At 38.7% G+C, this 68770-nt stretch overlaps 2 protein-coding genes, 1 non-coding gene and 2 pseudogenes across 4 annotated transcripts; all 5 read left to right on the top strand.

Moving 5' to 3' along the window:
- Positions 1 to 383: 383 nt before the first annotated feature.
- LOC147923648 (uncharacterized) lies at positions 384 to 1858 on the top strand. Its single transcript, XM_087496058.1, has 3 exons — positions 384 to 682; positions 1376 to 1490; positions 1661 to 1858. Exons 1-3 carry the CDS (start codon positions 455 to 457, stop codon positions 1732 to 1734), a joined length of 417 nt encoding a protein of 138 aa, XP_087352184.1. The 5' UTR covers positions 384 to 454; the 3' UTR covers positions 1735 to 1858.
- A 634-nt stretch (positions 1859 to 2492) lies between these two features.
- On the top strand, positions 2493 to 4997 carry LOC147923647 (GDSL esterase/lipase At1g33811-like). Its single transcript, XM_087496057.1, has 6 exons — positions 2493 to 3233; positions 3312 to 3415; positions 3643 to 3767; positions 3873 to 4121; positions 4200 to 4467; positions 4565 to 4997. The coding sequence occupies exons 1-6, from the start codon at positions 3088 to 3090 to the stop codon at positions 4780 to 4782; spliced, it is 1110 nt and encodes a 369-aa protein (XP_087352183.1). The 5' UTR covers positions 2493 to 3087; the 3' UTR covers positions 4783 to 4997.
- A 3829-nt stretch (positions 4998 to 8826) lies between these two features.
- Positions 8827 to 43616, top strand: LOC147923645 (leucine-rich repeat receptor protein kinase HPCA1-like; annotated as a pseudogene).
- LOC147923646 (small nucleolar RNA R71) lies at positions 27009 to 27115 on the top strand. Its single transcript, XR_015587891.1, has one exon. It is a non-coding gene; the product is annotated as a small nucleolar RNA R71 (small nucleolar RNA).
- A 15097-nt stretch (positions 43617 to 58713) lies between the features above and the next one.
- Positions 58714 to 60222, top strand: LOC147923644 (immune-associated nucleotide-binding protein 6-like; annotated as a pseudogene). Its single transcript, XR_015587469.1, has 5 exons — positions 58714 to 58917; positions 59261 to 59535; positions 59627 to 59790; positions 59858 to 59992; positions 60109 to 60222. The product of XR_015587469.1 is annotated as an immune-associated nucleotide-binding protein 6-like (transcript).
- The last annotated feature ends 8548 nt before the right edge of the window (positions 60223 to 68770 follow it).

Here is a 68770-nt window from a genome sequence, read left to right as displayed (position 1 = left end):
AGATCTTCCTAAATATCAATCGCGGATGTTGAGAAAATATATAGTTTCCTTTGAATATGAATATGCACAAATTATATTCTATATACTAAATGTCCAAATTTAAATGGAACAATTTGTTATGAAAATTTTATTAAATGATAACAATCAATTTTTATGTTTTTAGATTGGAAAACAGTACATATTACCTCTTGAAATTCGTATTGATTTATAAAAATACGTATTGCGTTGAAATTCGTATTACGGTATTACCTAGCTTTAATCAGTTTAATGGAGAGAAATTCATATCCCGTTTGGTAACACATCCTACAATATGACCAAACAAGACATTTTGATAACTCATATCTTGTTTAGTAACAAGTTTAACTTTACAACCAAACAATATCTTTAGGGCCTTATCCCACTCATAAACAAAACACACACGAAGAACTCAAAAGGATTGGGGGTAAAGACAACAATGGCGAAGAAGAAGGAACTGTTATCTAAAGCCCCGTGGAGAGGCGACGACGATGATGACTCTGACAAATTTAGCGGCGCAAAGCTTAAGGTCACAAAGGATTCTGATGGTATGTCGAAGATGCACGTCCCTAGCCGCGGTGCCAAAAAGGGTAGTCTCGCCGATGATGATGATGATTTACTTGAGATTGATCCTCAGCTTCGTTACAGCTTCAATCGCAACTATCAGGTCTCTTAAACCCTCTCTCTCTCTTTATTGTAACTCTAGGTTTCGTATAGTGAATTTGCTCCTCTCTGTATCTGCCTTTAGGAAATTGGGGGAAATTAGTAGTGAATAGTGTTATCTTTGCCTCTGTTACATCTTCTCACTTCTTTTGATAAATGGGTATTGGAGAATTGCGAAAAAGATTCATCCTTTACGTTTATGCAATCTCTTATACAGTTTTGTGTCTAAGATTATATAACAATCAATCAATCTAGGCCGTATGTGAAGCTTTAGTGGAAAAAAACTGTGTAATTTTGATGTAAGCCTTCGTCTCCTTGGCTATATACTGTTACGAAATCTATTTTTGGTAGTGCTGGAGGGTTTAATAGTTGCTTGGTCAGGTTTGTGAACTTCTCTATTGTTAGGGAGATACTTTAACGCTACTTCTTTTCAAATGGTTTTTTTCATTCCTTTCTGCTTATTTATATATGAATTTGAGTATGTTTCTAATATAATCTGAATCATGACACACTGCATGCATCTCGAACCATCTTTACATTCAGAAAACATAATTGTATGCATTTACAGGGTGTTCATAGAGAAGCAGTTTGCTGGATAGCTTTGATTTCCGTTTTTTTAGATTGTAACCTCAGACTAGAAAATTTTGTATCTTCAAAAACCATTTCGTAAGCTGTACAGTCTGCCTCTCTATTACAGTTCCTGCAAAGAGTATTCACTATAGACACTTTGGTGAAGCCTCTTCCCCCTGCCATGGGATTCAACGTCTCTCGCAACTTGAGCTTCTTCACCCGCATTTTCACTCAGTTCTTTGGTGAGCATGATTTTCGAAATACCATCTATTAAGTCAAATGTTTTCTTTTCGTGTACTCGTGTGATAAAAGTTGTGATGAAAATCTCAGTGTTTTTCTACCTTCACCCCGTCAATGACCCTTGCTATATTGTGCTGGTATGTAGTTTTAACGGTTGATGTGGTTGATGCAGATCCTGAAGGCATTGCAAATGCACAGAGGTCTCTGGGGTTGGGGCAGGAAGATAAAGCTCGCCGTGTTCGTTGAGATTTGACCATCTTCCAAGCTTGTGAATGAACCCAGCTCTGTTAGAATGATTAAAATATGTCCTCAAAGAGATGTTTTGTCTTGAATTCTCCAAAGTACAATGAAATTTCCAAGTTCCATTTTAGCATTAGGCTTCCGATTTCCATCTATACCACTTTGGTATAACCCTAGCTTGGTTCCATAGCCCCAACAGTTTAAAGTTTAAAACTATCTGATACATCTGTTTACTCCTGGTGACGTTGCTAAGGTACCAGATGGGGTGATTGAATTGTCGGTAGATAACTAAACAGTCCCAGCCTAAGCCATCTGAAATGGCATTTTCCCCAAGATTATTAGAATTCCACATCGATAGCTCCACTGGCAGTAGTCTGTTACAGAGAGTGAGAGGGTAGACGATAAAGGGTAGGGTAGAGGTAATGCTGAAGGATACTTACTCATGGCCTAGGTTTGCGACTTCCATTGCACACTAAGGAAGGTACTACTTAGCCTAAGGTCTCCCCATTGGAGGAGGGCCTACATCATCGTTTGTGGTAGTGGGGGCCTGCGCTTGCGAGGCTCCTTCCCTATCCATCTAGTTCTAATTTGGTACCAATGTTTGAACCTGTTATGCAGTTTTAGTTAACCTGCAGCTACATTGTCAATACAGAGATAATTTAATGTCATCACAGGCTCTATGAAGATAAACTCATATAGTAATCATGTTGGTATCCCATAGAGCGAGGTCTTAAACTCACCAAATAAGTTTGATCTCATACGTATTTTTTTTTTTTTTTTTTTTTTTTGAACAACAATCTCATACGTATCTCAAGATTTACTTTTCTTGATAAATAATCTAGATTAATTACCTACACGAAATTAGTAAAACAAATTGATTCACAATTGCAGGTATGGTTTTGCTCTTATTTTTCCAAAGTTGAAAAGTTTTGGAATTCTAAAAAATTGAAAGTTTACAAAGTACTAACAATTATATATATCTGACGTAGTTTTTTTACCTAAAATAGTTTTCTCCGTCTTTGATGAGTAATGTTCCAACTGTTACATGAATTGACTTGTGAGTTGTGACACAAACAACTGGAAAGCAACACATTAGACTCTTGAGACCCATCACGAGATTGCATGCATGAGACGCCTGTGAATATAGCCGCAGCTAAAAAGAAGTATGTTAATAAGAGAGAGAGAGAAGAATTAAAAATAGAAACCAACTGTCACAAATCTATCAGCACATGAAACCAATTATAGAAACCAACCAACCAATCACACTTGTTCAGTATATAACTGTCAACTCCACTCAAACCCTATTCAAACTCATTCTTCTTAAGATCCATTGACAGTATTTCAATATTTTTCAGTTTAATGGGTATTCTCCGTTTTATGTTGCTGGTTAGTTTTGGTTTGGCTTTGTTCGGTTTGAAAACGACCGTGTCACAGCCACAACAGGCACAAGTCCCTTGCTTTTTCATTTTCGGTGACTCCTTAGTCGATAATGGAAACAACAACAGGTTGGTTCAATTATGCATTTTCATTATATAATATGATTTTTTTACACAAATTCATAGTAATAATTTGAATAAATGCAGGTTGATTTCGCTTGCGAGGGCTAACTACCGACCTTATGGAATTGACTTTCCCCAAGGTTCAACTGGACGGTTCACCAACGGTCGCACCTACGTTGATGCTCTAGGTATTTGTCTGCACATTTCTTATGTACCAAGCGTTTTGCATATCGTACCAATATGTATATCAAGGCCGGCTCAACACTAGTAAAAATATTTTACACACGCCCAATATTTTGAATTATAAGTTAATAATTATAAGAAACTACTTTTTGGAACTTAAAACCATATTAAAAGTTCATATTTTGTTAGTTTGTTTATTAAATGAGTTAACATTTTTTCTTTGTTTTTGTAGCTCAAATTTTTGGATTTCGGACTTACATTCCACCATATTCTAGGATTCGTGGCCAGGCTTTGCTAAGAGGTGCAAATTTCGCATCTGGTGCAGCTGGCATTAGAGATGAGACCGGTGACAACTTGGTACTTTAAGTTTTTTTCTTTCTTTAATCTATCATCAAAAATTTTAAAGCAACATCAATTCTATTAAACACTAACATATAATTAAACTGCAAAATGTTTTTATAGGGTGCGCATACTTCCATGAACCAGCAGGTAGAGCTGTACACGAGCGCGGTTGAGCAGATGCTTAGATACTTCAGAGGAAACACAAATGAGCTGCAAAGATACTTAAGCCGTTGTATCTTTTATACCGGAATGGGAAGTAACGATTATCTCAATAATTACTTCATGCCTGACTTCTACTCAACCAGTACCACTTTCAACGACAAAACCTTTGCAGATTCCCTCATTAAAGACTACACACAACAGCTCACCGTAAGGGTTGATCAGTAATGCATAATATGTCTCAATGCATTATATTTATCTTGATTCTATTTTTTTTTAATTATATAGCGATTGTACCAATTTGGAGCTCGGAAAGTGGTTGTGACTGGAGTGGGACAGATCGGTTGCATACCTTACCAGCTGGCCCGCTACAATAACCGTAACAACAGTTCCGGAAGATGCAATGAAAGGATCAACAATGCAATTGTGTTGTTCAACTCTCAAGTCAAGAACCTAGTGGACCGTTTCAACAAAGGTCAGTTGAAAGGAGCCAAGTTCGTTTACCTTGATTCTTACAAGAGTACGTATGATCTCGCTGCCAATGGAGCCGCTTACGGTGAGTTACACATTTAAACACATGGTATATATATATACTATATATTAGTCTTATGTTTTCATAAAATGTTTTATTATTGTTTACATTGATCCTACAGGATTTGAGGTTGTGGACAAAGGTTGTTGTGGGGTGGGAAGGAACAATGGTCAAATAACTTGTCTACCGCTGCAGACCCCGTGCCCTGACCGAGCCAAGTATCTCTTTTGGGATGCGTTTCATCCAACAGAGACTGCTAACATATTGCTTGCAAAATCTAATTTCAACTCCCGAGCTTACTCTTACCCCATGAGCATTCAAGAACTAGCCAATCTTTGAAGAGAAGGAGACACTGTTCTCCCATACGAATGCATATATGTCATGTAACATGGCTATTTATAATGTATTTCTTTCTCCTTTATGTTAATTTATTTATGTTTCTTTGAAATAACTATCGTTTCTTTGTTTCTGTATTGTTCCTCTCACTTACTCTCAACTATGAGAGAAAATAGAGAAAGTGCTCGCATTAATTGAAAAAATTGCGTTTACGGTTCTGTTTTTGGATTTGGTTTCCTAGCTCCTTTATGAGCTGGTCTTTTCTTTTCCCAGTTTGAGCCTTATTTGAATAGCGTTCTTTACTAATAAAGTTATGATGAAGAGTCAAAGAGACAATAGCTTTTCTTTTCTTCTTTTCTCTTCACAACACCAGACTCACAACTCGCAGCGATGCAAATTGCAAACTACATACTAAAAAGGTGAAAAACAACAAAATAGTTCTAATGAGTAAATGACCAAGATCCGAGAAAATGAAAACCAAGTTTCAAATGACCACCAAAACAGTCATGAATCAGACATAAAGAGTAAAAAAGACACACACATTAGGCTGCGATAAGAGAAAAGAAAAACCAAGTCGTATCTGGACCAAAGCTTTGCCATTCCCATTAAGTCGAGATTGCCGAGTCATGTTGTATCCTCCAAAGCAACCAAAAGCTTCAATATGTGAAAACTCCAATCTCTATATAATTTGAATAACAAAACTTAACATTCATATTTCAATATAACAAATAAAACATTAAAGAGAAAAATAATTTTTACTTTTTTCAAGAGTATTATGTAGTTCAACTTTAGCAAGTTGTGTTGAATGGTGACTGCTCAATTTTCTGTGAAGATCATCCTTCAGCCATTATTTTGTGCACACCAAAACCTCCATCATATAGTGAGTCAAACAACCCCTATATGGATACGGTCTCCGCCACTAGTGTTAAAAAGCACTCTCGGATGAAACCAATGAGACTTGCTTAGCCAAGAAATCCTTAGCTATCTCTGATAAGATTGAGAAATTTCCACAGTTAACCTTCCACTTTGAAAACACATCGTATTTTGTCCCCATTAGAACATTTGGATATGCGATCGTCCTTCAAATATAACTCAAACTCATTGCTTGCATGATTGATTTCCTTCTCTTTGACCAATTCCTCGTACATCACTCTCATCTTTTTATACTTAAGAATATGATTATTAGCTGTAAATTTCATTTCATCTCACAAATCACCATGATTTTTTTGACCACTATGAGAAGATGCATGGCACAAACTAATTAGACCTATATTCATAAATAGCATGATTAAAAATATCTGCTGGAAATTCTCTGGTGTCTTCTTTAAATGTATCGTTCAGTGTTTAAATTACCCTATTGACATTTCCATTTACACGAAACCTTCCTTAAATTAGTCCCATTATCAGCTGTTGCAAACTGACCAAGTATATGTCTTTTGCATTTCAAGTCGAAAATCTATCTTTCGGTATAAACGCTTATTATATAGTCCACTACCTATTTTTATTTTTATTTTATACTAGAAATAGGCTCGTGCGATGCGAGAGATATATTTAATTTTATTTTTGTTAATTATGATATATTTTAAATTTAGAAATGTATTTTTTTTTAAATGAATTTTTTATAATTTTTTTTAATATTTGTTCCTTTTTATATATGGTTCGTAATGTTTGGATGCAAAATAAAATAAACAAAACATATCAGACATTTTTTTTAGTGGAAGTAATTAAATTTCTCAAAGTTTTGTTGTTTTGGATTTTACTGTTTTGTGATAAATTGTTAGTTTCTTAGAGCATCTCCAACCCCACTCTATTTTAAAGTCAAAACTCTGTTATAGAGTAACATTTGCTCTAACCCTACTCTATATCTTACTCTAAAATAGAGTAAATGGTAGAATTACTCTATATGTAACTTTAATTTTTTACACTAACTCCATTTTTTAGTATAAAATAGATTGACATATTAAAAAAATTATGCTCTATTTTAGAGTAAAAAATAGAATATATATTGGAGATAGTCTTAGCACACATGAAATTTGTGTAGAGACCATATATCAGACATTCCAAACAAAAATTGAGTATTAAAAATTGTTTACAAATATTACCAAATAAATCTCATCTTTCCCTACATCTTTTCCAAAGCTGTAATATATGGATGTGATCAAGACTTATATGATCATAAAGAAAAATAATTGATAAATATTTATCTTTTTGCGAGTGGTTTTACAACTTTATATATTCTTTAACTCAATTTTGATATTTGATTTTCTTTTTGACTCCACCATATATTGCTACGGTTTGATTTTCTTCAGTTAGCCTCCTAACAAATATCTTGTGAATTATAAACTCTATATGAATGCTTAGAATGTGTTATACTTCTATGATGATGTTATTTCTCGGTCTTTGTCTCTATTCTTATTCATTATGTTCTTTTAATTGTCAAAAAAATGAACTCTCCAACATGTCAATTGATGTAGATGGAAGGGAAGACAAAATTAGAAAAATTGATATCAACAATAGATACATTCCAATTATTTTTCTGACATAACTGCATTTCTAATTTATTTAACTTATGTCTAAATGCTTTTCTTAATTAATTATATAAAAACTTATAATATCTATATGTTGACTTTTCCATCAAATTTTGATGATTTTAAATAAGATATGTGAGGAAAAAAAATCAGACCCACTCAAATTCATCCAATCAATAAACTAAACTTCTAAAACCTGAATTTTGTACTATACTAATGAGATTATGAATCTAGACAATATGTTTTACAAGGTAACAGAAGAATCACCAATGATTATTTTGAATATTTAATAAGTGTACTCATGATTTATCATATGCTACAGTGTTTACTTTCTAATCTTGTAATTACCTTTAATATAAAAAATTGGAATAATGCATATTAAAATATGGCTCATGTCATAAAATTTATGAAATATCTTATACTATATCTCACATTAAATTTTGAATAAAATTTATGGAAAGAAAAATGTGTCAAATTTAATGTTTTTTAGATTCGATATATTATATCTATTTTCTAATCATTTTAAAATAAATACTATAATTACCATTAAATTATTTTGTGAAATTATTGTTTCCTATTATTTCATGGGGGTGATTAAGCAATTATGTTATTTTTTTTTCTTTTAGTACATACGTTTTAAAGACAGTTAAACTGTAACTTATAGAATATTAATTATAATTTAATTTTATCTGAGTTTTGTCTTTAATAAAATGTATATATATATATATATATGATTATTGGATACAATGTGATTTTTTAAATATATTAGAACATCTTTTATATTTTTAAATTAGTCTGTCATAAATTAATTTGGCTTCAATTTTATTTTAAAAGTATGAAAACTTTTTTTTTTGTTTTAATTGGTTAGATCGGTAGTTTCATTTTTATCTGAGTTTTGTCTTTAATACAATATATATGATTATTGAATACAACATAATTTTTTAAAATATATTAGTACATATTCTATATTTTAAAATTAGTCTATCATAAATGAACTTGGTTTCAATTTTTACTTTAAAAGTATGAAAACCTTTTTTGTTTTAATTGGTTTGATCAATAGTTTTATTTTTAAGTTATATGGTATCTGCTTTCATTAGAAAAATATATTATATGTTAAAACTAAAAAATTGGAAGAAATATATTTTTGTAACATTGTGATTTTTGTTTTTAAAGCAAACTATACACTATATAAGATATAAATAAAATAAAGTATGTAAAAATGTTTAATTTATGATTAGTGAGAAAGACATATATCACAAATATAGAGCGCCAAATATCGCATTGGCAGGCAAAGTTAAAAAAAAACCTTTTCATATTATATAAGATATTTTTCACTTTGTTTGTTCAAAGTCTCCTCACATTTCGCATAACATCGTTGGGTACATGATTTGTTGCGGAGGCTGTAATTTTTATTCTTTAGTTCGTTATAACTTGTGTAGACCCACATATGGTTTCTTAAATCATTCTGAGATACAAGTAAAAGCAAACAAACAAATATATCTTTTTTGTGGATCTGAATATGAGTTCAAGAATTGGAGTCTTAATGTTCATGATCTTGCTTTTCTGCAAAATTTGTTATGTGTCTGCGCTCACAAATGGAATAGACGGTTAAGTATCTCTTGCATATATATATTTTTGTTGAATTTCAATGTTGGCTAAATGTTTACTTCACTTCTAATTTTGTAAAACAGTAATTTACAATTTTTTTTCTAGCTATGTAATATAAAAGAATATAATACGTATTTATGCATTAGTTCTCCAGTATATGCATATATAGATGATGATCAGGTGTTTTAAAATTTCTGAATGGTATCAACATGGTGGTGCAACTACTGCTTTACAAACCATAAGGAATGAATGGAGCAAGTATCCAGAAAGCTGGAAAGGCTCTGATCCTTGTGGAAGCAATTGGTTTGGCATTACATGTAACAATGGTCGCGTGGTTTCAATGTAAAACTTGTTTCTGTCTTCTTCTTTTTTTATTATTAATTCTTCTTTCATTGAATTCCGTTTAAAAGGACAATGTACTGTCTTATTGCTATTGCAGATCAGTAGGCAACCTTAACTTGGAAGGAAAGCTTTCTGGGTATATTTCAGAGCTGTCTGAATTGCAGATCTTGTATGTCTTCTTCTTCTTTGTTGTTTTACTCTGTACAGAAATGGAGCTGTCTGTATTTCGGTTTCCTATCTTATGATCCATTGTTTAGGGATTTGTCATACAATCCTGGATTGTCTGGACCTCTTCCACCAAATATTGGTGATCTCAAGAAGTTGAGGAACTTGTAAGCGAACGAAATCATAATCTACTAGCAACTGCCTCTCTTGTGGCGTGGTTTTAACTATCTCTTCTTTCTCCAGGATCCTTGTTGGATGTGCTTTCAGTGATCAGATCCCCCAGTCAATAGGATCTCTACAACAACTTATATATCTGTAAGATTTTTGTTTTTGGTTGGGACAGTAAGATTTTTGTTAGAAACAATTAAAGATGTCTCACGAATACTCTGAAAGTAAACAACAATAAATAATTATGCAGTAACTTTTATGAAATATACTCTTAAAGCTTTACTACCAAAATTTGATGTACGTTCTTTCAAAAACCCTCTAAATTGCCAGTATTTACTGTTTTACTATCTCTGAAAACCGTAAATCAATCATACGATTGATCTATATTGGTAATTAGGAATATACTATATAACATATACATTTTTCCATTTGTAGTCTCTAAGCTCCTAAAACTTACTAGTTTTGTCTCTCCATACAGATCCTTGAATTTAAATCAATTTAAAGGAACAATTCCGGCGTCAGTTGGACTGTTATCGAAATTATATTGGTTTGATATAGCTGACAATCAAATTGGAGGAAACATTCCAATTTCTAATGGGACTTCACCTGGACTTGACATGCTTCTTGAAACTAAGCATTTGTATATATATACTTTAGGTTTTTTTTTTGTGTCCTAGCAGGTTCAATTAACCTTGTGTAGTTGTAGTAATTAAGGTGTTAATCCAAATGAGATGTTGCTAGCAATCAATATGCAATCAAAAAATCACAAGTCAAGCTAATTCAAAAAGAGTGTTTGTCTAACAATCCTAGAATGACCAGAATGCAAAACGGAAATGAGTTCTAGAACTAGAAACGATAATGCATGACAAGAAGCAAAAATGAATGAAAACATAAACGAGTCTAAGCATGAACTAAACAACAAGAAGTGAAACAGTCTCAAGAATGTAATAAAAATCAGAAAGATAGAAGTCCTAAGGATGGGAGTAATTGATGTCGGTGAAATATCCTAGTCTATAGAGTGTTTAACATGCCACAAGCAAACTATCCCTAAATAATGACCATCACTGGCTTAGCTAATCCAATCTCTTGACAGAAGCTACTCAGACTCAACCACTTCCAAACCTAGCTCTTGCTAGAGAAACATGATCGAGCATGGCATGACAAACAAGTTCATTCACGTCAACAAACATCCTAGACAACTAATCTCTTAGGCTAGGAACGTGAGTCTCTGGCACTAGTTGGTCAGACATTTCATCAAACACCTTCTGGGCGTAGAAATGTCTAAGACCTAGTTCCAATTGATCAGAGAGAAACTAGTATTTCTAACTCTAGTCCAGAAAGGAATCATACAAATCAAAGCTTAAACACCCTGCATCCTAAGATCCTCCACCTAATCTATCCCATCCTCAAGAACTCTAACACTACTCGGATCTAGAAATCATTGTCAACGATACAAACTCAGAAAACATTGAATCAAACATCATTAGATAGATAAAAATGGTAAGAACAACTTTGTAGAAGAAATCAAATGCAAAAACTGAATAAACTCAAAGATGTCGGATTACAAAGTCTAAGAACGTTTTTGGTGGCTAGGTAAAACCTTAAGAAAATAACAAAAACGAGATAAAAGATGTTTTCAGCCAAGACTTAACAAAATGTATTTATAGTAAAAACATGTAAATCCCTAAAACTTAAAACGACAAGGTGAAGAGTCGGTTTAGGAATCTCATGAATCGTGTAAGACGGAACGTCTTCCTGACATGTGCGAACGAATCGGTGTGCGTCTAGTGGCTTGATCCACATGGCTTGAGTGAGGTCGAGTGATGCATGGTGAGACTGGCTCGAGCGAGGTCGACTGGGTGGAGTGGAGGAGTGTTGGCTCGAACCAGAGTTGTGTTGGCTCGAGCTGGGTGTATACACATCCACTAAAACGATGATAACTCTTGAACCACACCTCCGATTGGCTTGAAATGAACGGCGTTGGAAAGATGACTCAATTTCCTACATCTTTGATGAAGACGTTGAAAGCTAAATCCCACTCGAGTGGAACGGCTCGAACGGGTGGCTCGATCGAGCGGATGAGACTGGCTCGAGAGAGGGGCTCGATCAGGGTTGTGAGATTGGCTTGAGAGAGGGTTCCAGGAGTGTTGTGAGATTGGTTCGAGAGACGGTTCCGGGAGTGCTGTGAGATTGGCTCGAGAGAGGGTTCCGGGAGTGTTGTGAGATTGGCTTGAGAGACGGTTCCGGGAGTGTTGTGAGATTGTCTTGAGAGTCGGTTCTGGGAGTGTTGTGAGATTGGCTGGAGAGACAGTTCCAGTAGTGTTGTGAGATTGGCTCGAGAGATGGTTCCAGAAGTGTTGTGCAGTGGATGGGTCGAGCGATGCGTTCCTGACGTCTCCTAGATACCTGAAATACTCCAAAATGCACAATGTATGCAAGGATGATGCAAGAACTACCTAGACATTCAAAATGTATAGAAAGGACTAGAAAATGAAGCAAAACAATGAGTTATCATAGCTAAAGGCATGATAAATATATGCTAGGGAGAGACTAAATAGAGACATATCAACTCCCCCAAACTTAGTCTTTGCTTGTCCTCAAGCAAACGATCAAGAACAAAGTATGGAAGAGAGGTGTGAAGATGGGGTCTCAGAACCTAAAACATGCTTAATAGACTAGTTAGAATCAAGGTCCTTCTTTTTAGGTCTATGATGCATGGTGAAGGAACTTTATTTAAAAACTTTGTTGAAACGATTCTGATCTTTAATCTACACATGCAATCCTATCAATTATTTCCTTTAACATTCATTAACAGAGAACCGTGAATCAAGCTAAGCAATTTCATTGAACTCATTTGGCTAGGGTAAAAGATCAGAGAAAAAGATGGTCTCCTTCTCAAGTGGTTTTATCAATACAGAACAAGGTTCTCTCACAAAAAGGAGTTGAGCTTAAGAGAAGGCTAAAGGTTGAAACCAACTGATACATACAATAGCAGCGCCCTGTCTACCCAAAGGTCCCCAAAAAAACTCAGCCCTAACATTCTATAACCCAGAAGTTGGTCCTAACTCTACCCTTCATTAGAAACATCATCTCAAATTCTTTACACTTAGTCTTAGGAGGAGTTCACTTCTTTTCATTCTAGCGGATTGGGAAATCTTTATTATCACTATGGTTGCTTTTCTTTCTTCTAAAGACTCTAGACATCTTAAACATTTTTATTTTCTTTTCTTTGTCTAATCTTTTTATTTTATGCCCAGAACCAATAACTCTTTTTACTTTGCTCAACCCAAATCCTTTACTAGACTTGTAAACTTTAAAAACACATCCCCCTCCTAAAGACTTTCTACCCTTTAATTTCTTTTTACTCTTCACTTTTCTGCACAAATCCATACCTAATACCCAAAATCGAGTTCTCACATAGTCCTACTAGCCCGGATAAAGAAAACTAGAACTACACAGGATCCTACTCTTGTCGGTTAGAACCTAACACTTTCTAACAAGCTCAACTCGGAAAAAGCCTAACACTCAAGAATACAATTGGCTTGAAATAATGGTTGGTTAAGGGTGCGGAGAACTGTTCCAAAGATGGGAATCAACTACTTGGATTGACAAGGGTGGTAAAAATGTGAAAGAAAATCCAAGTATGTATATGGTATCCATGAGTTCAACTTCAATGCATAACAAGGTAATTGCAAGTTAGGATTAGGTTCAGATAGATAATGACGTCAATTCAAAACATGCTTCAATCAAGACTAGAATGCAATTTCAAGAATTCAAAATCTGGGTCAGTCTTACATTTCATGTTCAATCAACAAGCATCAAAGAACTAAGAACAAGGGCCTTGATCCTATCCTATTGAATCCAGCATGCTAACAAGGTTACAATCATCATCAACCCCTATGCTAAATGCAACAACCCTATATGAATAAACCTAGACTCAATCCTAATATGCAAGTGCAAACTACATGAACACTCTGTTTTTGTGGAAATTTTCGATTTTTTTCAAATTTTTTGGTTTTTCTATGCAAGTAGATGGATGCAAACTCAAACATGATATGATGCAAAAATTTGAAATAAGAATCACAAAACACAATATTACATCATCTCAAACCCTCCTACAAACTTAAATTACACAGTCTCCTGTGTAAAAAAATTTGTAGAAGGATTTAAGAATCATAACACATACAATGCATGAATGAAATAGTATAGACAAAGGGAAGGTAGGAGTACCTCAGTAGTAGAAGAAGGAGTCGGTGCTCGCCCAAGAAGGAGCGTGAAACTGACTCTGTCCTTCTCCTTGTTCGGGATCCGCAGGACTAACCTCAGCTGGTTGGTCGACGTGCTGCTCAACCGCTTGCGTGTTCTGGTACATGTTAGGCTGCTCGTCACACTGCATGTCATCGACTCTAGACTCACCATGGTCTGATAACAATACAACAACCTCCGTAGGCTGATAATCACCTTGATGTTCGATCTGTTGCTCAACCCCGTGCATACCCTGATGATCACCCTGAGCTTCAACTCCCTGCTCAACCTCAACCTCATGCTCATCTCGAGCTGCAGAACGACACGCTGATCGATGACTAGAAGAGGCTCTAGAACCTCGCGAACCGCGTCTCCGTCTCTCCCTAGACTCGTGTGACGAGTGGCGTGAAGGAGCGGGTGAAGGCTAACGCTCCCGAGGCACATATGAAGATTGACGTGCTGGAGAGGGAACCAGAGAGAGTGTTCTTTGACGAGTTGGCTTGAGTATCGCGGAGGTGCGTCCCGGCATTGGTCTAGCCTCCTCGGGGATAGACCTAGGGACGGCGGTAGTGGAAGTTGAGCAGCTAAACTTACGCATGAAGTTCTTGATAGTCTTGGTGAAGCTGCTGAACGCCTTGTCTCTGGCCTTTCCCCATCGCTGTAGCTGGTTGAGGCGTTGATTAGCTGCTCTGACCCCCTTGGCCATTCTTGGTTCTGAGTACTCCTCGAAGTAGAACTGCTCTGGGCGGTACTCCTCTGTGTCTTCTTCCATTGGCTCGGCGCGTGCTTCCGCAACGTCTACATGTTGCTCCTCAACATCAGAATTGTATAGTGTATCCGCAGGAGGGATGAACTCAATATGCTTACCCCCCAAGATCGTTGTCAACTCGACGCAAGAGAGGAGTAATCTTAAGGGTCCGCGTGCAGGATGCGCGAACTTGTAGAGCAACCGTCTATGCCTCAAACCCCAGTCCAAGGTGCGTAGCTGCTGCAAGTTGCTTATGTCTATCCAGCGTGGTGGGTACGAATTGGATGGTAGAGAAACACCAGCAGCCTCAAGCAGCCAAGTCACCACGCCTCCCATGAACATCACTCCGGGAGTGTGGTTGTTGTTGAGTCTCGAACCCAATTCTTGTATGACATTATGTAGTTGATAAGGTAGAGTGTGGCGGAAGTGTTGGATATGTCACCTTGCAGCGCGATGCAATCCATGACAGTGAATGAGAGTCCCTTAAGCGCCAGATTAATCATCTCAAGCTCGCCATTCGTCATGTATCCCTTAATCTCCTTGGCGTAAAATGCACTGGCAACCGACTTCTGGAAGTAACGCAACACTGGGCTTCTCAGGTTCGTCGCTTTTGTCTACGATTAAGTGAATGTGGGCACGCTTCCGGTCGTTGACTAGAGTGCGGATATCGTATTCATATCAAACTGTGGCGTCGTCTCCGTTCTGCTGGGAAATCCAAATATCTCGTCGACAGTCCTGAAGGTAAGAGTGTAGAATTGGCCGTGAACGCGAAATGTAATGTAGCCTAGACCTCCATCAGACATCGTTTCCGTCTCATCCGCATACAAGTGTATCTCTAGAGTGGAGAGGAACTAGATTGTCTCCTCCCTGTAACCATGCTTCGGGTTGTTCATGATTCGCTCCAGATGGCAGCGTCGAAATAGATACTGAACATCCTCCAAAATCCCAAGTTGCTCCCTCGTCTCAACATGAGGACATCTTGTTCCATTGAACTACAACTGCTGGAACAGCTCGTAGTACTCCTTGGGAGTCAGTTTCGTCTCAGCGCCCTTCCGTCTGAAAGATTTCCTGGGAGCTTGTCTTGAGCGCAACTTAGGTTCCTCCTGTTTGTAATCACTGCCTTCCTCTCTTGACTTGGAAGTTCGTGCCGGTCTCTTCCCGTGTCTTTTGCTCTTAGAGAGCGGTTTGTCTGGTCTGCTTGACCCCGCTGCCTGTGCTGAACCCCCAACGACTTCGTCAACCATGTTCTTCATTTTCAGGAAACGCTTGGCAATGGACTCAGGTGATGAGCGTTCTCCACCAACACAACCATATGCTTTTCTCATCTCATGTATAAGCTCAGTATTTTTCTGTTTCTCTGAGACATGGTGAACTCAAAGCGAAACGTTAATATGTTAGTGAGCAAGTAAAGAGAGTAAATACGAAATTTAAAACTTGAAGGAGCAAAGAGAGGATAAACCGATTGAGTGGAGTAGGTGTGGGCTCAACGGGGAAGAACGTTGGTTCCGGGAGAATGGCTCGAGCAGATGACTTCGCAGGGTGGCTCGAGTGATGTCGTAGGAGCGAGGTGATGCCGTATCGGCTCGAGCGGGTGGGTGGAGTTGATGAGCTGAAAACGGCTCGAGTGGAACACGTGCAGAGATAGCGAGACATTGACTTGGACAAGAACGGTTCACCGTCAGCTAGGTTGAGTGGAGTGTGACGAACTCGAGGAAGGTGGATCGAGTGGCGTTGTTGAAACGAGCGTGATTCTGCGGTGTCTCGAGCAGTGTCATCAGAGCGAGGTGGTAGCGGCTCGAGCGTGACAGTCGAACGGATGTGAACGGTGGACGGCTCGGAAGAAGACGACGGTGCACGGTGGAATTGGCTCGATTGGGAGAAAAAATGATGGCTCGATCGTGGTGTCGTAGATGGCTTGATCGAATCATCACGGAGGCGATAGTGATGAGAATGGCTCAATCAAGTTGGAAGTGGCGACGGCTCGAGCTGATTACGAACTGCGTTAGCTCGAACATCGGTCAAGTTGCAGCAGGTCTCGGACTGAGCAAAGGACGACGGGTCAGTGAAGCAGGTGCTGTGCTGGCTCGAGCGGGTGATCTCGGCGGTCAGCAGAAATGGCTCGAGAGAGATAGTTGAGCGTGCGTGACGACGTCAGTCGAGCGGACGCGTGAGTGGCTCTATCGAGTTATGGAGGCATCGAGAGTGACGTGTAGCGACGGTGAGTGGAGAGCGTGACGTGCAGCTTCACCGGATGGCATCTCGAGCGATTTTGGCGTGAGTGGCTCTATCGAGTTACGGAGGCGTGGGTTGAGGGGCGACAACGCGATGGGTTGAACTTCACAGAGATAACTCGAACGGATTGCTGAGACGACAAGACCGGAGTAGCTGCGACAATGGCTGTGGACAATGGTTTCGAGCAAGAGAGAGATGAGAGAGTGAAGTGAGATGTTTGGTTGGTGGGTGATTAGAGAGTGAAAGGGAGGTATGTAATAAATATAGAATGAAGGTTGGAAAAAGAGAAATGGAGTGTGGTGGTGGGATGAGGTGACACAAAGTTTTTGTGTCTCAAGAGAGGGAACAAGAAAGATGGAGAGTTGATAGGTTCACGTGGGTGGAGAATCCAACAAAGAGGGAGAGAGGTTTGGACATCAGCGAGAGTGGGGAGATGAGGGAGTAGATAGGAAACGAATGGTTGGGAGGAAAAGAAGAAAAATGATTGTGATGGGTGGGATAAGCATGATGTACTTCTCTCCCTTTTTCACTTCTCGTTACTCTCTCTCTCTTTTTTTTTTTTTGCATTTTTCTCAATTTTCTCTGTATCTTTTAACTGCATTTTTTTCTGTGGCTTAGACTCCCCTCTGTAGATTCCTAAACACTAGAAAACCAAAAAAAAAAATTAAAAACACAAGGATCCTAAAAAAAAAATATTTACAGTGATACCTTTGGGACTTCCTCCCAAGTGAGCTTGTTTAAAGTCCCTAGCTTGACTTTTCAGCTTTTTATGCTTTTTGGGGTTCATAGAGGATCACAAATGACCCCTCTGGTCGGACTTGATCAGCTAAATATTTCTTGACTCTCTGACCATTTACAGTGAATTCACTACCATCCTTGTTCAGAAGAGTGATGGCTCCGAATGGCAGAGCTTCTTTGACGTCAAAAGGTCTAGACCACCTAGACTTAAGCTTTCCAGGAAATAACTTAAGTTTGGAGTTGAAAAGCAGAACCTGATCTCCAGCCTTGAGCTCCTTGACAACAATTTTCTTATCATGAAATTTTTTGGTTCTTTCTTTATAGATCTTTGAGCTCTCATAGGCATCAAGTCTGATTACTTCCAACTCATGTAGATCAAGGGTCCTCTTGGCCTGGGCTGTATCAATATCCAAGTTCAGCAACTTGATAGCCCAAAGTGTCTTGTACTCAACCTCCACAGGGAGATGACATGCTTTACCATATACCAACTGAAATGGTGTTCTGCCTATTGGCGTCTTGAACGCTGTTCTGTATGTCCAGAGAGTCTCGTCCAACTTGATAGACCAATCTTTCTTCGAAACCCCAACAATTCTTGACAAGATACCCTTGATCTGCTTGTTTGAAACTTCAACCTGTCCGCTGGTGTGAGGGTGATACGCAGTAGACACCTTGTGCTTGACTCCATACTTTCTAAGCATACTCTCAAACACCTTGTTGACGAAGTGAGTTCCACCATCACTGATCACTGCTCTGAGTATCCCATACCTTGGAAAAATTATACTTTTGAACAGCTTCAGAACGACCTTGTGATCGTTAGTAGGACTGGCAATAGCTTTAACCCACTTAGAAACGTAATCAACTGCCACCAGAATATAGACATTACCATTTGATGGAGGGTTGAAAGGTCCCATGAAGTCTATACCCCAAACATCAAATATCTCCACTTCTAGGATCGAATTCTGGGGCATCTCGTTCCTCCTTGTGATGTTGCCCATCTTCTGACAAGCATCACACTTGGTGATGAAGCTGTGAGCATCTTTGAACAAGGTTGGCTACCAGAGACCTGCTTGAAGAACCTTCTGAGCTGTCTTGAATGTGGCGAAGTGACCTCCATAGGTGGAGCCGTGACAGTGCTCAAGCACTCCCTACACTTCCCCTTCTGCTATGCATCTTCTGAACAAACCGTTTGAACCGCTTTTGTACAGATATGGCTCATCCCAGAAGTAGTGGTTGACCTCCTTGAAAAACTTTTTCTTCTTGTAGGGATCCATGTCATCAGGAACTTCTCCACAAACCTTGTAATTCACCACATCTGCATACCATGGTGCAGTCTCAGAAGTGATCGCCATGCATCTGATTTTGAGGTTGTCAAGCTCTGTGTCATGCATCTGCTCACAAACCTGGGCGACCAGAAGTTGTTCCTCAGGCATCGAATCATCTATTGGAACAACATCCTCAATCCTCATTCTTGACATGTGGTCCGCAACTCCATTTTCTATGCCTTTTTTGTCGACAATCTCCATGTCAAACTCCTGAAGAAGCAGAATCATCTCAACAGTCTTGGCTTGGTATCCTTCTTCGAGTAGATGTGTCTCAGAGCAGCATGGTTGGTATACACTATGACCTTCGAACCCACAAGATAACTCCTAAATTTTTCGAATGCAAACACAACTGCTAGGAGTTCCTTCTCTGTTGTAGCATACATTCCTTGAGTCTCGTCCAAGGTGCGACTTGCATAATAGATGACATGAAGCTTCTTGTCAATACGCTATCCCAGAACTGCTCCAACTGCGAAGTCTGAAGCATCACACATAATCTCAAACGGATGATCCCAATTCGGAGCTTGTACTATGGGTGCTGTAACTAAGGACTCCTTGATCTTGCTGAAAGCTTCTAGACAGGCTGCATCGAATTCGAACTCAACCTCCTTTGAGAAATCCTTGATGAATCTACTATAAAACCTAGCATTGGTCCAAGAAAAACTTCTGATGTCCTTCACTGTCTTAGGCGGTTGAAGCTGAACCATGACCTCAATCTTAGCTTTGTCAACCTCAATTCATTTCTCAGAAATCTTGTGGTCCCAGAACGATCCCTTCTCAACCATGAAGTGGCATTTCTCCCAGTTCAGCACCATGTTCGTCTCCTCACATCGTGTCAATACCCTGCACAGATTCAACAAACAGGAGGAGAAAGTGGAACCGTATACAGAGAAGTCGTCCATAAACACTTCACTGACTCCTCAATCAAATCCGAGAAAATTGATGTCATGCACCTTTGAAAGGGTGGCAGCAGCATTGCACAAACCAAATGTCATGCGTCTGTAGGCAAAAGTGCCATAGGGAGAAGTAAAGGTTGTCTTTTCCTGATCATTTGGGTGGATAGGGATTTGGAAGAATCCACTATACCCATCAAAGAAACAGTAATAAGGAGTACTAGCTAGTCTCACTACAAGAATATTGACTTTTGCTAGCATCGGAATAACGCTATCTAACGATACCATAGCGTTTTAACAAACGCTGTATCTGCGCCCGTCATCGTAGATCAGACACTTAAGATAACGGTTTTCTATTATGCTATCATATCTTTTTATACAATAGCGTTTATTTTTCTGTAATTAAACACTATATAATAGCAATTTTTTATCTGCTATTGTATATTTAATTATTCATAGATATAGATATCTGAATTTAAATTTTAAATTTTTGATTATAAAATTTGTAGTATAATTATAAAGCTAAAAATAATCAATAATATTAATTATAGTAATTTACAAAGACAACCATTTTTATCTAAATATTATTTACTCAATGTCGAACAAAAAAATTAAAACTTAAAATTGAAAATAGAAAACCACTAAGTCGTCATCGCCTTCTATTTTCTTCTCCATCTTCTCCATCTTTATTTTGTTTTCTTTGGATTCAACTATCTCACCCCACTCTTGTTGTTGGAATCTTCAACCCCACAACCCATCTCATACCTTGATTTTCATATCTGAAGCAGTCAAGATCTCCAAGAAAAAAAAAAACGGAGGACAAAATGAGAATAAAGAAGAAGGTCTAATAGATTAAAGCTTGAACTGAGATAAATTGGAATAAAATTTAAGATTTGAAGCAATTTTAAATCAAAGATATGCTACTAAACTATAGCAAAAGTTCAAAGAATAGTTCCATTTAAGCTAAAATGAAACAGAAATTTGAAGCTAAAACCTGAACAAACAGAAAAACATCAATGAAAGAAACAACTTAATTTCGTAGAGAATCAAGGTCAAACTAGTATAAAGATTAAACTCTAACCTCTTATATGACTTCACCTCAACTAGATTTGTCACTTTCTTCCCGATACGTAGTCTCTATCCTCACCATATCGTTTCTTCCTTCATCAGTCGTCGCCATAGATTCCTCCCTTTCCACCATCGAGAAGTCTCAGATCCAACGAAAAAGCTCTTATTCTTCGTTCCCAATTATCAATCTATGAGAACATCAATTCCTTCAAAGATCAAACCACAAAGACATATTTAGCATCATCGTGCCTCAATTAAATCAAACTACAAAAAAACCCAACACTAGAAATTCTCAAAATCATAAATTTTTTGAATGAAAAGCATGAATTGATGAACCCTAAAAAACAATCAACAGACTCAAATGCTAACATGTGGAAGCGGCGACAGATCTGGGAGACGGGATGGTGGCGACGCGACGAGGACGAAGGAGATTCCTTGAAAGCTTCATAGAGTCAACAAAATATCTCTGGTCAAATCTTATTTGAATACTCCGGCAGTAGAGATTGAGCAGCGACGAGATCTAGAACAGATCTAGGGGTTCATGATTTTTGGTGGACAAGAGGGAAGATGACTCAGTTAGGTTCGATGGAGTAGAGAGGAAAATTATTCATCTAGTTATGAATCTGGTTAAGGGGTTTGATGAGTATCATAGATGGACAGAAGTAGTAAAATTAAAAAAAGCTTGATAACTGAAACAATGGAGGGAGAATAAACCGAAAGTGAGAGGGAGAATGAAATTTTGGTAGCCGCTTCCTTTTTTCACTAAGTTATAAGCGGACAAATGAATTAGGTTTTTCGCATCAATCAAAGATAGCATCTAACTTTTGACAAACGCTATAAAAAACTGAGGCGTATGTCAACCATAGCAAAACACCATCAAACGCTATATTATAGTGCTATCAATACCTCAATTTCTTGTAGTGTCTTCCCAACATCTGATCAAAAAAAAGCAGAGGAAAATGATCCTTCCTAGATACAACATTCAACTTTCTGTGTTCAATGCACATCCTATGTCCTGTGATGGTCCTAGTTGGGATTAACTCATTTTTTTTCGTTTTTGATTACAGTTATTCCTTCCTTCTTAGGTACACAGTGCACTGGAGATACCCAAGTACTATCAGAGATATGATAGATAACTCCAGCATCAAGCAGTTTTAGGATTTCCTTCTTTACAACCTCTTTCAAATTAGGGTTCAATCTTCTTTGGGGTTCAATACTAGCATATGACTCATTTACAAGATTGATCCCATGCGTGCAAAGACTAGGTGTAACACCCCGAATCGGGACCATTTTGAAATTGCAGCCCATTAGGCCCAATTGCATCAAAAGAACAAAACACAAGGGTTTTGCGTTTTGCTTATATGCTCGTGTACATGTAACATGTAAATACACACGTATGGCGCCGTCTTTGTTTCTGGCGAGAGAGGAGAGTTGGGAACCCTAACCCCGTCGGAACTCACCATCATTATCGTTGGCTTGTTGTTGTTGGCATCGTGGTTGTTGTCGTTGTTGTATTGCTCTCATCCCAAGTTAAGCCACCGCCGTTGTAGCTTTTCTTCTCGATCAACCTCCCTTAGAAGCAAAGAGATAAGCGGCAATGAGAGAACTTCTGATCAAGGGGGAGAGAAAGGGACGAGAGGGGAAAGGATAAGAAGGAGAGGAGAAATGTACTCAGGAACAAGGCCAGTCGTTTGACGATCACCGTCGATCACCGCCATTGGTCAATCAGCCACTGTGTGTCACCGGAGATGTCACCCACTGACACCGGAGCAGCCGTAGCCATCGTCAAGGCCATTTGTAGGTAAGGAAACCTAGATTTGTTTTATAACTTGGGCAGTAAGTTACCGACTTTTGTAGACCTAATCCTTGATCTGTTGCTTGCTTGTGATGTATGTTGCTGAACCATGGGGAAGTAGCCACCGTGTGGCTAAACCGTCACGTTGAGCCGTCGAGGAGATTCACCGAGAGTAAACGCCGAGAAAAGGTAAACGGCAAGCTTCACTTGTGACGTTGTTGTGTTGTTTCGATTATTAAACCAAGGACTATACCAAAGTAAACCGAGGATTCTAAGTTGTGTAATGAAGTTCAGAACCGGGATTAATTGTCGTGATATGTGTGACTCGTTGGCTTGTGTCGTTAAAGGGTCACGTGTGGGATATGGTATTGTGCGTTTAAAGTGATTTGGGCTGTGATTATTGAACTGAAGTCGATCATGTGCATGTGCTCATGGAGTTAAATTGTGGTGTATTAAATTATTAGATTTTAGTCTAATTAATTTAAGTGAGGAAACACCAAAATAACCAGTTAAATCAAGACTTTGGTTTGGGTTACTTTTAAGTAGATTAAATATTATGGATTATATTTTGGATATAATTTCTAATCGGATTATCTAAACCGCTGCAGCTTAAGGATTATTGTTGAAGTGGATCTTCTGTTGATGCTAGATCTAAACTAAGGATTAAATCTAATGGCTAAGGTGAAGGTGGTATTTGCGGATAACAATAACCTCTTTCCATATGCACTCTTCGATAGTTGCTGAGTATAGACTCAAGAATTGTTTGTTGATTGAAAGCGTTTGTGTGATTTTGTGTGCATGGTAAGATAGGTTGCTAGTAACATGATACATGTTAATCACATTAGTAATACGATTTGATGTTATGAATTAATGTATATATCATATAACAAAAATTATTATGAACGTATAATGAAAATGAGAAAAGAAAGGATACTTGAGGATGTTGGACTGCAATGGACCAATGGGTTCATTGCAAGTCATAGGACCGCTGACGAGCAGTATGGGAAGAATCGAGCTATGGGCCGTGGTCTTATGGAGTTAAAATTGTGGTGTATTAAATTATTAGATTTTAGTCTAATTAATTTAACTGAGGAAACACCAAAATAACCAGTTAAATCAAGACTTTAGTTTGGGGTTGCTTTTAAGTAGATTAAATATTATGGATTTAACATTTTGGATATAATTTCTGATCGGGTTATCTAAACCGCTGCAGCTTCAGGATTATTGTGGAAGTGGATTTTGTTGATGCTAGATCTAAACTAAGGATTAAATCTAATGGCTAAGGTAAGGGTGGTATTTACGGATAATAATAACCTCTTTCCATATGTACTCTTCGATAGTTGCTCAATATAGACTCAAGAATTGTTTACTGATTGAAAAAGGGCTTTTTGTGTGCATGGTAAGATAGGTTTATAGTAACATGATACATGTGAATCACATTAGTAATACGATTTGATGTTATGAATTAATGTATATATTATATTACAAAAATTATTATGAACGTATAATGAAAATGAGAAAAGAAAGAATACTTGAGGATGTTGGACTGCAATGGACCGACGGGTTCATTGCAGGTCATAAACCGCTGACGAGCAGTACGGAAGAATCGAGCTATGGGCCGTAGTCTTCCAGGAATGGGGTTTGTGAGCCAGAAAAGTGATAATGGCCAAACCTTTAAAATAAAGTAAAACTTCTTAATAATGTAAAGGAAAATAAATGTTTTAATGCGGTAGTTGTAACAAAGGTGCTTAAAAATAATATGAAAGTTATTAAGAAGAAATAAGATGTTTGCTTGTTTGTTTGACTGATAGACATTTTGAACCTATGCTAAGTAATAGTTGTTGATTATATTTGGGACGTTATTAATTGTATGTCCAGTGGGCAGAGTTTGATCTCCTCACTGAGTAAACTTGTTTACTCATCTTTTTTTTTTTTCCCTTTTTCCCAGGTTAGTAAGTTTAAGAGTGGCAGTTTGAAGTTTGTTCGTTGAGTGAATTTTAAAGAAATAAACGTTTTTGGCCAGACCGGGTGGATTACACGTTGTCCCGTCTTCTATGACGGTACGGGTGTTACACTAGGTGAGATTCCCTTGATATCATCTAAAGAATAACCTATGGCTCTTCTATACTTCTTAAGCCCAATTACAAGCAACTTCAATTCATCATCACTCAACCTAGCATTTCACTATGACAGGGATAAGTAGAATTGGTTCCCAGAAAAAAGTACCTGAGTCCGGAAGGGAGAGTTTTAGTTCTACCTTTGGAGCTTTCAGTTCGGACCATTCATCAGCATGGGAGTCAGGAGCGGTCACGGTGGAGTGGAAGGTGTGCGGCTTGAGCGGTGGCTCGATCGAGTGGGACGTCGGTGTCTCGAGTCGGGTCTTGACGTCGGTCGAGAGGGAGATCTCGCGTTTTGAAAGTTTCTGCCTCAACCGCACATACCTCTTCTGCGTCACCAGCTGCTCGAACTCCTCTGGTTTGTCCGTTTCTCTGTGGGAGTCTAGCATATTCTTGTAACAAGTGGTCTCTTGATGCAGGAACCCTTCAACTCCATCCTTGGTCAAAGCAGTCTTGAGATGATCCTCCTCAGCTAAATTCCTCCAAACAACTCATCAGCAACTTATCCCATCTCTTCAATGGTAGAAGACTTGTTCTCCTTTTTGTTGGCTTCTTCAAAATATCCTTAAGTGTCAAACTTCATAATGAAGTCGTCGCCCAGATTAAGATCAATCATGCCATTTCTGACATCAATGATGGCTCCCAGCAGTCGCTAGGAATGGTCTTCCTAAGATCAAGAGAGATCTTTTGGTTCTTCATCCATCTCCAAGAACCACAAAGTTGGTTGGCACTTCCACGTTTCTAATCCTGACAGGTAAGTCCTCTAAAATACCATGTGGAAGTCTCACTGATCTATCTGCAAGGATGAGGGAGATGTCGCAACCCTTAAACCTTGTGAAACCCAACCTCTTAGCCCACAGAGAATGGCATCAGATTAACTGAAGCGCCAAGATCACATAAGCACCTATCAAAAGACATAGGTCCAAGGGAGCAAGGTTAGAGGTGAATGATCTCAGAGCTTTGAGCTTCTTGGGTACAATCTTCTTTTGGATGATTGCACTGCACTCAAAGATTTAGTACCACCATTCCTTGAACTTCTTTTGATCTCTCCATCACTAAGTCCTTGAGGAATTTCTGGTAGTGAGGAACAAGTGCGAATGCATCCAGCAATGGCATCCTCAACTCAATCTCCTTGACTTATTTTTCGAACAAGGCTTTGTACTTTCTCAGTAAGCTGCTTCTTGAACCTCATTGGAAATGGTAGAGGAGGCTTGTATGGTGGAGGGATGAATCTCATAGGTTTGAACATCAGGAACAGCAGGCTCCTTAACAGCTTCAGGTACGGACTGCTTCACTGTTCAACCGGATCCTTGACTGCTTCGGCTGGGTTTTCATCTGAGTTTTCATCCTGAACAAAATCCTCCCCATCTAATTCCCTCACTGTCCTCAGTGACGTTGGAACTCCCTGTCTGGGAGGCAATGTTTTCTCACTTTTCACGTAATTGCGTTTGCAAACACCTTGGGGGTTCTGAACAGCTTTCCCTGGGAATTGGCCAGACTTTGGTGCAGAAGTAGAAGCAAATTAGCCTTCCATATACCTTTTCATCGAATTCAGAGCTTCAAATTTGACGTTCAGATCATTGTAGGAACATTCCATCCTCTGACTAAGGTCAGCAAACTTCTTAGCAGTATCCATAGAACCGCTAGCTTGACCTTGAAGAAGTTGTTGCATCATTTGCTTCATTTCTTGATCTGGGGCTTGAGTAGGCTGAACTGGTTGAGGGCGGAATCCTGGCGGTGGTCCTGAGGGAGCTTGCTTGGTAACCCTGCTGGAACTGTTGTTTTGGAGCGAATCCTGGATTGTAAGGCACAAAAGGTTTTTGTTGACCTTGTTGTTGTTGTTGAGGCGGGTACACCTGATCTTGGGATTCGACTTGTAGGGGTTGTAACCCTTGTTGTATCCACCCTGATTCTGGACATAGCTGATCTCCTCAGTCAGCTCACCCTCCCCATCTGGAACTTGGAAGGGTCATCCTCAGATACAAAGTGGATGCTCTTTTGCTGGCCTAGCAAGATACGGTCAAGCTTCTCATTGACATTTTTGAGGTCCTTCTTGTACTTCTCCTCAGATCCAGCGTCGCCGCGAACTGTGCGGTCATAGTCCTCATTGTAGTTGCCGTCATACTGAGCGAGATTCTCCACCAGTTGCCATCCTTCCTCAACGTCTTTGTTCAAAAAATTACCGTTAGAAGCAGTGTCAAGCAGCATACGTATCTTTGGTAGTACACCACGGTAGAGAGTGCTCAGCAGTGATTTGTTGCTGAATCCGTGATGTGGACACTGGCTATGGTAACTCTTGAAACGCTCCTAGGCTTCACAGATTGATTCTGAGCTCTTCTGAGTAAAGCTAGAAATCTCATTCCTAAGACGTGCTGTTCTGGAGTTGGAGAAGAAGTTGACCAAGAATGCTTTCTTGCAACCATCCCAAGTGGTGATTGATCCCTTGGAAGGTTTTTCTCCCATTGATGAGCTTTGTCTCTGATACAAGCCTCGGAAATCCACCAAGACAAGGCTGACAGACTCAAAAACTTAGAAGCTTAGGCGGAAGCGATTTGATGGAGAGTAACCGGTTTGATGCTGATTCCACAACACCGAGGGCTAGAGAATATGATCGAAGGGCTATTCCTCACAATGATCAGAGACTCTACACGAAACCTAAGTTGTTTGATTCCACAAACTACCTAGAACTCGCAAGAACAATGACTTGATTCAGAACACAAAATGTTGAAGCAAACTGAAATTTCTTATTAATCAAAAGCGTGTCTTGAAAAGTAAAACGTGATAGAGCTTATATAGAGGCTCAATTACAACATCTATATGCTGAAATAACGAAAGAAATCTCAACAATTAATGATAATTATGGTCTTTGAGAATTGAATGAGAATATCGGCCAAATCTGGAAAGTTGTAATGCACCTTAAGTCTTGATAACTTGAGGCCAAAGTTGTGGTTTCTTGGGACGTCTAGATACATTCTAGGAAGCTTCTGGATGGTCTTGAGAGTCTCACAAAGGCACAACAATGAATAAGGAAAAAGTCGTTGTGTCATAAAGACAAACAGATCCAAATAAGGAAAGTTGCACTTTAACTTGATCCGCCTAATCAAGTGAGGTGGGGTGCATCCTAATATGTGTGGTGAAGTCTCCAAGTGATATAGGGCCTGACTGGTTCAAACGCTGCAGTTGCGGGAGATTGCGGAAGCGGGCGATTGCGGTTTCAAGCATTATTAAGTGTTTAGGACGACTGGTTTAGCGGTTTAAAATTGGTGCGTTTGCGGGAGGTTTATGACTGGTTGACCAGTGGGTGCAATTGTAACGCCTCCAAACCGTGCTATGGCCTCCCCGGCCACGGCACAGCCGAAGACGCTACTATGGGAACGTTCGACAAAGGTCCGGCCGAGTGCAAGAACAAATCAAGCCCTTCGGCCAGGCCCTCGGCGAGGTTCCCGACCACACGACACGTCCTTACGGCTTTGCAACCTTACAGACACGCCGTGTGTTGAGCCGACTCGGACTAAGTCTATATCAGTACGACATCGCTCGATTAAAAAGAAAATCCGAATGCATTAAAACTTTAAAGAGTTACTTCAACCGATTACACATAAAGGTTCACTAGGCTTAGAGCCAAAGTTTGGTTCGCAAACGACATACTTTTAATTTTACAATAGACACCAAAAAGAAATCTACTCCGGAGCCCTATCGTTCACCACACCCTCTAGTTCCCTCTAGGGTCACCTGCAGGACAACAATATTATCATAAGTAATCTAAGATTAATTAGTGAGCTCAGGGTTCCTGCAGAGAAATGAATCCCAACCCCAAATTCCCAAACAGTCAATATGAATGCAATTACAACAACTTGCGAACATGACTAAGCAACATGCAAGCATGGATAAACAACATGCAGGCATAAGCTATCCTTAAGCAAGTAAGCGATCAATAAGCAAGCAAAACGCAATCTCAACCACCAGAGATAACATGCGGAAGCCAAACAAGCTTGCGAATCCTTCGAACAACAATCGCTAAACATGCAACCACAAACAACAACATGCAATAACATGCAACCGCAAACAACAACATGCATTAACATGCAACCACAAACTTGAAATAAAACAACAGTTTTAAACAAGTTTTAATTTATTTTGGGCCCGGCATGCATCCTTCTTCCCTAACCCCTCATGATTTCTCCAACCCGCAACCACAAAGGCAAGCGGTTGGATATCATTCATAACTACACCGTCGTGTACACAGCCTCGGTCAAGGTAGCGAACCTAGTAACCTCCGAGCTCTTTGTGACCAACCCTGCACACGCACGACCATGGGTTGCATGTCGCGGCTGCATGTGGCACGGAATGGGATGGATCGCACTACCACATCTTACAACACTTAGCCGGAATTTCTCGCGGACTAAAACGTTTTAAGATCTCACCGAATATCTTACTTGAGTTTATATGGTTTTTAAACCCATATCCTTACCAACAACTCAACCAAATTTTTGCTCTCTGTTACTAGATCATTTCGATCTAGCAACTGGCACAACCTCACCATGCATGCATTTAAACAAGAAAACATAAAAGAACTTCAAGTAAATGCATCTACATGGAACATGCAAAGTCGCGCACTAGATGGAAGTTTTTAACTCTCCATCTAAGCCGATGCAAAATGTGCCTGAACTCACAGTAAACCGTCGACGAATGACCTTCTTTGATGAAGCTCTTCTCGCGGCTACTCGGATCTCTCCCTTGGTTAGAATCGATTTCCTTATCGATCTAACGTTGATGGTCTTGGTCGATAGTCTTAGTCTTGCGTCTCTCTCTTTCTCGCAACACCCACTCTCTTTCTCTTCTTCTTTCTTCTCTCTCGCTTGCTTTCTCTCTCAATTTTCTCAACTTACCCCTTCTTTGCTCTTCCGAAAATGAGAAGAAAGCCAAGCTATTTATAGAGAGTTTTGGGCGGTGGAGGCAACCAATGAGAATCACATGCACTCTCTTCATTAGAGTGACACTCACACTTGGAAGCAAAATGAGAAGCCACCATGATTCCCACTTAAGATTTCTCACATTCTTTAATCCTCCACTACTTCTCCACTAAGCTTTTAGGATTAAAATAATCATCCCATTATCTCCACTAATTCTTTAAGAATTAAATAATTCTTCCATTATCTCCCACTAAGCTCCACTAAGCTCCATGATTAAAATAATCATCCCACTAAAATCTTAGACTTAAAAGATTTTTAGTGGTGAAAGGGGTCTCAACATGCTCGGTCGACTACCCGTCGGCCTTCGGCAACTCTCTCGGGTAAACTCGACAACTCCCCTCAGTGCTCACGGCACTCTCGGCAACACTCTTCAGCGCTCTCGGCGCTATCGGCAACTTCCTTTGGCGCTCTCGGCGCTATCGGCAAACTCGGCTCTCGACAACTTTTCGGATACTCGACAGCTTGCTCGAGTACTCGACACTTCTCTCGAGTACTCGATAGTTTCCTCGAGTACTCGACATATCCCTCGGGTACTCGACACTTTCCTCGAGTACTCGACACTTTCCTCGAGTACTCGGTACTCTCGGTGTTTCTCGGCGACTGCCGGACGAAGTGTCTCGGACGGTATGGGCGGTACGTCTCGGACGACTTGGCCAATTCTTGGTCCGTATAAATTTTCTCAGACTTTCCTTCATCAATCTTTCATCTTTCTCGGCCATCTTCTTTTCTCGGTCCCTTGGACTTGGTTTTGCCGAAGAAACTTTACCCCTTGGTGTGGGTCACTACATTCTCCCCCCCCCCCTTAATAGAATTCGTCCCGAATTCCATAGGGCTCTGACGGTCCTGCCTCATCTTCTTCAACAAATAACTGAGGATACTTGGCACGGATCCGGTCTTCATCCTCCCAAGTGGTGACTTTACGGTTCTGTTTTCCCCATAACACTTGGATTTGAGGAATACTTCTATTTTTCAACTTCCGAGTCCTCCTTTGCCCTATTCCAAACGGTCCTTCGGGGTATGTGAGATTTGGCTCCAACTCCTCGATAGGCTCAGGCACAATCATCCTAGGATCTGACACATGCTTCCGTAGTTGTGAAACGTGGAAGACTTTATGCAATCGCATAACCTCAGGCATTGATAACCGATAGGCTACCTCGCCAACTCTCTTCTCAATCCGGTATGGTCCGACAAACCTTACCGCAAGCTTCCCACTTTGCCAAAACGATCCTTCCCTTTTTGTGGTGCAACCTTCAAATACACCATGTCACCAACCTCAAACTCTACTTCTCGCCTCTTGCGATCTGCATACTTCTTCTGGCGGTCCTGCGCCTTCTTCATACTCTCACGGATGAATTTGATCTTCTCCGTCGTCTCATCAATCAACTTGTGATTGAAACAGGTTCGTTCTCCGACTTCGGTCCAACACAAAGGCGTTCTGCACGGCCTTCCATACATAGCTTCAAACGGCGACATGCCGGTACTCGAGTGATAACTATTGTTATACGCGAACTCCACCAATGGCAAATTCTTCTCCCAATCGGATGACCATTCTAGCGCACATAGTCGGATCATGTCCTCTATGGTGCGAATTGTCCTCTCCGTTTGCCCGTCAGTCTCTGGGTGAAATGAGGTGCTCATATGAACATCTGTTCCCAGCGCCCTCTGCAAATCTTGCCAGAATATTGATGCGAACTTTGGATCACGATCGGAAACAATATTCGCTGGCACTCCATGGAGCTTCAAAATCTCGTCTATGTACTTCTCAGCTAACACTGGTGCTTGGTCCCGTACTCCTTACTGAACCAAATGGGCTACCTTGGTTAATCGATCAACCACTACCCATACTGCATCATTGACTCGCCCCTTCCTTAATGGTAGTCCGGTTATGAAGTCCATTGAGATAGAGTCCCATTTCCAAGTTGGTATGGGCAAGTTGCGAAGCAATCCTGCTGGCACTTGATGCTCTACCTTGATCCTCTGACATGAGTCACATTGACTTACCCCACTTCGCCACTGCTATCTTCAATCCAGGCCAATGATAGTACCTACGCACATCCTTGTACATCTTGGTGCTTCCTGGATGTATACTCAACGCTGAGCTATGGGCAGCTCCTAATATCTCCTCGCGTAATCCGTTCCGGTCAGGTACGGTTACTCTCCCATTGAGAAGTAAAGTGTCATCATCCGCCAGATGATATCCACTAGCATTTGGTCCTTCTAAACCTTTCAACTCTTCGATGATCTTCTTCAGGTTCTCGTCTTTAGGTTGTTCTTCACGAATTCGATGTAGTAGGCTCGCTTGGGTTACAGCCTGTAAACCCAACGGCTCACCAGATTCTCCTTCCAAGGCTAAAAGCCTTACTTTCTTCAATTCCTCAGCTAACGACTCCATGTCCTTCTCGACATCAATTTGTGCTTTTCTCCGGCTTAGCGCATCCGCTACTACGTTCGCTTTGCCTGGGTGATAATGGATTTTTAAGTCGTAATCGGCTACGAACTCCATCCATCTCCTCTGGCGCAAATTAAGATCCGGTTGCGTGAACAAGTACTTAAGACTTTGGTGGTCTGTAAATACCTGAACAGCTTCTCCATACAAATACGATCTCCAAATCCTCAATGCAAACACCACAGCTGCCATCTCCAGGTCATGTGTGGGGTAGTTCTCCTCATGCTTCCTTAACTGTCTAGAGGCATAGGCAATCACCCTATCCCCTTGCATCATCACACATCCAACTCCAACTCTTGATGCGTCTGTAAACACAGGATATGGTTAGTTTGGCTCGGGCAGGGCTAACACCGGCGCAGGTTGTCAGCGCTCCCTTTAACTTTCTGAAAGCCTCTTTCACTTTCTCACTCCATATGAAAGGTACTCCTTTCCCGGTAAGTCGCGTCAACGGCTTCGCAATTGACGAAAACCCCTTTACGAATTTCCGGTAATAGCCCGCAAGGCCTAAGAAACTCCTAACTTCCGATGCGGTCGTTGGCTTTGGCCAATCTTATATTGCGGCTATCTTTTCTGGGTCTGCGGACACACCTTGCTCCGACACTCGGTGTCCTAGAAATCCAATCTCCCTTTGCCAGAACTTGCACTTGCTAAACTTCACGAATAGCTTCGTTTCCCTTAACCTCTCCAAGACTTTCTTTAAGTGTTCCGCGTGCTCCTCTGCACTCTTGGAGTATATCAGGATGTCATCGATAAAGATGATCACAAATCAATCCAGATAGTCGTGGAAAACCTCATTCATTAACCGCATGAATGCCGCTGGTACATTGGTAAGTCCAAACGGCATCACTACGAACTCATACTGGCCATATCTTGTTTCAAACGCCGTCTCCATCACATCTTGTTCCGCAATTGAGATTTGATGATAGCCAGAGGCTAAATCAATCTTTGAAAACCAATTTGCTCCCCGCAACTGGTCTAACAGCTCATCAATCCTTAGCAATGGATACTTGTCCTTTATAGTTATGTTATTGATACCTCGGTAATCAATACATAACCGCATGCTTCCGTCCTTCTTCTTGGCGAACAGCACTGGGGCTCCCCATTGCGACGAACTTGGTCTTATAAAACCCTTCTCTAACAAGTCCTCTAGCTGAGTCTTGAGTTCGGCCAACTCGGCTGGTGCCATACGTTACGGTGCCTTAGCAATTGGGGTAGCTCCGGGCTCCAAATTTATGGTAAACGGATGGCTCCTAGGTGGAGGCAATCCTTCCAATGGCCTAAACACGTCTCCAAAGTCCTTGACTATGGAAATATCCTCAACTCCCATGCCTTCTCTGTCATCTCCTCCCATGGCGGTTAGAGTGACTAAATAGACTTCATCCTCCTCACTCGCTCTTCCAATCCTTGCTGCCGATGCGAAGTATACCGTTTTACTCGGGCTGATCCCGTTGAAAACTAGAGGGGTCCTCCCTCCATTTTCAAATATGATTCTACTCCTACTGCAGTCTATATGGGCTTGGTGTTCCGATAACCAATCCATTCCCAAAATAGCATCAAACCTATCCAATGGCATCACCAAAGGATTTACCGGGAGGTTCGTATCATGCAAGACTATTGACACTTCCTTGACCCATCTTGTTGTCTTTAACGGCGGCTGATTACCAGCAGTGTAGACATTAATGTTCACCTCTTCCTCCTCACACAAGTCTCCAAACTTGTCAACCACTTCAGGAGTCACAAAACTATTGGACGCTCCCGAATCGAACAGTACATGTGTGGGGTTACCACCAACAAGTAATGTTCCTAAATGCAAAGCAAATATAACAAAATGCAATGCTAAACTGATCACACAACCTCACAAGCAACACAAAACAACCATGACAATCAAAAGGGAGTTAGAACCCAATCAAACCTGTTATAGGGCCCTTCGCGGCCTGTTGAGGTTTAGATGGCTCTAATCCTAAAGCAAAAACATTTGCTGGGGTTGCTTGCTTCTTCGCTGGGGGTTCCTTCACTTGGCTCACTGCCTGGGCACGGTTCGTAGTTTGGGCGTTCGGTTTGGCCGGCCTTGATGGACATGAGTTTGCATAATGTCCTAACTCGCCACAGAAGAAACATGTGACGGTTGGGAAATTGTTACTCTTCGTTTCCTCGATAGTCGGACAGGCTCGAGCGAAATGTCCAACTTGTCCGTACACATAGCATCCCCTCGGATCCATGTTGCTCACATTGCGCCCTCCTTGGCTAACATTCATCTTAACCTTCCCACGGCCTGCGCCCCAATTCCGTCCTGCAACTTGTTTCACCTTACGGGTGTTCACAATCTTAGTCTGCTGGACTGGTTCCTTCTTTTTCTCTCAAACGGTGATCTCCTTCTCCGTCTCAATAGCTTCCTCTACACTTACCGCTCTTTCCTCCACTTCCGCGACACTACGGTATGTCACAGCAAGCAACCTTCCGCTAATCTCTGGCCTGAGTCCATTAAAGAATCTCCGGGCCATAGCTAGTTCATCATCATTTCCTTGGTACAAGTACCTTCGAAGTCTTGTAAATATCCTCCCGTACGCTCGAACAGTCGTTTCACCTTGTTCTAACTGCGAAAACTGACTCTCCAGTCGGTCACGTGACTCTGGCGGGAAGTACTTTAACTCAAACTCCCGCTTAAAGATTCCCCACGTTATGGTCTGGTATCGATAACGAGAAACTAAGATGTCCCACCATGCCTTAGCATCTTCTTCCAAGAAAGAAACTGCTACCGGTCTCTTAAACTCTTCTGGACACTTGGTCATCTCAAAATTATTCTCCAAGTCTTTTATTCATGCGTCTGCTAACACCACATTCGGGTCTCCTTTGAACTTACGAAATCCTAAGTTCCGTAACAACATCACTCGTTTGAGAAACTGATCGGATGGATCTTCTGCTACACGGTTTGCTTGGTCTTGTTGCTGTTGTTGGATCATATGGTTCAAGAGGTCTTGGACCATCTTAAGTGTCTGCTGGGACTCCGGCACCTGCTGCTCACTCGGTCCTTCTCCATGCGTCTGGTCTCCCCTTGGCATGTTGTGAGTTGGATAGGCGGCATACGGTCCAAACGGCAAAAACCGCAGCGGGTACATACTCTCCGGTGTACTAAAATGATTCGAACTTAGTGGTGTGTAACTGGGCGTCGCACCAGGTACATTCCAATCCGGCATAAACATGCTCGGCCCATACATGTCTGGGAACGACTCTTCCCCTTGCGCATCATTAAATTGCGAACCCCATTCCTCCGGAGCAAACTGTTGACTTGAACCCCTCCCCGTGCCCGGCGAATGGTACGTCGACCTAGACCTTTCGGATCCTTCAGGAGACATCTGCATCCACGATCAACAAAGGGTTTACTTAATCCCATATAACCCTAAGTGATGAACGGATTATCCTAAGTGTCTATTGTGACCATTTGACTCGATAAATCGTTTGAAAACGCGAGTCGTATACAGCATCATAACCATGCTCTGATACCACCGTTGTAACGCCCCCGAACCATGCTATGGCCTCCCTGGCCACGGCATAGCCGAAGATGCTACTATGGGAACGTTCGACAAAGGTCCGGCCGAGTGCAAGAATGAAGCCCTTCGGCCAGGCCCTCGGTGAGGTTCCCAACCACACGACACGTCCTTACGGCTTTGTAACCTTACAGACACGCCGTGTGTTGAGCCGACTCGGACTAAGTCTATATCAGTACGACATCGCTCGATTAAAAAGAAAATCCGAATGCATTAAAACGTTAAAGAGTTACTTCAACCGATTACACATAAAGGTTCACTAGGCTTAGAGCCAAAGTTTGGTTCGCAAACGACATACTTTGAATTTTACAATAGACACCAAAAAGAAATCTACTCCGGAGTCCTATCGTTCACCACGCCCTCTAGTTCCCTCTAGGGTCACCTGCAGGACAACAATATTATCATAAGTAATCTAAGATTACTTAGTGAGCTCAGGGTTCCTGCAGAGAAATGAATCCCAACCCCAAATTCCCAAACAGTCAATATGAACGCAATTACAACAACTTGCGAACATGACTAAGCAACATGCAAGCATGGATAAACAACATGCAGGCATAAGCTATCCTTAAGCAAGTAAGCGATCAATAAGCAAGCAAAACGCAATCTCAACCACCAGAGATAACATGCGGAAGCCAAACAAGCTTGCGAATCCTTCGAACAACAATCGCTAAACATGCAACCACAAACAACAACATGCAATAACATGCAACCGCAAACAACAACATGCATTAACATGCAACCATAAACTTGAAATAAAACAACAGTTTTAAACAAGTTTTAATTTATTTTGGGCCCGGCATGCATCCTTCTTCCCTAACCCCTCATGATTTCTCCAACCCGCAACCACAAAGGCAAGCGGTTGGATATCATTCATAACTACACCGTCGTGTAGACAGCCTCGGCCAAGGTAGCGAACCTAGTAACCTCCGAGCTCTTTGTGACCAACCCTGCACACGCACGACCATGGGTTGCATGTCGCGGCTGCATGTGGCACGGAATGGGATGGATCGCACTACCACATCTTACAACACTTAGCCGGAATTTCTCGCGGACTAAAACGTTTTAAGATCTCACCGAATATCTTACTTGAGTTTATATGGTTTTTAAACCCATATCCTTACCAACAACTCAACCAAATTTTTGCTCTCTGTTACTAGATCATTTCGATCTAGCAACTGGCACAACCTCACCATGCATGCATTTAAACAAGAAAACATAAAAGAACTTCAAGTAAATGCATCTACATGGAACATGCAAAGTCGCGCACTAGATGGAAGTTTTTAACTCTCCATCTAAGCCGGTGCAAAATGTGCCTGAACTCACAGTAAACCGTCGACGAATGACCTTCTTTGATGAAGCTCTTCTCGCGGCTACTCGGATCTCTCCCTTGGTTAGAATCGATTTCCTTATCGATCTAACGTTGATGGTCTTGGTCGATAGTCTTAGTCTTGCGTCTCTCTCTTTCTCGCAACACCCACTCTCTTTCTCTTCTTCTTTCTTCTCTCTCGCTTGCTTTCTCTCTCAATTTTCTCAACTTACCCCTTCTTTGCTCTTCCGAAAATGAGAAGAAAGCCAAGCTATTTATAGAGAGTTTTGGGCGGTGGAGGCAACCAATGAGAATCACATGCACTCTCTTCATGAGAGTGACACTCACACTTGGAAGCAAAATGAGAAGCCACCATGAAAGGGGTCTCAACATGCTCGGTCGACTACCCGTCGGCCTTCGGTAACTCTCTCGGGTAAACTCGACAACTCCCCTCAGTGCTCACGGCACTCTCGGCAACACTCTTCGGCGCTCTCGGCGCTATCGGCAACTTCCTTTGGCGCTCTCGGCGCTATCGGCAAACTCGGCTCTCGACAACTTTTCGGATACTCGACAGCTTGCTCGAGTACTCGATACTTCTCTCGAGTACTCGACAGTTTCCTCGAGTACTCGACATCTCCCTCGGGTACTCGACACTTTCCTCGAGTACTCGACACTTTCCTCGAGTACTCGATACTCTCGGCGTTTCTCGGCGACTGCCAGACGAAGCGTCTCGGACGGTACGGGCGGTACGTCTCGGATGACTCGGCCAATTCTTGGTCCTTATAAATTTTCTCGGACTTTCCTTCATCAATCTTTCATCTTTCTTGGCCATCTTCTTTTCTCGGTCCCTTGGACTTGGTTTTGCCGAAGAAACTTTACCCCTTGGTGAGGGTCACTACAGCAATAGCGGTTGGAACATAATAAATGTGATATATAATATATAAATGTTTAAAAACACCAAAATTTTTATTAAACTTGATTTATAATTAAAATTTATTAAAAAATACTAAAATAATTATTAAAAAAACAAATACATTTTATATTGAAATACTTATTCCTTTATGCATTTGACTTTTCACCAAAAAATTAATCAAGTAATTTGATAAATGACAAAACATATGTTTTAGATCGTAGATCTTTTCTCTTTTCACTTTTCTCTTAGATCGTGGGTTAGTAGTTGCGTCGGTAAGGAATGGTCAAGTGAGAGTTGAGAAGAGTCACTCGTGATTTGTTTTAATTTTTTCACAAATAATCTTATTTTCTTAAATTTCTGATGAAATATTATATTTATTTAGATTTTTTTGAACTTATGTGCGATATGCCATTAAATTTACATGAAGTTTTCCGGGTTATTGTTAATTGGAATATTATTTTCTTCTAATTATTTATTTTATAATCTCTGCAATCGTATCCGTAATTCATTTTCTCCCATCCTTTATAAGTAAAATGGTTAGATAGAAGATATAACAAAAAAAAAATTATTATCATTGATTTCTTTTAAATTTTTTTACCAAAAAAAAAAAGTTCCAACTGCAATCGCCCGCAACCGCAAACGCTTGCGGGAAGCAGCTTTTGGAATTCAGTGGTTTAAAGCGGTTGGGAGCGTTTAGGAGCGATTGAGAGCGGTTTGTGTGATTGGTTCCAATCGCTAGGGAGAACCAGTCAACACCATAGAAGCTCTAGGATGCCAAGGGATGCTTTGGTTTGAGCCATTTATGGAAAGATCCATTTTGAGTGATAATTGACTTGTGGAAAGGTTCCCTGAACCATGTCTTGAACTAGCACGAAACAAGGGTGGCTTTCTATGATCATCTTCCATAGAATATGTGTAGGAAGATATGTGGAAGGATGTTGCCTCATTAAAAACCTTTCTAGGTAAACCCATTGGAAAAAACCCTAGAAAAGGGAAAAAGAGTGCAATGGTCCTACTCCAACGATGTGATCTTCTGGCTCGTTGAATGTCCGCATCACTTCTAGTTCCAGCGGTCAGCTCCAAATTATGTTTGTTACTGATTCTTCCACATATTGGAAGGATATGATAATTTTCCTTGACTGGTACAAGCTGGTTCTTTCCAAAAAGTACTTCAGGCAGTCTATCAGGACGTTCGTCAGGCTGTTCATCAAGCAAACTGTCAAGTAGTACTTCAGCCACTGCTTCAGCCGGTGATTCAGCTCCCGTTCTTACATCAGTCTCCCAGGGAGAATGGGAAGAGACGCAACTTGTAACAATCCTCACTCACCTCGTTGATTTTGGTGAGACTGCACAGACGGTCGAACTCGTCCCAATGGTCTAGTGGATCTTCCATAGGCAACCCGTGAAACTTGTTTCCTTGGATCATGGAGATCAGATTGCCTTTGATTTCGAAGCTGTTGTTCTGCACGACGGGAGGGACGATTCCAGCACGCTGAGTACAAGTGTTTGGTGCATCCCCAACACCAATGTTTCGCGGTCCCGAATTTGGTCCATTAGGTTGTTCCATAGTGATTGGTACAGGATGATCGTTGGAAGTACGAGCTTGTCGTGGTCGTTGCAACTGATTGATTTCGTCGATAACAGGAAGGAGATTCTGATGCCCTCTTGATCTGGTGTGCATGCAAGGTTGCAATCAACAGGTACCTGAGATGCAAGATAAACAAGCAGAAAACCAAAGCAAGTCAGTACCCAGAATTATAAGTGTAACAGAACTTAATCTTGCAACACTTGAAATCTTAAATGTAGCAAAACGAATCCCAAATGGCAACGATGCCAAATTGATACTAGGTTTTTTTGTGTGTCCTAGCAGGTTCAATTAACCTTGTGTAGTTGTAGTACTTAAGGTGTCAATCCAAATGGGATGTTGCTAACAATCAAGAAATCACAAGTCAAGCTAATTCAAAAAGAGTGTTTGTCTAACAATCCTAGAATGACCAGAATGCAAAACGGAAATGAGTTCTAGAACTAGAAACGAGAATGCATGACAAGAAGCAAAAATGAATGAAAACAGAAACGAGTCTAAGCATGAACTAAACAACAAGAAGCGAAACAGTCTTAGGAATGTAATAAAAATCAGAAAGATAGAAGTCCTAAGGATGGGAGTAATTGATGTTGGTGGAATATCCTAGTCTATAGAGTGTTTAACATGCCACAAGCAAACTATCCCTAAACAATGAACATCACTGGCTTAGCTAATCCAATCTCTTGACAAAAGCTACTCAGACTCAACCACTTCCAAACCTAGCTCTTGCTAGAGAAATATGATCGAGCATGGCATGACAAACAAGTTCATTCACGTCAACAAACATCCTAGACAACTAATCTCTTAGGCTAGGAACGTGAGTCTCTGGCACTAGTTAGTCAGACATTTCATCAAACACCTTCTGGGCGTGGGAATGTCTAAGACCTAGTTCCAATTGATCAGAGAGAAACTAGTATTTCTAACTCTAGTCCAGAATGGAATCATACAAATCAAAGCTTAAACACCCTGCCTCCTAAGATCATCCACCTAATCTTTTCCATCCTCAAGAACTCTAACACTATTCAGATCTAGAAATCATTGTCAACGATACAAACTCATAAAACATTGAATCAAACATCATTAGATAGATAAAAATGGGAAGAACAACTTTGTAGAAGAAATCAAATGCAAAAACTGAATAAAACTCAAAGATGTCGGATTACAAAGTCTAAGAACGTTTTTGGTGGCTAGGTAAAACCATAAGAAAATAACAAAAACGAGATAAAAGATGTCTTCAGCCAAGACTTAACAAAATGTAGTTATAGTAAAAACATGCAAATCCCTAAAACTTAAAACGACAAGGTGAAGAGTTGGTTTGGGAATCTCCTGAAGCGTGTAAGATGGAACGTCTTCCTGACATGTGCAAACGAGTCGGTGTGCGTCTAGTGGCTCGATCCACATGGCTCGAGTGAGGTCGAGTGATGCGTGGTGAGACTGGCTCGAGCGAGGTCGACTGGGTGGAGTGGAGGAGTGTTGGCTCGAACCAGAGTTGTGTTGGCTCGAGCTGGGTGTATACACATCCACTAAGACGATGATAACTCTTGAACCACACCTCCGATTGGCTTGAAATGAACGGCGTTGGAAAGATGACTCAATTCCTTACAACTTTGATGAAGACGTCGAAAGCTAAATCGCACTCGAGTGGAACAGCTCGAACGGGACGATCGAGCGGATGAGACTGGCTCGAGAGAGGGGCTCGATCGGGGTTGTGAGATTGGCTCGAGAGAGGGTTCCGGGAGTGTTGTAAGATTGGTTCGAGAGACGGTTCCGGGAGTGTTATGAGATTGGCTCGAGAGAGGGTTCCGGGAGTGTTGTGAGATTGGCTCGAGAGACGGTTCCAGGAGTGTTGTGAGATTGTCTCGAGAGACGGTTTCGGGAGTGTTGTGAGATTGGCTCGAGAAACGGTTTCAGGAGTGTTGTAAGATTGGCTCGAGAGACGGTTCTGGGAGTGTTGTGCAGCGGATGGGTCGAGCGATGCATTTCCGACGTCTCCTAGATATCTGAAATACTCCGAAATGCACAATGTATGCAAGGATGATGCAAGAACTACCTAGACTTTCAAAATACATAGAAAAGACTAGAAAATGAAGCAAAACAATGAGTTATCCTAGCTAAATGCATGATAAATATATGCTAGGGAGAGATAAAATATAGACATATCACTCCTCAAATCTTTTTATTACATTACACACTCACTCTTTCTATTTACTAAATAATAAAACTGTCCTTCACTTCTCTTGGCATTCATTTTGGGAAAAACAAACTTTCAGGTGAAATCCCCGAAAAATTCTTCGGGGGATGTATTGAAACCATGATTTTGGAAGATTTGATGGGATTTAGAAAATTTGGAATTTTGAAAGATTTTAGGGAAGTTGATATGATTTATTGTAAAAAAATTTCAAATCCCACATAAAACCATGAGATTTGGATTTCTCTATTTTTAACTAAACAAATCCCACCTAAATCCTCCAGAATCTCAAAAATCATTAAAATCAAAATCCACAAACTATTTTGAATAACAGTGGATTTTAAAGTAGATTTTTAAATCATCAGTTCAATAACAGTGGATTTTAATAGACTTTTTAAAATACATGATTGAATAACATAGGATTTGTAAGTTTCACACAAATCACTTAAAATGTCAAGTTGAATACACCCCCTTCAGCTCTAACATGACTTTGATCCATATGTAAGTCTCACTAATAGTACATATGAAACCTGATACTTTGCAAAAGTTGAGAGTAGTAAGTAACAAAGTGATGGCATTGTTGATTGTTTTATTGGTAGGCTATTTGATGGAAACCAATTCACGGGAAAAATCCCGGACAGCCTCAGCCTTGTTAAATTGTTGGCATTGTTGTAAGTGTTAACTAGTTTAGTGTGACATTCACTTATCTAAATTATTTTAGTAATCTCATACGCTCTGTTCATACGTACAGACGTCTCGACAGAAATAAATTAGTGGAGATATTCCTTCGAGTCTTAATAATCTGACAAATCTCAACGAATTGTAAATGAGCAACTAAAGCATTATTTTTGTATATATCAATGAAAGAAGTAAAATGAGTTTCTAGTTTGAATCCTATTCAGGTAATTGGCCAACAACAGATTAATGGGCAGTCTTCCAAATTTAGCTAGTTTGAACAGTCTCTACACATTGTAAGTTTCTCTTTTGCTGTGTAACTAACCATCACTACCCTTCTCAAACCCTTATTTTTCATTAATCTAGTTCCATTAATGATGTGATTGTAATGTCATAGAGATGTGAGCAATAATACTCTGGAATTCTCACTCATTCCATCATGGCTTTTGTCGTTACGCTCCCTGTCAACATTGTATGAACACCTCTCTAGATCTCTCTCTATATCTATATATATATATATATATGTGAGTACAGTTACAAAGAACAAATGGTCTTCTCTTTGACAGAAGGATGGAAGCGATACAACTTGAAGATCCAATACCAATCTTCCTCTTTAGCCCTACTGAACTACAAACTATGTAAGTAATACCTGAAAGTTTGATTGGTAGATCAAGTCGAAGTTGTGAAATTTGTAGTAATTGAGATGTCTTAATTTTATTTTGTTCACATTTGCAGTAACCTAAAGCGCAATGGTATAAACGAAACATTGAACTTTGGTACCAATTATAGCGAGCAGTTGGAGTTTGTGGATTTTCAAAGTAATGACATAACCCATTATAGACCAACATCTAGTAAACACATCCAAGTATTGTATGTATCTACTGGTTAAAAATTTAAATTAACAATTTTTGTAAGCTTTTCAACCTGTTACATATCTCTTTGATATTTCCACAGATTAGCAAACAATCCGGTGTGCACGGAGTTGGGGAACGTACTGCTCAATAGTCCAACACATAATTCTTCATTTTCAACTCTCCCAACAAATTGTGCTCCATGTGTTCAGAACAGGACACCGAGTCCCACATGCCAATGTGTGTATCCAATCACAAGAACACTCTTCTTCAGATCTCCTTCATTCTCAGGGTCACTCACAGTAAAACCGAAACTATATAATTGTTCCATATAACTCATTTGCATTTCCTTCTTTTTTTTCCCTTAGATGTTGGAGGTGCTTCAGAAGTAGGAAAGTCCAAGTCACTAAGCACCAGCGGTATCATCGAAATAGTATTTGGTGCTGTTGGGCTGCTGTTGTTAATTGCATTTGGGATATGGATTTCTCCTTGTTGTAAAAGAAAGAGAGCAGAAGAACAAAGGAAAGGGAGCAAGTGATAGAATTAATCATCAACAAGTCCGCGTTACAGAGACTGAGATAGAAACCGTTCGGGTAAAATCCCGCATTACAGAGTTATAAGTATGAATGTAAATGAGTTCTTATGATACATTCAAAAGAAGATATAACATAATCCTTCAAATTAATAAAAAGATAAGATATATATATATATATAAAATATTTGATATATAAGAGCATAGAGTTCTTAAATACATATAGTACAAGAGTTAACACACGCACAATGTTACAATTATTGATGTAAATACCACTAAAGTTTAGAAATATACAAACATTTAGTTGAGAGATACATGCAATATATAACAAGATATATGCCTTAAAGAGAATTATTCCGAAGACAAATCTACAGCTGCCAAGGACAATAACAAAGGAACCAAATTCGTTAGCATCTCTTAAGAAAAATTAGTCATATCAATGTCTTTAATCTATTGGAATATATTTGGACTTTTATATTTTTCATAATCTGGTATTCTGGTTGGCTTCGATCTTATCAATTAAATCAAGTTTTTCCTTCGTTTTCATAATTTCTTAGAAATTCTAATAACTGAAATATTTTGGTTTTTGCAGAATAAGTCCAGATCGATTCTTTCAACGTGTCCTTGGATTGGTTTTGCGCAAAACAAAAAAAGTTTCGTTTCGTAACTCTTAAATTGATATATATGAAAAGTGGTATCATTGTATTGATTTGTCACGTTTATATATATTTTAATATTTTAAGTCGTAGTTTAATCATATTTTTTTTTCCGGTGATTCAAAAAATATGATGAACAAGTTTCAAAATAGTATATTTTGTATTATTTTAGCTGAAATGTGGACGAAATCAGGTTGGTTAGATTGTCATCGATGTTTTGTATCGTGGAAACAACATAACATGTTGTTTAGTTAGAACATGATCCACCTCCGAAGTTGGAGAAGTGTATCTAAGGACGGATTTGAGAGATGTTTGGTGCAGAGAAGACACTTGATTGCGAGGATAACGAGCAATCTCCATTTTACGTAAATGTTCAACACAACAACTGGGACGAGCATAGTTTATTTTCGGATTCTTTACCATATTGGGAGGATCATATGTTAAATGCCATGCTATTGAGAAGATGTTTTTGAAAAAAAAAAAAAAACACGGATACACCTTTAATTTTAAACATGGATCTACTTTGTCATTTCTATAAAATTTACTCGTAAAGAAAAAGATATATAATAACGTTTACTCGCCATTTCTATAAATTTTTTTTTGCTATGTTAGATTCTAAACGTCGTTATCTGGAACTCTGTACAGTAAAACCTCTATAAATTAATAAGGTCGGGACCATGAAATTTTATTAATTTATAGAGGTTTTAATTTATCGATAAATTAATAATTATTAATTTATGAAGAAAATTTTTAATTTTAATAATTTCGAAAATTTTGTATTACAAAATAAGATATTTTTGTTATCATTCATATTTTTAAATAATTTTCTCAATTTATAATCTTTTCTATCGTAATTGCTAAGTTTATAGTTTAGGTAAAACTGATAGAAGTTAGAAGTTTAGAGTTTAGAAGAAATAGTATCATTCATGGTAATGGTGAAATCGAATAAGATACTGTGGTAATTAGAACAATTACATATAAAAAAGATTATCGCATTTGGAACTCTTCATAATTTTTTTGATGCGATTTGAGAAGACGACAATGAAAAAGATTAGAGATGAGCTTTAATAAGAATGCAAATTCAAGAATATGCAAATAACAAGAGTTATATTTCACTAAATTAATATTAATATTACTTGATTATTAATTTATGATATTGATGGGACTATATTTTTACATAGGATTTCCAAAAAAATTATTATCTTATTAATTTATCGAAATGTGTCATTTTTTACACCGGCCCAACTCAGGACCGGAAGAATTTATTAATTTATAGTGAGTATTAATTTAAAGAGTATTAATTTATAAAGGTTCTACTGTATATATATTGCTATATGGAGCTTACGGATTGAACCTTTTAACATGTCCAATTCTGTAGAAATGGGACTAAATCGGTGTTTATCGGTTAATAATATATATTTTCTTAGATTTTGAATGGTAATTCCGTAATATCGTAGTAGCTGTACTTGGTCTCCAAATGTTTATGCAACTAGTAGCACACATGACACAACCATCTTAAAAAATATAGTTACATTAGAAGTAGACTCGCGGATGTGTAACATCCGCAAACCAATTTTTAAGGTTTTGGTGTTGGTGTCGATCGACACCCTTGGTGTATCGATCGACACCATGTTTTCTGGTTTGGTCCGGTTTGTTTTAATTGCTGTTTGGTTCGGTTTGGTTCAAGGAAAATCTCTAAATCGTGATATAAGTGTCTAGGACGAATTAAGGGTTTTGGGAAGTTTCTTTTTGGTCGCCGTTAAGTGAGAAAAAGAGAGAAAGGAGAGAAAACGTTCTGGGATTTTTCTGGGCTTGTTCTTGGTGATTGGGTGAGATCTGAGGCTGTAGAAGTGTTAGCTGTTGCTGGAAACGAAGGAGAAGCTCCTGGAGGTGTTGATTCCAACGTTTCTCAATCCAATCTTACTGTTCTTGAGGTGAGTGCTTGACCATGGTTGATCTAAGCATGAGATCTCTCTTGTTTGGGTGTTTTCTTTGCTGTTTGTGTTGTTTTGTTGCTTGGGTTCGTTGCTTTTGTGATTCCCAGTGATTTCTGAGGTAATTGGGTGAGTTTGAGATGGATTCGAGATGATTTGGAAGGGGAGTTCGACGTTCGGGTTCGCGCAGATCGTGTCTGTCGAAGAGGCATCGATCGACACTCAAGGAGCATCGGTCGACACCATTTGGTGGAGCATCGGTCGACACCCTAGTGGCATCGGTCGACACCTTTTGGTTGAGCATCGGTCGACACTCTCTTGTGGCATCGGTCGACACTAGTCTCAACCGAGACTTGTTTTCCTGGTTTGATGTATTGCTTGTGTTTTGTTTGCTTGCTTAAACTTGAGGGTCTCATATGCTTGTGTGTATAACCTAGTAGATGGGAGGACGGCCTCACTAAGTATTTATGATAATACTTACGCATCTCAATTGTTGTTTGTGGTGTGCAGGTAAAGGAAAAGTGTGATCATGGAACCAAAGGCGATGAGGAGGAGGATGTTCTAGAGGCTTGATTGACTGTGGTCTAGCTATTGTTAGGTTACTAGAATTAGGTTGATAGAGCATTGTAGGATGTTGGAACTTTGCTATTCATTGTTGGTTTGGATTATTGCATTATTGGTTATTGGTTCATTTATGTTCGAATTTTATTGGATTAATGGAATGTTTTCTTTGGTTATCCGCGGTTGTTGATTGTAGCTAGAATGTTAGTGGGTATGGGACCACTAGTGAATTATATGTTATAAAAAAAAAAAAAAAGGTTGTTTCATTTTGGTATCAGAGCCCTTACGGTTTTAGGCTAGGGTTCATTGTGCTTTTGCTGTTGATGTTTAGGATTCCATGCTATGGTTGATTGTGTGAGTTGGTCAATTGTGTGTGGCATGAAGTCCTAGAACATCCTCTTCGAGCCTGTTTTGTGATTCCACGGTAAGTTGTGTTCTTGTGTTATTAGAACTATTTGTTGCTTAGCCTTCTGTTCTTGTTGATACAGATGGTTAGAGGTGAGGATGCTCTTGGTCGCGGTTGTGGTCGTGGTCGTGGGCGTGGTCGTGGTCGTGGTCGGGGACGAGCTCAGGTTCCTGAGGCCAGTGTGAGTGTGACCCAGAGCATGGCCAGTGAGGAGGTAGCGGAGTCACAGGTTCATCCTAGTGTGTCTGGAAACCAGGCTGGTTTGGGTGACGGCAGGGAGGATGGGCCCGGTGTCGGTCACGGTGTTGCCCCGGGTGTGAGGGTTGCAGCTGAGGGTGCTCCGGGCAGGGAGGATGTTTTGACGGACTTGCTAGCTCAGGTTTTACAGCGACTTCCAGCAGTAGTGCCGCCAGTGGTTGGTGGGCAGGATCCAGTAGTGCCGCCAGTGGTTGGTGGGCAGGATCCAGTAGTGCCGCCAGTGGGTGGTGGCAGGTTCCAGCGGTACAGCATGTGGCGGGTTTGCAGGCAGGTGTGCAGCCGGGGGCCGAGGTAGTGGATGCTCAGTATGTACAGATGATGGTGCAGCTGCAGCGAGTGGGAGCGGGGTATTTCTCAGGAGGTACCGATCCGAGTGTAGCGGATGAGTGGAGAGAGCGGATGGAGGATCTTTTCCTTTCGCTTAGGTGTCCCGACCAGTTCAGGGTGGATCTGGCAGTGTATTACTTGTCAGGAGATGCCCGTGTGTGGTGGAGGTCGGTGACAACACGGAGGGTGCAGCGGGGTATGTCTTGGGGAGATTTTGTGAGGGAGTTAACTCCAAGTATTTTCCTCAGGAGGCTCTTGATCGTATGGAGGCACGGTTCTTGGGGTTGACTCAGGGGGACCGTACAGTGCGGGAGCTGGATGCAGAGTTCAGTCGGCTTGTGGGGTATGCAGGCCGGGCATGGGAGCCAGAGTCGGCTCAGGTGCGGTGGTTCTTGTTGGCTCTGCGGGATGATCTGAGGACTCGGTGCAGAGTGAGGAGCTATGCTACGAGAGCGGAGCTGGTTGAGGTTGCAGCTGGGATAGAGGATGACTTGAGGTCACAGGTGGTTGTGGTCAGTTCTTCGGTGCAGCCACAGAGGTCTCAGCCGCATTCTGTTCCTAGCAAGGGCGGCAAGCCTGCGCATGGGCAGAAGCGGAAGTTTGATGATATGCAGAGATCGAGGCACGGGGGTGCGAGATGCTTTGGGTGTGGTAGCAGGGACTACAAGGTGACCAACTGTCCTCAGAGAGGTGAGCAGTGGGCAGTGACTGAGCAGCGGGCGGTGATGGAGCCGCGGACAGATACTAGGATGTGTTACTACTGTAGAGAGACGGGGCATATCAAGCCTCGTTGTCCCAAGTTGCAGCAGATGACAGAAGCAGCAGTGCAGGCTGGTGGTCAGCCAGGAGTGCAGCAGGGTGTGCAGCCGGTGGGTTGGATTGAGCCGACGTCACAGGTGTACTCGACTAGGGAGCCCAGTGGCACTAGTGCAGGAGCGAACTTGGTCAATTCAATAGTTCAGATTATATTTGTTTTTGCTTGTGGTCAAGTGTTAGGTTCTCAACACATGAGGTTTGTGTAGGGACCTTGTTGGTGGGCGGGTTTAAGTCCCATGTCATGTTTGATTCTGGAGCTTCTCATAGCTTCATTACTCCGGAGTGTGCCGAGAGTGCGGGGATCAGAGGGGATCCTGGAGAGCATACATGAATTGTCAGAGTTGCGGGAGGCAAGTTCCTAAGAGTCATTGGACGAGCTGGAGGGATTGATATCCAGATCGCAGGAGAGTCGTGGCCAGCGGATTTTCTTATCAGTCCAGTGGAGTTGTATGATGTTATTCTCGGGATGGATTGGTTGCATCGGCATAGGGTGCATTTGGATTGCTATCGGGGTAGAGTGGAGTTTGAGCGTCTAGGAGGGAAGTTGGTTTTTCAGGGTATTAGACCGACTTCGGGGAGTCTCGTGATCTCAGCCGTTCAGGCTGGGAAGATGATCGAGAAGGGCCGTGAGGCTTATCTGGTTACTATATCTATGCTAGAGTCAGTGGGGAAGTCTACGGTTAGCGGTATTCTGGTTGTGGAGGACTTTGAGGAGGTGTTCCAGTCGTTGCAGGGATTACCACCATCTCGGTAGGATCCTTTTACTATTGAGCTGGAACCGGGGACGATGCCGTTATCCAAGGCTCCTTACAGGATGGCTCCAGCAGAGATGGCAGAGCTGAAGAAGCAGCTGGAGGATTTGTTGAGTAAGGGTTTTATCCGTCCTAGTTGTTCACCGTGGGGAGCTCCGGTGCTGTTTGTTAAGAAGAAGGATGGGAGTTTTCGGTTGTGTATTGACTATCGGGGTTTGAACCGAGTTACTGTGAAGAACAAGTACCCTCTCCCGAGGATTGATGAGTTGTTGGATCAGTTGAGGGGTGCTACTTGGTTCTCCAAGATCGACTTAGCATCAGGTTATCATCAGATTCCGATACATGAGGCAGATGTGAGGAAGACGGCTTTCAGGACGAGATATGGGCATTATGAGTTTGTAGTGATGCCTTTCGGGTTGACTAACGCACCAGCTGTGTTTATGAGATTGATGAACAGCATGTTTCAGGAGTTTCTGGACGAGTCAGTCATCATTTTCATCGACGACATTCTGGTATTGTCTAAGAGTTCTGAGGAGCATGCAGTACATCTGAGAGCAGTTCTGGAGAAGCTGCGGGAGCAGAAGTTGTTTGCTAAGCTGAGTAAGTGCAGTTTCTGGCAGCGTGAGATGGGGTTCTTGGGTCATATTGTTTCAGCTGAGGGAGTTTCAGTGGATCCAGAGAAGATTCAGTCCATCAGGGAGTGGCCGAGGCCGCAGAGTGCCACTGAGATTCAGAGTTTCCTAGGGTTAGCAGATTACTACAGGAGGTTTGTTTGGGGTTTTGCGAGTATGGCACAGCCGATGACTAAGCTTACAGGGTAGGATGTTCCATTTGTATGGTCACCGGAGTGTGAGGCGAGTTTTGCAAGCCTCAAGCAGATGTTGACTACCACGCCGGTGTTAGCACTGCCTGAGCAGAACGAGCCTTATGTTGTGTATACAGATGCTTCTGGAGTGGCGTTGGGTTGTGTGCTTATGCAGCAGGGGAAGGTTATAGCCTATGCTTCGCGGCAGTTGCGGAAGCATGAAGCTAATTATCCTACTCATGATTTGGAGATGGCAGCAGTGATTTTTGCTCTGAAGATTCGGAGATCTTATCTGTAGGGTGGGAAGGTACAGGTATTTACAGATCACAAGAGTCTAAAGTACATTTTTACTCAGCCTAAGCTGAATTTGAGGCAGAGGCGTTGGATGGAGCTAGTAGCGGATTATGATCTGGACATAGCTTACCATCCTGGTAAAGCTAACCTAGTTGCGGATGCCTTGAGTCGGAAGCGGGCGGCTTCGGCTCAAGAGCAGGATATGGAGGCGTTGGTAGGTGAGATTAGTGCATTGAGTTTGTGTGCTATCTCACAGGAGCCTTTGGGTTTGGAGGCAGCTGATCGAGCGTATTTGTTGAGTAGAGTGCGGTTAGCTCAGGAGCGATGAGGGGCTGGTGAATGCCTCTAAGGCTGCGGGTTCAGAGTATCAGGTTTCTGCTAATGGTACTATCCTTGTGCATGGTCGGGTTTTTGTGCCCAAAGGTGAGGAGTTGAGGCAGGAGATACTGAGAGAGGCTCATCGAGCAAGTTCTCTATTCATCCAGGGGCGACCAAGATGTACCGTGACCTCAAGCGGTATTATCACTGGGTCGGGATGAAGAAGGACGTAGCTGACTGGGTGGCGAAGTGTGATACTTGCCAGCTGGTGAAGGCGGAGCATCAGGTTCCTAGTGGTTTATTACAGAGTTTGCCTATTCCAGAGTGGAAGTGGGATTTGATCACGATGGACTTCGTGGTGGTTTTGCCTGTGTCGAGGACGTTTGATGCGATATGGGTCATTGTTGACCGTTTGACTAAGTCTGCGCATTTTCTTGAAAACTGATGGAGCAGCGGTTTTGGCCAAGAAGTACGTGAGGGAGATAGTCAGATTGCACGGTGTGCCTGCTAGTATTGTGTCTGATAGAGATTCCAAGTTCACTTTGGTGTTCTGGAGGGCGTTTCAGGCAGAGATGGGCACGAAGGTGCATATGAGTACAGCCTATCATCCTCAGACGGACGGTCAGTCAGAGAGGACGATCCAGATTTTGGAGGATTTACTGAGGATGTGCGTGTTGGACTGGGGTGGTCATTGGGCAGATCATCTGAGCTTGGTGGAGTTTGCTTACAACAACAGCTACCAGGCTAGTATTGGGATGGCTCCTTATGAGGCTTTGTATGGGAGGCCGTGTCGTACACCGTTATGTTGGACTCAGGTGGGGGAGAGGAGCATATATGGTGCGGATTTTGTTCAGGAGACCTCGGAGAAGATTTGGGTTCTGAGGCTGAACATGAGGGAGGCTCAGGATCGGTAGAAGAGCTATGCTGATAAGAGGAGAAAGGATCTTGAGTTTCAGGTTGACGATAGAGTGTATCTCAAGATGGCCATGTTGCGGGGTCCAAACAGGTCATTGACAGAGACTAAGTAGAGTCCGAGGTACATGGGTCCGTTCAGAGTGGTTGAGCGGGTGAGACCAGTGGCATATCGGCTGGAGTTGCCTGAGGTTATGCGTGCGTTCCACAAGGTATTTCATGTGTCGATGCTGAGGAAGTGTCTTCACGAGGGTGACCAGTTGTTGCCTAAGATTTCTGAGGATCTTCAGCCCAACATGACGTTGGAGGCGAGACCGTTGAGGGTATTCGGGAGGAGAGTCAAGGAACTTCGGAAGAAGAAGATTCCTTTGATGAGAGTCCTGTGGGACTGAGATGGAGTAGAGGAGCAGACTTGGGAGCCTGAGGCGAGGATGAAGGCAAGGTTTAAGAAGTGGTTTGAGAAGCAGGTCGCGACTTGAGCTTGTCTAGCCGGGTCCGAGTTGTAGTCCGTGGCTGGAGCGGGTACGGAGTATTCCAGCCCATCTCTCTTGATACTTGGTCGCTTAGGGGTGGTTGGTTGTGCGACTAAGTACCAAGATGAGGTGGTGCTCAAGATGCGGGTTGATGAATTGGATTGTTGTATCTTATTTTTCTATTGTATTTTTTTTGAGGTTGTAACGATTATGACATTTTTGAGATTAATAAGATGAGTATTTTTCTTTATGTTGACTGTTGTTGTCATGGGAAGAAGAGAAATAGCTCGGGTTTCTATTTTTGGAAGTTTCCATAAATAGAAAGTTTCCACAAAAGGAAGGTTTCCAGAAATAGAAAGTTCTAAAAAGAGAATTTTTGTGGGAAATGTTGAGGTAGATCTAGCCGGGAGATACTCGTTGGCATTAGATTGTTTTGCTCAAGGCCGTGTGGGCCCAACTCATGTGATACCGATAGCTCGATGGACTTTGTGGCCAGAGAGTGGGAGTGGTATGAGGCTTCGGATGACGATCCGAGAGCGCGCTCGAGGGTGTCGACCCAAGAGCGGGATATTTGAGACTCCCTGGATACCGTAGCTGTGAGCCGCGGCTTGGCAGTGAGCCGGTATGTCTCGAGGGTTGCGACCCGAGAGCGGAGGGAGTGTGTGTGAGTGACTTCCTGGATGTCGTAGCTTAAGGCGGATGGCCTGATAGCAAGCCGGCATGATTCGTTGGTTGCGACCACGGACGGGGGAAGCACTGAGTTGTGAGCAAATAGTGTTTTTGATGCGAGTATATTGGCTAGAGGGAGACCTCATGGTTCAGTCGGAGGTGTGCGGACTGTTGCGACAGTGCACGGGAAACCTTGGCTGACGGTATTTAGTCCGGTCGGGGACGTGCGGGCCGTGTTGACGGTGGCACGAAGGTCCTTGATGGATGGACGGTGTGGCGGGATTCGAGGACGAATCCTTGTTGGTGGGGGAGAATTGTAACATCCGCGAACTAATTTTTAAGGTTTTGGTGTGGGTGTCGATCGACACCCTTGGTGTATCGATCGACACCATGTTTTTTGGTTTGGTCCGGTTTGTTTTAATTGCTGTTTGGTTCGGTTTGGTTCAAGGAAAATCCCTAAATCGTGATATAAGTGTCTAGGACGAATTAAGGGTTTTGGGAAGTTTCTTTTTGATCGCCGTTAAGTGAGAAAAAGAGAGAAAGGAGAGAAAACGTTCTGGGATTTTTCTGGGCTTGTTCTTGGTGATTTGGGAGAGATCTGAGGCTGTAGAAGTGTTAGCTGTTGCTGGAAACGAAGGAGAAGCTCCTGGAGGTGTTGATTCCAACGTTTCTCAATCCAATCTTCCTGTTCTTGAGGTGAGTGCTTGACCATGGTTGATCTAAGCATGAGATCTCTCTTGTTTGGGTGTTTTCTTTGCTGTTTGTGTTGTTTTGTTGCTTGGGTTCGTTGCTTTTGTGATTCCCAGTGATTTCTGAGGTAATTGGGTGAGTTTGAGATGGATTCGAGATGATTTGGAAGGGGAGTTCGACGTTCGGGTTCGCGCAGTTCGTGTCTGTCGAAGAGGCATCGATCGACACTCAAGGAGCATCGGTGGACACCATTTGGTGGAGCATCGGTCGACACCCTAGTGGCATCGGTCGACACCTTTTGGTTGAGCATCGGTCGACACTCTCTTTTGGCATCGGTCGACACTAGTCTCAACCGAGACTTGGTTTCCTGGTTTGATGTATTGCTTGTGTTTTGTTTGCTTGCTTAAACTTGAGGGTCTCATATGCTTGTGTGTATAACCTAGTAGATGGAAGGACGGCCTCACTAAGTATTTATGATAATACTTACGCATCTCAATTGTTGTTTGTGGTGTGCAGGTAAAGGAAAAGTGTGATCGTGGAATCAAAGGCGATGAGGAGGAGGATGTTCTAGAGGCTTGATTGACTGTGGTCTAGCCATTGTTAGGTTGCTAGAATTAGGTTGATAGAGCATTGTAGGATGTTGGAACTTTGCTATTCATTGTTGGTTTGGATTATTGCATTATTGGTTAATTGTTCATTTATGTTGGAATTTTATTGGATTAATGGAATGTTTTCTTTGGTTATCCGCGGTTGTTGATTGTAGCTAGAATGTTAGTGGGTATGGGACCACTAGTGAATTATATGTTATAAAAAAAAGAAGAGTTGTTTCACGATGCACGAGATAACTTTATAATAATTTTAACATATATTAGATTTATTAAAATATTTTAAATTTTAATATTTTATGTTTCGATAAATTATCTTATGTTTATTATTTTTTTGTTTTTAAATAAATATTTCCAGTCACTTAAAATGAATGACTATTGATTAGTTAAGCATTAAACTGAAAATGTTAATATGAAAGGTTACTTTAAAATATTTGTTTTGTATCCCATAATATATAGAGTTCTTCATGTTTTGATGAACAATCAAGACGTACAAACATTTTTACGTTGGAAAAAGAACATTGATTACGTATAAAATAAAATGCAGCTGAGCATAGACATTATGTGTTATGGGAATTAACATAATCTATAAAACATCAATAACTTATAAAACCAGACACCTCCAAGAAAAGCGAGACAGTAGCTTGAATTTCTCGAATAACCTCTTCTTTTGCCAAAACACATGCTCTTCCTTCATTCTCTGTGTAATTAATTTTATTAATTAGATAACTAAAGGTAGCATAAGTAATTTTGATATTTATCTATTACCAGCATGCTTCACACATGCTTAAAAATTTTATTATTATAATTTAAATGTTTTAGCAATAAACTATTTTAATTTTAATGAATTATACAAATGACTTTAAATGCATTTGTGTTCTAGAAGTACTACAATTCTCTTTCTGTTTCTTGATTAATTGCATTTGGAAAAGAAAGTTCTCTGTTAGATATTTCTACATTTTTATACTATATCTATTGAACATACTAAATGCAAACTGTATTTTAGTTTAGAATTGAGTATTGACGAGTTACTTATATTATTATATCAAATAAAATTTGTTTTTTTTGTGTTATACTTTTCTGTTTAAATATATATATGTTGTATTTTACTCAAAATGACCAACGGAAAAGAGTAAAAACATATCATCGTATTATCGAGTTACCTTTTTAGTGTTAACTGCATAATCTAAGAGAACATAAAATAGTTGTTCACAAGATATTTTTTTTTCTTCTAAGTTTTTATTTCTAAAACCATGTGATGGATGGAAGAAGAGATAACTCAAATTTGTCTACTTCTCCAAGATATTGTTTTTCTCTCTCTTTCCCTCTGTATCTCTCTCTAGAATGCAATTGGGATTAGCTTAGGGTGATTTTTGGATCTTTCGACTTGATAAACACGTGGTAGAGGTGAGTCTTGTTAATTGTGTATTGATGGAAACTTGCACACATGGTCATATCCCATTGTGTGGCTCTGCTTGCGGGTAAGCACTATCATCACATCATCAACAATCGATCATGGCTAGGAAAAATAATGGAACATATGAGAAGAGAAAATAATTGCATACGTAGTATAACCCAAACAATAATGTTTTGAAAAGAAATTAGATGTCAATTATATTTTAAGAAAATAATTAAGACAAAATTGTGTAAGAAAATAAAAACTGAATTTGGAAGAATCACATGGCTTTGAAAACCCATATCATGAGATATATATCATCTAGACGTCCAAATCTTCCTCGACTCTAAACCCTAAACCATCACAAAACCTTTCTCATGAGAAGTCATAACCTATAAATAAAATAAAGGATTATGGAAATGGTTATCGGAAAAAATTAATAAATACATACAAACACAGTTATAACGTTAAGGAAGAAATTTAAAGTAACAGTATTCAAAAAGTTAATATTTGTTTAAATTCATTTTCATGGGTAATACATACAAATACACTTGTATAAAATATAGCATGGTTAATAAGTAGCATAAATATTGTGACTAAGATATAAAATCTATTAGGATTTATGAATTATGGTCTAAAACTAAAATTTTTATATGAAAAAATTTATCAAATGGATCAAAATAAAACAAATTACAACATTGATATACAAAATAGGCATTCGAAATAACATTCACCAACATTTACAAGTGAAAATGTGTTATGTGCCTAAGACCTTATTCATCTAACTCTTTCTAATGAATAACCACATTTCAAATGTTGACTTCTATATATGCTCCGAAATTTCGACTCAACTTATTTATTTCAAAACCTAAAAATATCACATAAAGGAAAAAGTTAAATATTACAAAATTTAGAAAATTATGTGAGAGGTGGAATATGATGTTTGATAAAGACTTTATCTAGCTATTTATAGATAAATTTGTAGTAGTATGAGAGATTTTTTAGTTTTTTTTGGTCAAACATAATAGGAGTTATGGTTACATTTCAAAGAATAAATATACCAAAGGTTTTGTCTGTGTTTTTTTTTTTTTTTTTTTTTTTTTTTTTTTTTGTAAAACACAAATTGTATTGCAATTAATACATTAAAGTGTATTTATATGATGAAAGATTTGTTTTTTTTTTTTTCAAACATCATGGGAGTTACATTTTAAAGGATTAATATGCAATAAATTGTGTTAATGATTACTATTTAAAAAATATATGTCATATTGTTTTATATCTTGAAATTATTTTAGAATAAATTGATTTGATATTTGGGCACAAAAACTGTGAAACAAATATTATACTTTTTTGTCAACAAATAATTATTATAATATTATAATATTATATAGCTTGAAATTAGTAAAGAATTTAATAACCATCACATTATATTTTTCTAAAATTATGATATTAATATTTAAATCTTTAATTATCGGAAACTTATTTTGTCCAAATTTATAATATTAATATTTAATTCTTTCTTATTTGCAAAATTATAATATTATGATAATTATATAAAATATTGATAAATGATACCTATGCAAAATTATAATGTTATGTTAGTTATATAAAATATTGATAAATGATATCTATATATAATTACTAAAAGAATTTTGCATAAATGTCAATATATTTTTTAGTACAGAAATATCATTTAAATTTAGTGAATATGAAAATAATGTATGTAATTTAAGATAAATAAATTTAAAAAAATTAATAATTAAGAAGTGAATACATGTGTCAAAATATACGCTGCCAAATATCGTCGTGTTATGCAAAGTTAGGAGAAAACCTTAATTCTTTCTTATTTGCAAAAATATAATGTTATGATAATTATATACAATATTGATAAATGATACCTATGCAAAATTATAATGTTATGTTAGTTATATAAAATATTGATAAATGATATCTATATATAATTACTAAAAGAATTTTGCATAAATGTCAATATATTTTTTAGTACAGAAATATCATTTAAATTTAGTGAATATGAAAATAATGTATGTAATTTAAGATAAATAAATTAAAAGAATTTAATAATTAAGAAGTGAGTACATTTGTCAAAAATATACGCTGCCAAATGTCGTTGTGTTATGCAAAGTTAGGAGAAAACCTTCTTATATTATATAAGATATCAGAAGTGCTTTGACCATCACAAGGCGGAACATTCTCGGTATGGAAAGTGATTTCTATAAACATTTCGTTTACTTCAGAAAAGGATTCTGAACCAAAAAAAAAAGAGGTTTAGACTAGACTAGTTATATAAAAAATGGTTTCGATAAAGTAGTGCTACATAATATAGTCGACATTTTATAAATTATAGTTGTAAACTTGTTCTGGAGTAAAAGCCGTTCATTCTTTTATTTTGCTTCATTTGTTCTCCTCGCTATGCCCCATTTAGTGCGTTATACTATTTTGCATGATTCTTCTTATGGTGGTTTTCATTAAAAAAAAAAACTACAAATCTGTGACTCCTGTGAAGTTGTAAGGCTTTCTGATTTCTATAAAGAATTGAAGTATTGAGGTTGGATAAACTTAAATGGAATCTTCTCGAATTGAAGTATTGAGGCTTAGTCTCATCTTACGGAATCTTCTCGAATGGTGTTCCAGGGAGGACAAGATTGCCAGCAAAAGATTACAGAGTCAATCCCATAAAGTCGTCTTGTTGCCGATTCTCGTTACTTCACCTTTTCCGATTTTACATATTCTAATAAGCTAGCAGTTTACAGTATTACATTTATAACATTTTATACTTAGAACTATAAAATAGAAGAAGTTTCTTGTAAATTTCCAAAATGCCTTGGTCGTCACATAATATTGTACATAACGATCTCCTATTAAATGAAACTTCAAATAGATCATTGTGGATATTAGCTTATCAATTTTTTTCTGTTCTACTCTGTTTGGCAAGTACTGAGAAAGGCTAAGAAAGCTCGTGGGTTTCCCCATTATGGTGCTAATTTCAATATTTTACAACGCTCACCTATACATATGTTCGAATAATAATCTAAAGTTTTCGTTTCTTTGTAGAACATGAGTGACCAGTCCATGGCTTCTGGCTCAGCGCAAATAAAAAACATAGTTCTAGTGGGACGTGCTGGCAACGGAAAAAGCGCCACAGGGAACTCACTCATTAGACAGCAAAGGTTCACCTCATTAACACAAGCAACAGGTGTTACTATGACATGTCAGACATTTAGAGCTGTGACAAAAAGTGGGCCGATCATCAATGTGATTGACACTCCTGGTATGTTTATACATTTGATACAACATTATGCTTTAGTCGTAGGTATAAGGCATGTGAAGCCATATAATAATAATAGCTTGAAACGGGGTCATACTATGAAGACAAATGAAGATTGTGTGGTGTTATTACTCTCTCATTGATAGCCATAGGTTCAGATTTCCCAATGTTATTTTTCTTATATTTTATTTTATATGTTTTCCAGTTAATTAATTTACTTACATATTATCTGTCCTAAAATCATCTTTTAATGATATTACTTTGTTTCCAACAATGCTCCCTCGGTTTCATAATCCGCATTGCGCCATTGCCTATGATTTGGTTTCCTCTCTGGTTCGTGACACAGGTCTATTCGATTTGATAACGACACCTGCCTTTATCAGCAAGGAAATCGTTAGATGTCTTGCTCTGGTTGAAGAAGGATTACATGCTGTGGTGTTAGTTTTATCCGCTAGGAATCGGATTACGCAAGAGGAAGAGTCCGTGGTTAGTACATTGCAAAGCCTCTTCGGGAGTAGAATCCTTGACTATTTGATCGTTGTATTCACTGGTGGTGATGAGCTAGAAGAAAACAACCAGACATTGAAAACGTATTTATCCACAAGCCCTGAGTTTCTGACGGTCAGTGATTTGATAGACTATTACTATAATAAACTTGCGTTATACGTACACGTTTCTGCTTATTAATCTATCTACGTACTTTTTATTTCAGAGAATTTTCACATTAAGTGGCAACAGAAAGGTTTTGTTTAATAATAAGACCAAGGATGAAAAAAAGAAGGATAAGCAAATCGAGGAGCTTCTCGCCCATGTTGCAGCAATTGAAGGAAAAACGAAGGGAGACCGTTTACGGAAGAGATGCACCGTCAGATAAAGGTGATCAGTTTCTGGTTGAAACGCCTATACAGAACATATGTTATTTACAAATCTTTGTGTTTCTCAGGAAGAGACCAAGAAGCTTACGGACGAGGAAAAGAAAGCCGAAGCTAGGTATAGAAAAGAAGCAGAGAAAGAAAGGGAGAAGAAGGATGAGTTAAGGATGTCGTTTCAACTTAAGATGGATGAAATGGCAATGATGGTAGTTATTCTATATTCGTATACTTTTTATAAGAGTGTTACTTAAAATATATAGAGGCTTGAGATATTTCTCCTGTCACATTTCGTCCTTAACAATGTGTTCTCGTCCTCTTTCAGGTGGAGAGAAAAGTAGCAAATGCTTTGGATATGCACGAGGCAATGATGCGTATAATGGAAAACATGGCGACAAGGAGAGAACAAGATCCAAAGCCGTCATGCAACATCATGTAATCGGTGTACCCAATCGAGGAAAGATTGTTGGAAGACACATGTCAAAGTCTGATTGTGAAAGTTGCGCGTTTTTTTTTTTCATTTTATGTGTGCTATGTGGTTTTCTGCTTTTGTTTGCTTCCCGATTTCATAACCCTTGTAAGTAGTGTTGCTAATTAATCTAATCTTTGCTTACCGTCTTGTAATAAAATAAGAACCGTCTTGTATTTACTGTTTAGACATCCATATGTGTATTAAATCTAATCTTTGCTTCTTTTTTTTTCTTTCTTTTTCTTGTGGATAAAAGATCTGATCTTTGTTGAATCATCCAATATATGATAAACAAAGAGAGTCTCATCATAGGATAATTTATCAATCATTATCACCTCTTTAAATTTAACATATATCAACATGTCATGTAATTTTTATTATATTAATTTACTTAATGTCTGTCTATATATTGGGTCAACTCTGTTATACTACACCAACTATGTTGTTTCTTTAATATACACCCTATACTTTTTGTCTCTTTTCTAAACATCACAAACAATTTTTTTCCCTATCAGACATCACAAACTATACATTATCTTTTAATTGCAACACACCGATTTCAAATTGTGACTAAATTTACTAAACCGGTAATCACATTTTGAAAACCACGATTAGGTTAAGTAAACCAAGGAAATGAACCCACGCAAACGTCTTCTTCGGAGTATAAAAATCCCAATTTTTAAGGGTTTCTCTCTTTGATCAATTTCGTTGCAACAAGTAGTCGTTTCTCTCAATTTGTCTAGTAAGATCTTCTCCCTCTCTCCTTTTGTAGTTCTCTCTCTCCTTTCTAGTTTCTCTCTCTCGTCAGCTCAATTTTAGAGCTATGAACAAAGAAGACATGAATGAGATACAACCAGACATGAAAAAACAAAAATGACAGCTAAAAACTAAAAAGAAAAAGAGAGGGTAATTAGAAAAATAAAAATGACAGTGAAGCCGAAGCCGAAGATGATGAGGATGGAGTGGACGGATTTGAATTTAAGTAGAAGATTCAGTAGTAAATTCGTTGATGAGTTGTCTGTTGGTCGTAATTAAATTCCCGACAGTTCAAATGAAGAGAAAGATCCTATGGTTTTGCGAGCTGACAGAAGTATCATAATGAGCAGAGTTGATAGATTTTATGTAGATCAATATAAGTGTTCTTCAATAGTGTTGAGTTTAAAGAGGTTGTCACTGATCAGTACGTTTTAAACACTGGAAATAATGTGGTTTAAGGAAGATGGGAGATGACACAGCTTGAATTCAAGTGTGGAATTGTTGGCAAGTGTAAGTGGATGGTGTAAAATAATTATAATAAGATAAATTTGTCTATTGGTGATACAATATAAACCCAAATTTTTCTGGTATCATTTCTTTGGTTCATTAACCTTAATCGTGGTTTTCAAAACGTGATTAATGGTTTAGTAAGTTTAATCACAATTTAAATTTGTTATATTGCAATTAAAAGATAATGTATAGTTTGTGATGTTTGATAGAGAAAAAAATTGTTTGTGAAGTTTAGAAAAGAGGCAAAAAGTATAGGGTGTATATCAAAGGAACAACATAGTTGGTGTAGTGTAGCAGAGTCGACCCCTATATATCAAATGGCTATCTGTTCTAATGGTATGAATTATTATTCTTATTTTATTAAAGTAGACTGAATAAAAACCGATATAGTGATTTTCAAAAAACACAATATGTTGAGTTTGTCACGGGAAGATTTTTTCTTTGTGACCATGATTCATTACAATTTGATATTAAGTAAACAACTGGAAAGTAAAGTTTTTTAAATTAATGACATCTAGCTAATATTAGTTTTAAAGTACTCTTTTGCTAAAGCACATTTACATAGTGAAAACATTAATAGATTAAAGATAACTTGATAACGTGAATAAGAGGACAATATATTCGATTAAAGATAACTTATATAACGTTCATGAAACGCAGCACCAATTTTTCTTCTGCAAGAAACTCCACAGAGAAGCTCCAACAAGATGATGAGGGAAATGTCTAGAAATGAAAAGAGAACAACAATTCAGATTTTGCATAATAAAAAATGATGAGCTAACAGATGCTCTTATAGAGAGTTAACAAACAGTGTTAACCGATTTATTTCCTTTTCGTGACGTTGACAATCTTATCCTGTTATGACTCCAATTGCCTTTGTCTCACGTGTTTCTAATCTTCTTCTTATCTTGACCACACATGCAGACTCCCATTATACTATATCACTTACTCTGATGAAATTCAAGACCATGACAATACTAACATGTTAAATCAGTTAAAGATAAATTCCCCCATAAATGTTTGAAAATTCCCAAAGAATTTAAAGATCATTCAGGCCAATTGTGGCGGAGCATTGCTAAAATGACTTTCCCTGAACTGGTAATAATGATTTGGGCAATTGACAAAAATAGCACAATTTTAAGTTTTTCTTCCATAATTAGCACATGTTTTCAAATGTTCCAAAACTAGCACAAAATTATATTTTACTAAAGAAAATATTAATAAAACTAAAACAGTGTCGAAGTCCAGATCGTGACATTGCAACCACCGTCTGTTCTCTCTCACTCTTCCTTCTCTCCGATTCCAAACCTAATCGATGATGGTGTTTCACCGATGAACCCAATCGGATCTCAATCGAAGGTGATTCATGAAGTTGAAGTCAGTGATTGAGACACTACAGAGGAGCCCAAGCATCAATAATATTCAATTTGGATGAATTTAATTCCTGTAAAAGTTGCATAATCGATGGGAGAGGAGAAGAGGAAGTTTGGTTTTTCGGTGCTAGGTCTTTTCCTTTCTATTGTCTGTTTCATTCTTCTATTTATCACCCTCCATTGCCACAATCCTCTACACTTTTATTTGATGTGAGTCTTGGTTTTAGAGCTTTCTCTAGTGGTAGTTATGATGTTAGTGATGGTGAAATTGAATTTGAAGATTATAATGATGTTATTGATGAAATTGGGGTCAGTGGTGTTGAATCAAGTACTAATCCCGAAGAAGTAGATAACGATCTGATCAAAGTGGTTTTAGAACAGTTTCGACATACTCAGAAACCTGCAATTATGTTCTTTTGTTGGGCTGCAAAGAAACCAGGATTAGCTCATGATTCAAGAACCTGCAATTTTTATGTTGTATTATCTGTTGGGCTGCATAGAAATTCCATGATGAGTATTGTAGCAAAGAATAGACAGTCTTGTGAAGAAATTTATTGAATTGCTGAGAAAAGGAACACATGAGGCTGCAATTGCTTGCTTGAGGACTTGTGTTGCTCCTTGTGCTTTGATGCTTACTTGGTAATGGAAAATTTCATCCTTTCTTATTATATTGTCTCTTTTTTATTGTACCCTAATCTTATGTCTTCTTAGATTCTTGATCTCTTTGTTATTATCTTATGTTTTTTTCTGGGATGGTCTTGCACATACTGTTATTTGTTAATATGTTTTGCTCTTTTTTAGTTTTCACGTATGCTCTAAAATATATATGTTCTTACTTCCATCTTCTGAAAATTCAGGAAGGATTGAACGAAATTCAAGAAAGTTTCCTTGACTTTCAGGATGACGTTCATAAAAAGTTCAGGAAGAATTGGAGCTGCAATAACACTCATAATCAAAGACGAACGGTGCTCATACAAGATTGAACGCTTCAGTTGCCATATGAAATTGAAGTATCTACAGTTTAATTCTTTATATCCATATGGTCTTTGTTTTAGCATTAGGATTTTGGTTATGAAAGATAGTTTGGATGTTTTTCACCACAAGACTTGTTTTAAAACATATTCAGGAAGGTTTGTATTAAATATCTCGATATTTTGGTAGATAGCTATGTTTTTACCGGTAAACATATAAGAAGGATTTGAATGTAACATTCAAGAAGGATTCTCATATATTTATGAATGATTTCTTTAATTTTAGGAAGACCGTCATGAAAAGAAAAAAGAGCATTAGGAAGGAGTCATTAACGTTTAGGAAGAACTCCTTGAAATTTAGGAAGAAGTCATTGACGTTTAGGAAGATCTTTCTAAAACATCATGTTAGATATTTCTGTTTGCTACGTTTATTGTAAAACATCAATATGTGCACATAATCAAATCATTATACATCACTAATGAAGTAATATGTGATACAATAAAGCAAAATACATATAAAGAGATTTAAAAACACATTTTAAAAAAAAATTGGAAGGATTCCGTAGCTTTTAGAAAGGTGTTCTTGAAATTTAGGAAGGCCTTCCATAATGACGAACTGAAACTTCACTCAAGTGCCCATTTTCCCATCTTCATCATCAACTCTCTGCTTTGTTCTTGAAATATTTGTCATCATGTATATCATCAATCACTTGAGTTAGAGCTGAAAACCTTATTCAACAACATGATCAGTCCATGAATTCAATTTTTGTGTTAACATTACTTCAAGAGATAACTTATATATCACCTTACATTTAAACTAGTTCTGCAACACTACCAGATTGATTAACCTTAATACCACAAGAAACACTACCAAGTTGATCTATGCCATTAGCAAAACAATTCAAAAACTCATAGCAATCTAGATACCTACCAGTTCAAATCAGTCCTTCTAATCTCCATCCCCTTACAAGCTTCACTATAACATACTTATAGAAGCTTCAAAGCCTTGATTTCATCAGTTTCTTATTCTTCTTTTTCCCCATTTCTGAAAAATGTGTTCTACACATCATCTATTTTTGACAAACAAAAAGCTCACTCAAACATTACAATAACATACAAAAAAAAGTTTAAAGATTGGTGTTTTTTGTTAGTTAACTGACTTGCAATGATTTGAAACGAGAAGCAAGACTAAAGAGAGCTTATAAACAAATCCCAGAGTCCAAAACTCCAATTGATTTGATATTTTATATTTGATCCCATTCATCATTGGTAACTCTCTCTCATGTTCCTCATTTGCACTTTTAACATCCCTACACACACCAACAAGTCAGAATTTACAAAGAACAGTTTCAACATCTGACAATGAAAATTCCAAAAACTCAATCCTTACTTTAATTCTTACCTTGATTAACAGATTCAAGAACAGCGAACAAGATTCTCTCACTGAAGCTCGCTGTCGCTGAGTCCGTATTTGTGGCCGTGGGAATTTGCAGGACTGAAACGACGGTGGCGGTGGATTTGTTGTATGCAAAAAATTGAGTTCGTCGTCTTCATCAACACCACAATCAAATCGAAATCTATCGGTTTTTCCTTCCAAATCTAGCTTTCGTTGTGAAAACCCAAGCTCCAAACATATGCTCTTTCCTTGTCGGAGATTTCGCCAATTTCATTTTCGTACGACCCTAAGTTTTTCTGATTATTTTTTTTTTTCTCTTTTTGTCATTAATTAATATAATATATTTTTTTAAAATATGTGCTAATTTTGGAAGAAAGCGTAATATGTGCTAAAATGGTGCTAGTCTAGGGTATTTCTCTAATGATTTTTAATATCTTGAATAATTCCTTGACTTTTTGTAAATCGAGGTGTACTCTAATATCACGTAACAAAGCGTAATGTAAAAAGAAATGGTCAGACAGAGAAATCGTGTATGCATGTTTATAATCAAAGACGAAGGAAGTAGTCCAACAGCTCAAGTGGAATTGGTACATATCGAAGCTACCTTTTATAACTAAGGCAATATAACATAATTTAAAGGAAAATGTCTAAAACAAATCAGGTTGCTAAAATGTGCCCTGATAATATATTTTTCTCTTGTCTAAAGCCATACTTTTCTAGCAAGAAACCTGTCACTAGAGCAAGGGTGTCTCTTACGTTTGAGGCAATGATGTCTTATGTTACCGTTTTAGGAGAGCGCCTGATATGTACGATCGCTCGTGGTCCTTCTGTAGAATGGTGACGTGCCGCATGCGCAAGCTCTTTCAACACTTTGGACTCCTTTAATAGACTGATGGGAACAAGTCCTCCTTGATTTGATATCTACACCTAATAACTAAAATTTGTCCATGGTCCGATTTTAAAAACAAAATCTTCTTGGTATAAAGCTTACAAATTTTCAAAAGAATTTACTGAAACTATTTATCTATTTTTATTCTAACCCAGGTATATATAATAATATTTTTTTCTCATAAAGTCTATTAGTTCGAAAGTTCTACCCGACCAGGCTCATCTACTAAAAATATTAGTTGACTTGAACCTTTTTTTTTTTTTTTTTTTGATCAAACTTGAACCATTTTTTATATGAGGGATGTAATGGAGTGGAAACTTCTGAACTTATTACATGCATATTCCGAAAAAGACTTCGTCAGTTATGTCAAAACCAAATAAACTCAAATTGTACCCCCAAAAAAAGAAAGTAATATCTTAATCATATATATAAAAGTAAGGTTTCACTCTTTCCTTATTGGTCCACTTGGCAATGCAATTTTAACAAAAAAAATATTTATATTAAAACACAAATTAAAAACAATTAATTTTCACATTTAACTCACATAATATAAAACTGAAATCATATAAATTCTCCCTATAAATTATGCATTAACTTTATTTCTCCACTAAGTTGTATTAATCAATTGTATTAAAATAAAACAATAAATTAGAATTGTAACTCTCATTTTTCTAAATGTAATTTTTCATCATTTCTCTTCCTATAAATACTCATTATCTTCTTCTCTTAGTCTATCACTCTTTCATTCTCTCATCTTCTTCCACTACTCTCAAATCTTTTTTTTTGTTTTATTTTGTTTTGTATTTTTTTGTTATTGTTGTTGTATAAGTTATAAAAATTCAAATCAAATATTATTGTAAAAGCTTAGTTTTAGAGTTTATATGATATGTATATCTTATATATTTATTTCAATCTTTTAAAATGTTTATCTCCATTTTCTATTTTATATTAACATCTTATAAGTCATTATTTTCATACTTCCTTACCATATTCACCACACCATAAGATCATAAAATTGAAATGATCCATATGTAATTATCTATTATGTCTCTGGTTATTTTACATATTCATGTATCATTTTTAATAATTTATCACTACAAAAAAATGTGGTATTACATCATTTATTTTATATTTTTGCATCAATTTTAAATGATGCAAAAATAATTTGCATCACTTTAATGAATGATTTACATTTTGTTGATGCAAATAATTTGCATCGATTGAAATGAATATTTGTTTCAATTAGGGAAATTGATGTTCATTTGCATCATTTACAAAAAATGTTGTAAGTCTTACATCATTTTATTAAATTGATATAAAATATTTGTATCAGCTATCAAAACTAATGTAAAATATTTGTATCATTTTAGAAAACTGTTGTTAAAATTAATATTATAATAAATAATATGAAAATATTTTTCTGTAATGTAATATTTAATTATTTATGTCTTTCAGTCATTTTTAAAAATATTCAACTGACAAAAATTATTTATCTTTGGTTGAAAAAAAAAATATTTATACTATATTTATGATGGGACCCAAAGTTGGTTGTTATCCCCACAAAAAATGGATCAACGTAAAGTAAATATATATAGAAGCAATTAGGAGAACTTTGTTTTGCCCAGTCGATGTGGGATACAAGCTGTTTTGGATTATTTATTTTTTTTTTTTGTTGTCAGTTTGGATTTAAGTTTTAATCGATTAAAAATATAACTTTTTTTTTTCTTTGTTTTAAGTTTTTGAACTACAAATCTTATTTTTGAAAAACAAAAAGAAATAAATATTTAAAAGTTTTATATTTTAGAGTTTTTAAAATAAAACAAAAAATTTGCTTAACACTATACATGCTAAAAATAAAAAATTAAAAAATAGTGAAATCAAATTATATATAGATAGTTTAATCGACATAACTTAAAAAAAAAACATATGTTTATCCAATTACTTTTTTTTCTTGAAATATATGTATTCCTAACATCATTTATAAAATGATGTAAAACTTGTATTATTTTCTAAGTGCTGTGAATATAAATTAATAAATACATCAATTATTAAGTGAATTAAATTTATATATTTGTATCAATATTTTTAAAGTGATGTAAATGATTTAGATTTGCATTGGTTATAATGAAAATGATGCTGTACAAATCAATAATAGTATCGATTATTGTAATTGATGTTAATACCTAATTTTTAGATCAGTTATTAAAAGTAATTTAAAACAATATCATTTAGTTTTGTGATACTATTTATGTGATACAATACGTTTGTTTTTTGTAGTGTATAAAGATCAATATAATATTTAAAGATCAATATAATTATCCATTTATCCATTTATAAAGACTATTTTGTTTTGTGATCCAATTGATAAATCTGCAGAGATCAATATAATATATATATATATATATATATATATATTTTTTTATGATTTGAGGTTTTTGAAAACAAAAAGAACATAATTAAACAATTGGTTTTTTGTGTCTTTAATCAAAATAAATAATGATCCAAAAAACAAAACATATTCAACTGGAACTTAAATATAAAAATAAAATATAATTTTAAAAATATCATTTCACTAAATTCTCTAAAGATGAAACCATTAGTATGAAATCTAGCACTATAAATT

Source organism: Camelina sativa, chromosome 17 (assembly GCF_030686135.1).
Source record: "Camelina sativa cultivar CO46 ecotype springtype chromosome 17, ASM3068613v1".
NCBI lineage: Eukaryota > Viridiplantae > Streptophyta > Magnoliopsida > Brassicales > Brassicaceae > Camelina > Camelina sativa.
Note: the sequence above shows the minus strand (reverse complement) of the source record. Positions and strands in the feature narration are given on the sequence as shown.

Excerpts from the sequence above, each read along its gene's own strand:
- LOC147923648 (XM_087496058.1), top strand. The coding sequence starts at position 455 with ATGGCGAAGAAGAAGGAACTGTTATCTAAAGCCCCGTGGAGAGGCGAC. Across the intron at positions 683-1,375 it reads GCTTCAATCGCAACTATCAG|TTCCTGCAAAGAGTATTCAC; the intron begins GTCTCTTAAACC and ends TCTCTATTACAG. Across the intron at positions 1,491-1,660 it reads CATTTTCACTCAGTTCTTTG|ATCCTGAAGGCATTGCAAAT; the intron begins GTGAGCATGATT and ends TGGTTGATGCAG.
- LOC147923647 (XM_087496057.1), top strand. The coding sequence starts at position 3,088 with ATGGGTATTCTCCGTTTTATGTTGCTGGTTAGTTTTGGTTTGGCTTTG. Across the intron at positions 3,416-3,642 it reads CACCTACGTTGATGCTCTAG|CTCAAATTTTTGGATTTCGG; the intron begins GTATTTGTCTGC and ends TTGTTTTTGTAG. Across the intron at positions 4,122-4,199 it reads ACTACACACAACAGCTCACC|CGATTGTACCAATTTGGAGC; the intron begins GTAAGGGTTGAT and ends TTAATTATATAG.